At 44.6% G+C, this 71,279-nt stretch overlaps 1 protein-coding gene and 1 pseudogene across 1 annotated transcript; both read left to right on the forward strand.

Annotated features, from left to right (window-relative positions):
- Positions 1-14,499: 14,499 nt before the first annotated feature.
- Positions 14,500-54,617, forward strand: LOC138267226 (extracellular calcium-sensing receptor-like). The gene is made up of 6 exons (XM_069216083.1): positions 14,500-14,578; positions 16,107-16,279; positions 24,755-25,585; positions 32,558-32,785; positions 41,849-41,972; positions 53,653-54,617. The coding sequence occupies exons 1-6, from the start codon at positions 14,500-14,502 to the stop codon at positions 54,615-54,617; spliced, it is 2,400 nt and encodes a 799-aa protein (XP_069072184.1).
- A 7,320-nt stretch (positions 54,618-61,937) lies between these two features.
- Positions 61,938-67,343, forward strand: LOC138267227 (platelet-activating factor acetylhydrolase IB subunit alpha2 pseudogene; annotated as a pseudogene).
- The last annotated feature ends 3,936 nt before the right edge of the window (positions 67,344-71,279 follow it).

Genomic DNA, 71,279 nt, shown 5'->3' on the forward strand with positions numbered 1-71,279 from the left:
TTTCAGTGCGTGGCATTACATTGGAATGTGGCATGGTTCACACGCACACAGCATGGATGGAACACAGATCAGGACCAATATCTGATTTGTAATAAGACACATGCCAGCATGGATGGTATCTATCAGGGTGCAAGGTACTGAATGTGGATAGATGTTGGGTGCACTAGACAATTCATCCAGTTTGTGTTGACAAGCATATCAGAATATTAGCAAACAGGAAACGCACATGCATGAGGTTAAAGGACATTAGAGCAGATGTACGACCCTTTTGTTTGTGACTCGCAATTTGCGTTATTTTTGCGAATCGCAAAATGCAAGACGCAAAACAAATGCACAACAGTGTTCACACCACACTGAGATTCCCAAATGCGTTGCAAGGGACCATCCTCATTAATATTCATGAGGCAGGTCGCAATTTGCAACCCATTTGGGAATGGCCACACTCACAGGGATGGTGGCTTGAAGCACCAAGTCTGTGACTGATTTTTAATCAAAGCTGTTTTTTTGTTTTTTTTAAAAGCAGCCCATTTTCCTTAAAGGAAAACGAGATGCTTTTTCAAAAATAAAAATAAAATGTTTCAGTTAAATTTTTCAAAGTAGGCAGTGGCCCGTGGGACCACTGCCTGCTCTGAAAAAATGTTGGTGCTCTGATTCACAAATGGGAAGGGGTCCCTTGGAACGCCCCTTCCTAATAGTATGTCACAATCCCTATTTTGCGAGTCGGTAACAGGATACAGACTCGCAAAATAGGGTTAGTACAACCTACAAGGCCATTTTGCTGTCGCAAAAGGTAATTTTCACATTTTGCAATCACAAAATAGCTTTGTACATTTGGCCTATCATTTTTAAGTATACTAAATGCACGTTTGGCACCACTTTCCATGGATTTAATTCTTGTACTCCCTTTTTTTCAGTCTTTGTTCAACTCTCTTATGCTTTCTTCTCAGCCGATCATAACATTGCTTTTATTGTGAAATACTGATCACATTAGTCTCTCTCCTAGCTGCACAAACAAGAGTTTGTGCATGGAGTGCAAAACAATGAGGCACTCCTAATAGAGGTCTGCATGACGAAAAACGTCGAGGTTTTAGTACTAGGAGCTACTTACTCTTTATAAATGCAAAGTCAGTTTCCCTTTCTTCAGAATTAAGTCTGCAAAACTGAAGCCTAAGGAGAAAGTAAAAACACTGGGGATCATATCTGATAGATAGATAGATAGATAGATAGATAGATAGATAGATCGATCCATATCATGCACTAATTACTACCTAAAAGTAATGAAATCAAATAACTTACAGCAGGAACAAAGAGAGTTTCTGCAGCCATGATGGTACTTGGAAGCAAACTTGGCCATCTAAGTCCCTAATTCTTGAGACTGCTGCCTTTAACACCAGCAAGTGCAGATCTTACAAAATGCCTCAGCGAAGGCAGCAAAAGGCACCGTGATGTCAATCATCAGGGATATGCACTGGCTTCCGGCATGAAAAGAGTTAATTTTAATCCAATGTTCGGCAAAAGCATCTGTTTTGGAAATGCTAAAGAGTATCTTTAAGACTGGAATCCGCACTACAAATCAGTCGGAATTTTAAGGCCTGGCACAAACAAATCTGGGTCAGATGTCTATCGTACTCCATGTTAGAACTGTCAGAAGAACCTTTATCATTAAGGCCCTCATTATGACATTGGTGTTCTTTTGGCAAGACCGCCGCCTGCGCAGTTGCCAAAAGACCGCAGGGTTGGTGGTCCGAAGACTGCCATATAATGACTCACTAACAGATTTCCACACATTGACAGGTAGAAATCCGACAAGTCAGCCTGACAGATGACGAGTGAGAGGCGGTTTAAGCACCGCCACATCCAAGGACTCCGCCCGCAGTAATACGGCACAGCGGTGCCCATCCCCTCCCGGACGACCACCTCGCCCAGACAGGTAGGTGGACTGACCGAAAAGGGGGGCAGGTGTGGGGCGGGGGGAATGAGGTGTTTACATGTGTGTAATGTGTGCATGTATATGTGTGTGTACCTGAATGGGTGTGTGTGTGTGCGTGTGTGTGTATGTAAGCATGCTTGGAGGGTGTGTAAGTATGCGGAGGGGGTGTAAGTATGCAGAGGTGGGGGTGTGAATGGAATGTATGCGGATGGGTAGGTGTACGTGTGTGTGCATGCGCGTGGGGGTGCTTGTGTGGGTGCGTGCAGTCGGGTAGGGTTGTGTGTTAGGAATAGGAAGTGCGTGGGTGAGTGGGAGTGCGTGGTTGCAGGTGTGAGGACCTGTGGGGGTGCGTGTGCCGGTGACAGGCATAGGGATTCCTATCACCGGATGAGTTTCTGCCAGAGATTTGGTGGCAGTGTGAACTTTGTGTAAAGCCTGGCGGTTTGCAAAGTTGCAATACCACTGGTGGTCTTACAGCTGCTGCCGGGCCAGAGGCGTTCACCTCCAACCCAGTGGTCCACCGCCCTGGAGGTACTGGAGGCGTTGTGGCGGTTGCCAATGTCATAATATGGTGGTCTTTACTACCGGGTCCGCCGGGCCCGCCACGAGGAGTTTTGCGGTCTTCAGACCGCCACACTCGTAATGATGGTCTAAGTCTCTAAATTCTGGAATGAACTTCTAATGGGTATGAGACTAGAAACTGAGCTGCCTCCATACAAGACAACTTTATTTCCCTATTTTAATGTGATTAGACCTCTGTTTTCATATGTTGTAATGCCTAGATGTCTACGGCGCTAAAGAACCTTACAAATAAGTTGTGTTCATTTGTTTCAAAAAGTGTTTATTTATTTTTGTTTTACTACGATTCCAGTGTCTCACACGATGGGTACAACTTCAATCCTGAAACAACACAATAAGAGTGAATATAATATATATATAAATATAATTTCTGCCCAAAAATATGAATCTCCATATGCAACGGGTTGGTTCCTTTAATGTGATGACATAAAGCTTTCAATAGTGTTGGAGATATTCTGGATTTTTTCCTAGATTTCTGTTGCTGCCCGCGTCTTTTACACAGAGACAGAATAGCCAGGTGGTGATATACCAAAGGATTCAATTTGCGATGCGACCTTCGCTTGCCCACTTTTTAGCTGGGTAGCATATCCAAGGGGTTACATAATTCAGGGAATTGCGGCCTATTCAGGCTCCCTTGCTAGGAGGTCATTTCCAGTGTGGGGCCCAGTTTAAAGCAAGAGAACCTCCCTGTTCCCTGGGATGGTTGCCCAGTTGAGCACCAGGGAGGCTGGCTTGTGATGTCTTCACTTGATTGGAGTTACCTACTCTCAGACACTGGTCTCCAGGTGTGGTGCAACCCCCTTTGAAGCCGGTTGAAATACTACATCAGGTGTAATGTAGTCCTGATGCTTGTAGATGAATCAGGCTGGCAGCAGGCTTAGAATGTTCCGTCACTGGCTGCTTGGATCACCTATAAGTGAACCCGCTACCTGGTTTACTAAACATGTGGCTTTACTTTCGCCAACAATAATTGTGTGCTTTATCTTATTTCATTTGATCCTCATTTGCTTTAGTACTTATTTTACACACTTGTGTGACGTTGAGCTATAGGAATTGTAGTGATACTCAGTGGTATTGTAGTGATACTCAGTGGTATTGTAGTGATACTCAGTGGTATGCATGTTGCGATCTAATAAGAGACTTTAGAATGCCCTCAGCACCTTCCCATTTTTTTTCAACTTTTAGGGCTGATATGTAATTATAAGCTGTATCCTTTTTCGGAATGCGGTAGTTAATATTTGCTTTTTATTCTGTAGCAAGAAGCTGTGTAGGTCACGCAGTCATTGTTCTGCCACGCATCCACATTTAACGTTTTAGGTGCACCTTTCAGTTTGAAAGAAGTTCCTACAAATAACTCGACATGAGCTTTTATGAATGGAAGCGGTGCGCTGCTATCAGGCCAGAACTTGGCCCCTGTATTCAGCAAAAGTAAATGGGCAGCAGAAGTTGCACAAGTTAACTTCCATCAAACTTCTGGCAGTATAAGCCATGAATGCCTTTCCACAGTGACTTCCATCTTTGCTGCTGATGCTTCTATTTGAGTGATCAGAAGTCCAGTGTGATCCTTTGCTTTAAGATAACATTCTGCAGGGTTAGTATCATGGTTCAAATGTGGCACAATTTTAGGAGATTCGCTTCTCCACATGGTATTACTCTATGAACCAGACATAGCTCTGGACGGTGCAGGATCAAACTTTGTGGGAAACAAGGGATAAGCGAAAAGTACTCCCTGACCCATTATTACCTGCACCATCCACATATCCTCAATTAGAGCAATGTTCCAGCTCTTTGATCCCGCTCAGTCCTCTCAGGCACCCACATCCATCCACTCCCCTGTGGTTAAACATGCTATTTGTTTAAAAAGAAACAAAGATAACTTTAACTGGTGCCCTCAAGAGGACAATCTTCCTCGGTATTCTACAGAATTATAAATCCCAAATAAACAGCTTCAGTATTCCCAATCGCAAGGTGCTCAGGGTCATGAGTGACGCCCACGCTGGGAGTGAAGGACTTGCCATCTGTGTGAAGAGCAGCAGCATCCCGGCCCAAGGGGCCAAAGAAAGCAATGATTAACGTGCCAAACGTGCTAATTACTAAATGGACCACTGTTGTTGTAATCCTGAGGGTCCCAGCGGCGCTGGAGGGTGTGTGCTGCAACAGTCGCGCTCCATAAGAATGTGCGCTGATTGTGGCTAGCCTCGCGAGGTGCGGAGCATAGCGCCAACCCAGGACACTTCACACACAGAAGGAAACACGATTAAGTTTGTCACTGCTAGAAATAACTTTTTCCCCATCTGACCACATTCTGTCCTTCACTTCAGCCCCCTACAGTTCCTGCCTTTTTAGGCTCATCCTTAAGAAGCAAAATGTGATACACGACCCCGTCTGTGAAGGACTTCAGTAGCCAATCACAGGGAAGATCCGCGAGGACTGCAACTATGGCCACACCAGGAAAAGAAGCCTCGGTGGGTCCTTAAAAGAATTTCAGAACTGATACAAGAAGGTAAAAACAAAATAAGCTACAAAAAACCAAGCATGACAAATTTATCATGGTAAATTTTTAAATGTTACTTTGGGAGACTTCGTAATGGGATCAACAGAAAACTGCAAACGTTATCCTGTAGATAAGATAGACAAACCGATGCTAGGTCTGAGGACTGAACCTGCGCTACACGGGGAGCCTGTGAGATACAACTTCACCTCCTAAGGTTAAACCTTGTAACAAGTATTCTAGCGGAACTGGAGCTCCCTACAGAGAGATCTAGAGAATACCGAGTGATAACCCTGCTGTCTATTCTCAGTCACCAGTAAGCCCGTCAAACATATCCAGCTAACTCAAATCTTAGATCTGCTATATAATTCGAACCATAGATCTGTTATTTACCCAAAGCACAGTTACACTATATAACTCAAAGCATAGATACACTATATAACTCAAAGTATAGATCTGTTATGTAACTCGAACAACAGATCTGTCATATCACTCAAAGTATAACTGCACTATATAACTCTAAGCATATATCTGTTATATAGCTCAAACAATAGACCTGGTATATAACTTAAAGCATAGATACACTAAATAACTCAAAGCATAGATCTGTTATTTAACTCGAACCATAAATCTGCGATAAAACACTAAGTATAAATATGCTATATAACTGAAGCCAAAGCTACGCAATATAGCTCAAACCATAGAACTGTTTATAACTCAAAGCATATATCCGTTATATAAGTCAAAGCAAGGTTCTCCTATATCACTAAAAGCACAGATCTGCTATATAACCCGAACATTAGATCTGCTACATAGCTCAAAGCACAGATCTGTTATATAACTTAAGCAATAGATCTGTTATATAACTCAAAGTATAAATATGCTACTTATCTGAAGCCATAACTATGCTATATAATTCAAACAATATGACTGTCTATAACTCAAAGCACATATCTGCTATATAACTCAAAGCATGGTTCTCCTATATAACTCAAAGCACAAAATCTGCTACATACCCCGAACCATAGACATGCTATATAGCTCAAAACATAGATCTGTTATATAATTAAATCATAGATCTGCCATATAACTCAAAGCGTAGATATGCTACATAACTCAAAGCATAGATACGCTACATAACTCAAAGCACAGATCTGTCATATAACTCAAACAATAGATCTGTTATATCACTCATAGCATAAATACAGCATATAACTCAAAGCATAGATCTGTTATACAACTCAAAACATGATTCTCCTATTAAACTCAAAGCACAGATCTACTATATACTGTGAACGACAGATATGCTATATATCTCAAAGCATAGATGTTATATAATTTGAACCATAGATCTGTTATATAACTCAAAGCATATATATGCTATATAACTCAGATCTTCTACATAACTCAAAGCACAGATCTGTCATATAACTCGAACAATAGATCTGTTATTTAACTCAAAGCATAGATACAAAATTTAACTCAAAGTATATATCTGTTATGTATACAGCATCCATTTTAGGACATCCTCATTCCCAACTCCTCATCCCTACTTCTCATCCATCATCCCGGACTTCTCATCCATCATCCCTGCTTCTCTTCCATCATACCTACTTCTAATTCGTCATCCTTACTTCTCATCTATCATAAGTCATCCCTACTTCTCATCCATCATCCCTATTTCTCATCCATCATCTCTGCTTCACATCCATCATCCATCATTCCTACTTCTCATCCATCATACATCAAGTAAGGCTGATGAATGAGAAGTAGGGATGATACTTCCCATCCATCATCCCTACTTCTCATCCATCATGTAGGGATGATGCATGATGGATGAGAAGTAAGATTGACGAATGAGAAGCAGGGATGATGCAAGAGATGCAGGGTTCATGGATGAGAAGTAGGGATGATGTATGAGAAGAAGGGACGATCTATGATGGATGAGAAGTAGGGATGATGGAAGAGATGCAGGTATGATGGATGAGAAATAGGGATGATGGATGAGAGGTAGGGGTGAGGAGTGAGGAATGAGGATGTTCTAAAATGGATGCTTCATATAAAACTCAAAGAGTAAATATGCTATAAAACTCAACGCATAGATATACTATATAACTCAAAGCATAGATCTGTTATCTAACTTGAACCATAAATCTGCTAAAAAACTCAAAGTGTAAATATGCTATATAACGGAAGCATTAGCATGCTACATAACTCAAACCATAGAACTGTTTATAACTCAAAGCATATAATTGTTATTTAACTGAAAGCATGGTTCTTCTATATAAGTCAAAGCACAAATCTGCTATATACCCGTAACCTTATATGTGCTATTTAGCGCAAAGCATAGATCTGTTATATAATTCGAACTATAATTCTTTAATATAACTCAAAGCATAGATATGCTATATACCACAAAACATTGGTATACTATATAATTCACAGCAAAGATCTGTCATATAACTCAAACAATAGATCTGTTATATAACTCAAAGCATAGATATACCATATAACTTGAAACATATATCTGTTACATACCTCAAATAGTAAATATGTTATATAACTCAAAGCACAAATACTCTATATCACTCAAAGCGTTGATCTGTTATATAATTCGAACCATAAATCTGTTATATAACTCAAAGCATAGCTATACTATATAATTCAAAGCACAGATCTGTCATATAACTTGAACAATGGATCTGTTATATAACTCAAAGCATAGATACACTATACAACTCAAAGCATATATCTGTCATATAACTTAAACCATAAATCAGCTATAAAACTCAAAGTATAAATATGCTATATAACGGAAGCCATAGCTATGCTATATAACTCAAACCATAGAACTGTTTATAATGCAAAGCATATATTTGCTATATAACTCAAAGCATGGTTCTCCTATATAACACAAAGCACAGATCTGCTATATTCCTCAAACCTTAGATCTGCTATGTAACTCAATGCACTGACTCCTATCTAACTCAAAGCACAAATGTGTTATATACTCCGAACCATAGGTCTGGTATATGGCTCAAAGCATGTATCTCCCATAAAACTCAAAGAACAGTTCTTCTGTATACCTTCAACCATAGATCCTTTATATAACTGAGAGAATAGATGTTGCTATGTAACTCCAACCACAGATCTGTTATATAACTCAAAGTATGGGTCTGCTAAATAACACAAGCATAGATCTGTAATATAACGATCTGCTATATAACTCAAAGCATATATATTCTATATAACTCAAAGCATAGATGTGCAGTTTGCCTCGAATCATAGATCAGCAATATAACATAATGCCTACATTTGCTATGTGATGGTTGAACCTATAGAGCCTCTGTAGCCTGAAGGTTAGCTCTTCTACTTTTGGTCTCTGTCTGTAGGTTCTGTCACCAAAGGGACAGGGCTGTTGACTTTGAACTCAGCCTGTAAAGTCTTTGCTATTGTTAAGTAATTATGATTTGCGTAACTTGTGAGGCTTCAGAACTTAAGAGATAACCCTCCTACCCGTGACATGTACCTGTGAAATAGCTATTGGCAAACTCAGGAAACCTCAGTTAACAAAAAATGTTGAGTTGCTGATCTTACTATGTTATCTTCACATTTAGCCATAAAAGTGAGCCAAAGTCATGTTCAGTTATATATATCACACAATTGCAATTTAGAAAAGCATCACAATTTCCCTTAAAATTAATTTGTCTCTTTTATTTGACTCTGCTTCTTTGCCTTTGAGTTACAAAGATGTACATTCAGCAGTTTATTCTGGGTCTGTTGATGTCCACTCTCTCTGCATCCGGATGTATCTTCCACAGACTAAGGGTGGCTGGTTTCTCGAGAGATGGAGAGATTCTGATTGGTGCAATTGTCGCAGTCCATGGTGACAGATCGGTCACCCCTACATCCTTCACTGATTTGCCTTCACCAATAACTTGTCAGAAGTAAGACTGTTTTTTAATTGTCATAGAGATCTTTGAATGTCATCATTTCAGGAAACGTGCTGTCAGACATGATTGCTTTGGACTTCTAGCTGTTTCTCTGGTACACGCTCTTCCTCAAATCACATTATAGTTGATTTTGTGGAATATGTTAGAAATTAGATTCTTGGTTTGCTGAGGTATGCACCAAGGCCAGACGGGAATCACCACTCTAGTCAGGGTAAGCTGGTACACTCTAACAGAAAGCCTGTGCTCACTCTCTGGTATTGTGGCACAGATCAGTCAGGCTTATCTAGAGAGGCAATGTATGAAGTATATGTGTAAAACACACACACAGTTATTGAAAACACCACAAAAAGCCTCCAAACAGGTCTGTAAAAATAACTTTGTATATTATCAACCAAACAAGACCACAAATATGAAAATCTGATGAATACTTTTTAAGTTATAAGCATTTAAGGTATACAGGCAAATACAGTGCTTTGGCAATATTTGCGATTAATAGTTCAAAATATGGAAGGCTTTGAGTCCCCTCGGGCTTCTATTGTGGCCAAAACAGTATTTATCACGGGTGCCTAGACAAAGACACTCCATGGGTCCTTCAGGACCAGCATGGTTTAAGGCTCTCCACTATCTGCTCAGCTCTTAAGGATCTTGCGGGTCCAATGGCTCACACATAGAACACATAGTACCTGGAGGAAAGGCTGCAATCTCAAGGGAAGTACTCTATCAACAATCCCCTGTATCACTGAGCTCCGTTGGGGTGGTTGTCATATGGCGTCCTGAGGAGCAAGGCTCAGCTTTGTCAGGGAAACCCTTAGGGGGAGGGTGCTTTGGTGTGACATTGGTGTAACACTGCCAAAGACTCCTGGTGATGCCAAGGCAATGCACTGTTGGACCCCATAGTGAATAAGTGTAAAAGTGCAGCATCTTGTTAGGAGGCAGGGAGCTTGGGGACAAAGAGTGGAAAGCTCTTGGCCTTGATTCCGCCAGTCAGGGGGGCCCACACTGGGAGCGCTTCCTTAGGTGCAGCGGCGTCTGTGATAGAATCAAGGTGCCCAGTTGCTCTCAAGTAAAGTGCTTTGTCTCTTTACAAGGTTCACTGCTGATCAGGCACGCTCTGAACATTAGTTAAAGTTACCACGGCCAGAGTCATGAGTGCCAGAATCCAACAGCAAGCCAGTGAAACCTTTGATGTCCCTGGGATTTCATGAACAGGGGGAAAAGCCAACAAGCCCTTGAAGATCACTTTAGAGGGAAGGCAGTGTCCAGGTCTCCTTCCTGCAGGGCCAAGGAGCAGTAAGGCAACAAGCAGAAAAGCTGTCCTTCCAGAAAAGAGGTCCAATTGAGTCCTTTAAGTAGCACGCACTCCTTCTGACAGAGGTTCAATTCAAGATCCAGAAAGTGTCTGATTTTAGGGGTTCAGAGGCCCATTACCTATACTCAAAAGTGCCTTTAATGTAGGGGATGACTTCAAAGGAACTCTCTGAAGTGCACAAGTATCCCTTCCAACCCAGTCCTGTCTGGCAGTTTACCTATTGGGGGGAAATCAGCCCTTTGTGTGGGGACAGGACCCTACCTATTCAAGTGAAGTGTGAGCCCCTCCTTTCCTTCCTGCCCAGGAAGACCAATTAGTATGCAGATGAATGCAGATGTAGTTGAGTGTCCTGTGTTGTGACGGTCTGGAGGGAATACACAAATGTAGCTGTCCTGCAGCCCAGTCCAGATGTGTATTAGAGACAGACTGTCAGGCACAGATCAGCAAGTGCAGAGAAATGGCCACTTTCCAAAAGTGGCATTTCTAAAATGGTAATGTTAAATTACTACTTTGCCAGTAAAAAGGATTTATCATTACCATTCAGAAGATATGAAACATGACTAAACTACTACTTCCTGATCAGGAATTACAGCTTAAAAGTATATTAAGGAATTCCCAAAGTCGAAGTGGCTGCAAAACTGCACACAAAAGCTCTAAAATTGCAGACCTGAGGCAGGTTTGAAAGGCTATGTGTGTTGGTGGCACAGTTAGTGCTGAAGGCCAACTAGTAGTATTTATTTTACAGGCCCAGAGTATATGGTTTACCACTTTAAAAGGTACTTACAAGTGAATTAAATATGCTAATTGTGGATGCACCAATGTTACCATGTTTATGGGAAAGGCACATGCACTTTACCACTGCTCATCAGTAAAATGCTCAGAGTCCTAAGGCCAGCAAAAATATACTGTAAAAAGTAGACGGTAAAAGGCAAAAAGTTTCCCCCATTGAACACTAATAAAATTACCTTGACCATAAAAGCTAACGACCGCAGGGCTTTACATTTTGTCAGTGTACATCAGGCACACATTCTCTTTAGAACAAGCTATAGTCCTCACTTTTTGGTGTTCTAAATTTAAGCTAAAAAACAACACCTTTACTTTTTACCTGCATGATTCTCAACTCAACTTCCTACTACTACCACAAAACTTGAGCCACCCACAACTTCTTGTGCCAAGAGTTTAGCCTGCTAACATCTTTGACCTGTTGCGGATTTTGCCATTTCAAATGACAAATGATCTCCTCTTTTGCTGCCTTATCAATTCACAACTTCACCTGCCTCCAACATTTGTCACACACAAATTTGCTCAATCAATCAATCATCTATAAAGGAAAGCAAATTGCTAGTGAGGATTTTGAAGGGATGGAGATGTTTGTTGCTGCATGAGGGTCTAATCAGTAGAAAATCCAGGTCTTTGGTTCCCGTCTGAATTGCTGGAGCATCAGAGTGGCCCTGAGTTGCAGTGGGCAGTTATTCCAAGCCTTAGCTGGCAAATGCGAGTAAAAGTCACCCTCTGCTGATGGCTCAGTAGATCCTTGGGTGTCTGCGATAGAGAGGGAGACTGATCGAAGGTGTGTGGTCCGTTGGCAAAAGGTCAGGCGTTTGTTAATGTATGCTGGTCCTTTGTTGTGCAAGACCTGTAGCCGTGGGTCAGCATCTTGAACTGGCATCTCTTCTGAATTAGGAATCAGTGTAGTTTCTTGAGATGGGGTAAGGTGTGGGTCCTTCTGGGGTGGATGAGTGATGTGAGTCTTGCCACTGAGTTCTGTATTGTCTGCAGTCATTTCAGGAGGCATGCCCTGATTCCTACGTAAAGTGTGTTCCCGTAGGCCAGTCTGCTGGTGATGAGGGACTGCGTGACAGCCCTTTTAGTGTTGACTGGTAGCCACCTGAAAATCTTGCAGCGCATGAGAAGGATGTGGAAACAGGCAAATGAGACTAAGTTGACTTTTTCTTCATGGATAGCTTGCTGTCCAGGATGATGCTGAGGTTGCATGCTTGGCCTGTTAGTGCAGTGGGGGTGTGGACTTTCGTTGTGTCCGTGTTGTGGTTGAGACAATTGTCTTACATCCAGTTTGAGACATTCACCATCAATCTGTAGAAGTAAGCTTTTGTGCTGGAGGGGTTTTTGGACAGTGAGAGCTGTATGTTGTTAGCATAAGAGATGATGTTGAGTCCGTTTGATCTGACTGTTTCAGCCAGGGGGTCATGTAGATGCTGAAGAGGGTGGGTTTGAAGGACAATCCTTGGGGGACTCAAGAGATGGAATACTTGGGCTCTGAGATGAATGATGAGAAATGTATCCTCTGGGTTCTGTTGGTGAGGTACAAGGCGTTCCATTTGAGGGCACTTACTTAGATCTTGATGTGGTGGAGTCTGTTGATCAAGATGTGGTGGGAGACAGTGTCAAACACGGTGGACAGGTCCAGAAGGATGATGGCGGCTGCTTCCCCATGGCCCCGGATGGCTCTGATGTCCATGGTGACTGTGATCAGGGCTGTATCTGTACTGCCGTTGACTCAAAATCCAGATTGGGAGGGGTCCAGGAGGCTATGGTCTTCTAAATGCTGGGTGAGTTGCGGGTTGATCGTTTTCTCAAGGACTTTTGCTGGATAGGAGTGAAGAGAGAGACGGGCTGGTAGTTCTTAGGGACGGCATGGTCAATGGAGGGTTTCTTTAGGAAGGGTCTTACTTCAATGTATTTCCAGTCCTCAAAGAAAGCGCTGTGATGGAGGCATTCAGAACTTTCCTGAGTTAATCGCCGACTGTCTTGTTTCCGAGGTTGAAGACTGCTTGGGCAAGGGTACCTGGATACTCCTGAGTGAATAGAGTTCCAGTGGGTGAGATTGTGTTCAGGGTTTGTGTTTGTGGGAGTGAGTTGGTTGAAGCTGTCGGCAGTGAAGGTTTGGAAAGCGAAGTTCTCTTGGCTGGTTGAGATCTTGGTGTGGAAGAAGTCAGCAAGGTTGTCGCACAGTTCCTGGGAGGGAGTGATGTCATTCTTGGCGGCTACGGGATTGGTGAACTCCTTCACGATGGCGAAGAGTTCTTTGCTGTGGTTAGCGCTGTCTTCAATGCGGGCTGCTAGGACGTTCTTCTTAGTTTCTTTCAGGAGATGGTGGTACTGGTTGAGGGCTGTTTTGGAAGCAGTTCAATCTTTCATTTTTTTGCTGAGGCGCCACTACCTTTCCAGTTGGTGGGCATTTGTTAGAGTGTAATTCCCTGGTGAACCAACTAGCTATTTTGCTTGGTATTTTAATCTTTGTTCTTGTGGTTGGGCAGTGATGTTGGCGCATTCTGTGATCCACTGGGAGAGGATTGGCTGGGCAACCTTGAGGTTTACATTTTACTACACACAAACTCAAATTCCACTGAACAACCTTTGATGTTTACACATTTTACCACTCATAAGCTCAACTTCCACTAGGCAAACTTTTCTAATTCCATATTTTACTACTTACAAACTCTGCCTCTTTCATATTTGTCAACCTTGAATGTTCTGATACAGTAGAATAGGCATGCAGACATACTGATGGAGTCTAATACATTGAGGCCAAAAAAACTAAATAAATGGAGGGCTGTGTCGGAATCAAGAACTTGGAACAGTGAAATATTGAGACATGAAGACACAGGGAGAAGAAAAGTGGTACATTTAAATGGCTTTTAATTTAAATATAATTGAGTATTTATTTTATACTTTTGTTTTAGGTTCCATTTCCAGAATTACCAGCGCATTCAGGGCATGGTATTTGCCATCAATGAAATTAATAACAACCCCCACCTTCTAGCAAATGTCACCCTGGGCTATCGGATATATGACTCCTGCACTGTGCTTCAGAGGACACTGGAAGGGACCTTCTGGATGCTGACGGAAAGGGAGGATCCTGTGCCAAATTATCGATACCATAGGAACCCCCAACTGGCTGCTGTTATCGGAGACTCAGCATCCACACGGTCCATCATCATGGCCCACCTGTTGGGTCGGTACAAACTCCCACAGGTAGCACTTGCAAGAGGGATGCAATGGGGTGGCTTAGTCAAGGACAATTATTTAATGTTTTAGACACCCAAATATATATACAAACACAAATATCAAGTATGTAGTTTGGCTTAGGTTACAGTTTCTATGTTAGTTTTGCTAGTACCTTTGGCATAGTTGCTTGACAAATCATCATAAAAAAACAAATAATATCGTTTATCCGGTTTGCCTAAAACTACACGCACAAACACATCCAATCAAGATGGAGATGGAGAAGAAGTGTCAGAATCGTGAAGAGACAGTTAGTGATGAGTATGTAGATGCCACAAAAGCCTTAGAAGGCAACTGAGGGAAGAAAACTAGCATAGTATTAGAAAGATATACATTATTTTCTAGATCTCAAATGCCAGAAGAAAGCATTGAGCAATATATATCTGTATTGAGAACATTGGCCTCAACATGTAAGTTTAAAGAGCTCCATGAGGTGATGATGAAGGATCAGTTCATAAATTGAACTAGCAACACTACAATACCAGAGAGGCTATTAAAGTTAATAGATCCATCCTTACAAAAAATCATAAACATAGCAAGGCGTTTAAAAAACACATCTAGGTATGTAAAGGAACTTAACGGGGATCAATGTAAGGAGAAGGGAGAAAAAAATACAAGGAATGTGTTGCAGAAAGGAAAAAATAGTTTGTCAGGATCTAGCAAAATATCTATTCCAGCGGAAAAATGTACATGTTACAGATGTGGCAGTTTCAAGCACTCTGCGAATGCGCATACATGTCCTGTTATAAAGGCAAACTGTTTCATGTGTAAAATAATGGTACACATTTCATGAGTATGCAAATCAGATGGTCAAAGTGCAGACAAAAATGTAGTAAACGTAGTCAACGAAGACAGTGTTAGCTACTCAGAAGATGAGGAAAGCGATAAAGTTGAACTGCTGGTAATATATGTGAACCTTGTGGGAGAGATAAAGGAACAATACCAACCCCCAAATTTAACAAGAATGACATGACTGTGTGGACGGATTCTTGTTCCACCTACACCTTAATCAATAAGGATATATGGAAAAACCTGGGCAAATACAAGCTATTTCCACCTGATACAAAACCTGAGGGGTACTGTGGTGTAAAACTACCACTGTTAGATTATTTCAATTGAGATTTGTCATACATGAACAGATGTGTTGGGGGGAAGGTGTACGAAATGAGAGAGGGAAGAGCTTTATTAGGGTGGAGAGCAAAGAAAGTTGGGCATTGTTCTAGATCCCAACCACCCTGAATATGTTTTAGTAACAGAAGAAGCACACAAAATTAATTGGTGGGTGAAGTAACCTAACTTGTTTGCCGATAATCTAGGATGCTTAGAGAAATTTGAGCATCATAGTGTATTAAAACTAGAAAGCACAACAAAAGTGCACAAGGTAAGGTATGTTCCCTTGGCCCAGGTAGCACAAATCAAAGAGAAATTAGATTGTCTGTGTGTGGCTGGGGTAATTGAGCCGATAGAATCATCAGAATGGGTTAGTCTGACTGTGCTAGCGCAGAAGGCCAATGGTAAAATGCGACTGTGTGTAGATTTCATCTTAATCAGTGCATTTGGGTTGACCGCCATCCAGTACCACGCATAAAATTATTTCCACTATCAAGGATGCAAAGGTATTTTCCTCCATTGACGTATCCAATGCATATCACCAGATCTGTCTGCATCCTGAATCAAAACATGTCACCTCCTTTATAGCACCTGAAAGCACGTTTCAAGTTATATGCATGCCATTTGGATTGGCGTCAGCATCTGACCTACTCCAGAGACTCATGAGTAGCACACTCAAGTGAACTGCTAATGTTCTGGTTTTCCAAGATGATATCTTTGTGTGGGGTAAAGATGTGGATAGTCATGATTTCACTGTAAATGAGGTGTTAGCCAAACTGCAGAAAGCAGGGTTAAAAGTCAGCATGGAAAAATGCAAGTTTGGTGTGTTACAAGTTGGTTATCTGGCTCATATATTGTCTGAGGATGGAGTGAAACCCAAGGTAAAGTTACTTAAAGCAATTGAATGTGCACCTTCACCTACTGACAAGGAGTAACTTTGCTCCTTTCTTGGCCTAGCCGAATACTATTCGAAATTTGTGCAGCATTTTGCCGACAAGGTGCACGTATTAAAATAATTGATGAAAAAGGGAGTGAAATTTGAGTGGACCAATGAGTGTCAGCTAGCATTTGGAAAGATAAAGTGTGAAATAGTGAAAGCAGTGGCTTTAAAAAAACATTTGATGCCATGGACAAAACAACAGTGGTAGTGGATGTGAGCGCTTATGGATTGGGAGCTGTGCTGATGCAAAAATGTACAAGTTACTTACCTTTGGTAACGATATATCTGGTAGAGACATATTTTAGTTGCAGATTCCTTTCCTTTGAATTACCCCAGGTGTCAGACTGGATCTGGAGAATTTTTCTTTGAGCAGTACCCCTATATGCCGTTAGGTGGCGTCAGTTGACTTCGCGGGCATCGTTGGAGTTGTGGTCGCCGTGATGATGTTGCAGTCCTATATAGGCCACCACCACGCGCTGACGTCAGTTTCTTTTCACGACTTTCCACCCCAGTAGCGCGGAGCCACGAAGAACACTGAGAATGGTGTGCCAAAACTAGGGCCCTCAGAGGGAAGTACCTGTCCCTAGACATCAGTTCGCAGTGCTGGAAGGATGGGCGGGTCAGTAAGAAATCTGCAACTAGAATATGGGGGTCATTCTGACCCCGGCGGTAATTACCGCCATGGCGGAGGTTGGCGGTAGCACCGCCAACAGGCCGGCGGTGCTCCGCCGGGCATTCTGACCGCGGCGGTACAGCCGCGGCCAGAAGCGGAAAGCCGGCGGTGTACCGCCGACTTTCCGCTGCCCGTCAGAATCCTCCATGGCGGCGGAGCGCGCTCCGCCGCCATGGGGATTCTGACACCCCCTACCGCCATCCTGTTCCTGGCGGTTCTCCCGCCAGGAACAGGATGGCGGTAGGGGGTGCCGCGGGCCCCTGGGGCCCCTGCCGTGCCCATGCCACTGGCATGGGCACGGCAGGGGCCCCCGTAAGAGGGCCCCACAACGTATTTCAGTGTCTGCTTAGCAGACACTGAAATACGCGACGGGTGCAACTGCACCCGTCGCACCTTCCCACTCCGCCGGCTCAATTCTGAGCCGGCATCCTAGTGGGAAGGTTGATTTGCCCGGGGCTGGCGGGCGGTCTTTTGGCGGCCGCCCGCCAGCCCCGGGCAAATCTCAGAATCACCGCCGCGGTCTTTGGACCGCGGTGCGGTGTTCTGACGGCGGTACCTTGGCGGACGGCCTCCGCCGTCCGCCAAGGTCAGAATGACCGCCTATGTCTCTACCAGATATATCATTACTGAAGGTAAGTAACTTGCACATCTGAAAGAAACTTCTAGTTGCATATTCCTTACCTTTAAATAGATACATGAGCAATACCATCCCCATTGGTGGGCTGTGAACAAAGATGACACCAGAAAATCCTGCAGGACCGAACCGCCAAAATAGCCGTCCCTGTGGACCTGACTGACCAGGCAGTAGTGTTTGGTGAACATTTGTAAGGATGCCCACGGTGCGGCCTGACAGATACCCAGGACTGGAACTCTGCGTGCTAACGCTGTGGTAGCAGCAGTTGCTATGGTAGAATGAGCGCGCAAACCCTCAGGGGGTTGCTTTTCCCCAAAGCGTAGCACATCTTGATGCAGATGACTACCCATCGTGAAATGGTCCTCTTCTGCACTGCCTTCCCTTTCTTTGCACCCACATTTCCCACAAAGAGTTGATCGTCCACCCGGAAATCTTTGGTACGATCGAGATAGAACGCCAACACTCTTTTTGGATCCAGATGATGGAGTCTCTCCTCCTCATGAGAGGGATGTGGGGGTGTGTAAAAAGTAGGCAAGGTGATAGATTGGCCTACGTGAAAAGGTGTTACGACTTTGGGAAGAAAGGAAGCCCCTGTACGAAGCACCACTTTGTCAGGATGCACTACTAGGTATGGTGGCTTCGAAGAAAGAGCCTGAAGCTCACTTACTCTGCAAGCAGAGGTGATGGCAATCAAGAAAGCTGTTTTAAGGGTTAAGAGCCATAAAGGACAGTTGTGGAGTGGCTCGAAAAGGGCGCACATGAGGTATGTGAGGACCAAATTCAAATCCCAATGGGGCATGATGAACAGGACGGGAGGAAACATATGAGTGAGGTCTTTAAGAAACCTCCCAAAAATGGGAGATTTGCAAAGAGAAGATTAGTTTGGTAGCCTTAAGAAGGCAGAGATGGCAGACAAATATCCCTTGAGGGTGCCCAGAGTAGAGCCCAGCTGGGCAAGAGAGAGAATAAAGAGGAGAACTTGAGAGAGGTGCAGAGGAGGAATCAACAGATTTGTTGATACACCATGCCTCAAATTTCTTCCAACGACAGGCGTCAACTGTCGCCGCTCAATCTCCATGCAGGGAGGCAGAGACTAGACAGGTTCGGGTGGATAACCGTCCCCTGCTGCTGTGACAGAAGATCCTCCCGAAGGGGCAGTCTGATCAGAGGATTGATGGCCACGCTCAAGAGCTCGGAACTCTTCGTTTCCAGTTCGGAGCTACCAAGATTACTTGGGCCCGGTCTTGCCTGATCTTCTTCAGAACTCTGGGCAGAAGCGGTATTGGCCGGAAGGCGTACAATAGGCCTAAGTTCCACTTTTAACAAAAAGTGCCGCCAAGCGAGTGCCGCCTTGGAAATTCCAATGTGCAAAACAGCTCACATAGCGCGTTCCCTATGGAGGTAAACAGATCTACCCAAGTCTCTCCCCACTGCTGAAAGAGACCTTGCGTCACCTCCGGATGGAGACACCATTCGTGACTGACTACGCATAGACGGCTTAATTCGTCTGCTCTGGCGTTCAGAGAGCCCGCCAGATGTTGACCCACCAGGGAAATGCCCTGGCATTCCAGCCATGTCCAGAAGTGAAGAGCCTCTTGGCAAAGAGTCCAGGACCTCACTCTGGCCTGCTTATTGCAGTACAACATGGCAGTGGTGTTGTCGGTGAAGCCCTGCACCACTTTCCCTTTGACAGAGGGAAGGAATGCTTTGAATGCAAGTCGGATCGCCCGGAGCTCCAAAAAGTTGATGTGGAGCCAGGACTCCGCCGGAGACCAGAGGCCTATGATCTCCGCCTCTCCTATGTGGCTGCCCCACCCCAGAAGTGATGCATCTGTCACGACTGTGAGATCTGGTTGGGGAAGTGAGAGCGATCTGCCATTGACCTAATCTGGATTCGACAACCACCACTGCAGGTCCTTCTCATCTCCCTCTGAGATCTAAACCGTGTCGGAGAGATTCCCCTGATACTGCGTCCACTGGAACTTCATGTTCCACTGCAGAGCCTGTATATGCCATCTGGCATGTTGGACCAGCAGGATGCAGGAGGCCATGAGACCCAGCAACCTCAGAGTCATTCTCACCGAAATCCAGGATAGAGGCTGAAACATCGTTTTCATAGCCTGAATATCATGGACTTGCTTTTTGGGAGGATAAGCCCAAAACTGCACTGTTTCCATAACAGCTTCAATGAAAGGGAGTGTCTAAGAGGGAGTCAGGTGTGACTTCGGCATGTTGATAGTGAACCCCAGCGAATGCAGGAGGTTTGCCATAGTCTGGTGGTGGGAGACGACTTTCTGGGGAGTGTCCGCTTCCAACAGCCAGTCATCGAGGTAGGGCTAGACTGGGATCCCTAACCTGCGCACGTGAGCTGCAACCACTACCATCACTTTCGTGAAAACGCAAGGGGCACTGGTAAGGCCAAAGGGGAGAACAGTGTACTGAAAGTGACCTACCACAAATCGAAGGTAACGTCTGTGGGATAGCAGGAATGGAATATGTCAATAGGCGTCCTGCAAGTCCAACAGAAACATCCAGTCTCCAGGGTCCAGGGCAGAAAGGACCTGAGCCAGGGTTAACATCTTGAACTTTTCCCTTTTGAGGAAGAGATTGAGGGTCTGGAGGTCTAGGGTAAGGTGAAGACCCTTGTCCTTTTTGAGCACAAGAAAGTAGCGGGAATAGCAACCACGACCTACTTCTGTCTCTATGGCTCCCTTGACCAGGAGGGCCTAGACTTCTTTGTGGAGAAGGGCCAAATTATCCCCCGACAGGTGATGGTGGCATTGATGGAGGAGAAGTCTCAAAGGGGAGTAGCCCTTTCAGACGATCTGTATAACCTGTCCGTGGGAATGGAGTCCCAGTGGGGCAGAATTCTGCCGCCAACTGGTCCTGAATGTCCCAACGGACTAGGAAGGTTTTGAGGCAGAGGAGGGGGCAGGGTGGACTGTATGGCCCAATGACTCCCTGATCCACGAGCCGCATCCACGCAGGGGCTGTGCAGCATGCGTGGGTCGGTGGCACAGTGGAAATGGATGCGGTTGGGTGCCCCTTCCGTAGCCACGAAATGAGCGAGAGGTGGACTGAGGGGGTGCAAAGAGAGGCTGCGAGGCCAAGGGACCGAGCCGTAGCCCAGGAAACCTTAAGGCAGTCGAGCGTTGAGTCTGCCTTGTCTCCGAAGAGACGAGGGCCATCAAAGGGCATGTCCATCAAAGATTGCTGGACATCCCCCGAAAAGCCAGACGTCCTCAACCAGGCGTGGTGTCACAGTGCCACCATTGATGCAACCGATCTGCCTAGTGAGTCGGTCGTATCCAGTCCACAATGGATCATGAACTTGGCTTCATCTCTCCCATCTGTCATGGCTTGGAAGAGAATGTTCTGGGACTCTTCTGGAACTTGGGGCAGCACTCGCGTGACCGTATCCCAGAGAGTATGGGAATAGCGGCCCGAAAGGCATGCAGTGTTCACAGACCACAGCGCTTGACTGGCAGAAGAAAACAGCTTCTTCCCTAAGTTGTCCAGTCTTTTTGATTCCCTGTCTGGGGGAGCAGTAGGGAATGTGCCAGATGATGAAGAAGACTGGATGACAAGCCTGAACGGCCAAGGCTCTCAGGCGTAGGGAGTTGGGTAAGGAAATTTGGGTCATTCAGCACAGGCCGATGGCAGTGGGCAATCGTCCTATTTACTGGAGCCCCTGTGCTGGGTTTGGACCAGGTCCCCAGTAGGACATCCGTAAGTGCTTCGCTGAAGGGAAGAAGGGGTTCCAAGTTGGAGGCCCCAGGCTGAAACACTTCAGTCAGGAGATTAGGCCTGACCTCCACAGAAGGAAGCTTGAGGTTCAAAACCTCAGCCGCCATTCTCACCACCATAGAATAAGACGCTCCCTTCTCCGTAACTAAGGTACGGGGAGAGAACATGCCAGTGTCAGGGGAGAGAACATGCCAGTGTCAGGGGAGGTGTCCAACCCACTGGCATCACCCAATGCCTGTACCCAGTCCAGTTCAGATTCAAGCTTGTCTTCAAAAGGGTCCAGTGACCCCTCTACACTAGCCCTGTATCCATACCCATAGTAAAAGGGTTCAAGCGCAACCCTGGGCACAGCAGAGCCCATGCAACACGGAATCGGCGTCAAGTGAAGTTGTTCCAGCTCCGGGTCGTCGGGAATGAGTATAGGGTTAACGTTGATGCTGGGGAAGGACGCGTTGGCACAACTGGTGTCGGGACGGATCTGGAATCGGATCCTGCGGTGCCCTCTGGAGTCGGGACCGAAGTCACCGAGTTTGAACCGAAGGGGGCCCTCATCGACTCCCCTGGGCCTGAAGGCCCCAAGTATGGGTCCGGCTGACCAAATATGAGTCGCATGGCCTCATAGAACTCCTTTAGTTGGGCAGGGGTAGCCCCGGCTCCTGTAAATTTGGGGAGGCATGGAGCGGACCTAGACCAAGGCCCAGAAGACGGAGGCCTAGAACGTCGATGCTCTTCCTGTTTCATGTCGTGCGAGTGACGGAGCGAATTCGAAGTACATTTTACCTTCTTCTTATTACCCGAATGTCCAGATGACGTTGACGGAGAAGAATGGTGGTGACTCAGCAACCGGTCTCCTGACCTTCCTCTCGAACTGGGCCGGGAACAACAGGGAGTCGAGTGTCGGGCTGCCATGGATTTCAGGGACCGATCCCTCAAAGCTTTCAGGTTTATGGCCCGACACTCGGAGCACAACTTCAGGTCGCGCTCCAAACACCAGAGGCACACGAGGTGTGGATCCGTTAACGACATCATGCAGTGACAGGAGTCGCAGAGCTTTAATCTGGTCTTATGGGGCATCCCTCGACACATCAAAATTTGTCAAAAACGAATTCGAAAAAATGTTGCAGTTAGTCAAAAATGACTGGGGTAGCTCTTCTCTGGATCTGCGCGTAGTCTGGTGCGGAAAGAAAAGAACTGACGTCAGCACACCAGGGTGGTGCCTATATACGACCGCAACGTCATTACAGTGACCACGACGCCAACGACACCCGCGACACCCTAACGGCACGCAGGGGTACTGCTCGAAGAAAGATTTTCCGGATCCATTCTGACACCTGGGGGAATTCAAAGGTAAGTAATCTGCAACTAGAAGTCTCTATCACATGGAATGGCCAAGAACGTGTAGTGGCTTTTGCTTCTCGGACATAGAAGTGTGATGAAGCAACATACTCCGTGATTTAAAGGGAAGCACTGGCGTGTTGGTGGGGTGTGAACCACTTCAAAACATAAGTCTGGGGGACAGCCTTTGAATTACGCACTAAATGGATATACCGGTTGCAGGAATATGAATACTGGTTGTTTTTGTCGATTGCCATTACAATAGAAAGAGGTGGAAGGGAAAGAAGACAGTGGTGAGGAATAGTAAGTGGCCAGTGTAAATGAATCATGTGAGGGAGCAGTAAAAGAGGATGAATGGAAACAAGCATTTGAGGATGATGAGATTTTGAAGCAACTAATGGCCTGTCTGTCCAGTACCACTCGTCAATCAGAAAGTGTAGGAGAGGAATATGGTGACTACGGGATGATATGGTCGGAAATGGTGTCCTCTATGGATGGCATACTGAGAAGGAAAGTGCCTTTGGGACTGAGAACTAGAATGATAAGATTACTCCATTAAGGGCAAAGTGACTTGTCAGGTGTGAAAAGGAGGGCCTAAGTTGACTTTTGGGGGTGGGTATGGACAAAGAGATAGAGAAATTTGTGTGAAACTGTGAGGCATGCATGTGCAGTGACAAGTCCCTCGGGTCTGACAGGTCAGAGAAATTTGCTATCTCACCCCCCACATCACCAAAGAAACCAGGACAGAAACTAGCCATGGACATGTGTGGTCCATTCAAAGAGTACAGAGGGGAAATGTGCCTTAATCTTAGTGAACTATTAATCCAAATGGCCTGATGTGGCTTATGTAAGGGGTGTTCAGTGTTGTAAACTTCTGTGAAGAAATATTCAGAATTGAGAGATACTCTAAATGTATAGTCACTGACAATGAGCCACAATTTGTTGCTGACAAATTTCAGCAGTTCTTGAAATGGTACGAATATCCACCATAGAACAGCTGTATACTGCCCAAGGGAAAACGCCCTTGTTGAGAGATTCAACCGTGTGATAAAAGAGTGTGTACAATTGAGCGCTGAATGTGCAGCAGATTGCAGGAAGGCTGTTACGGAAATATTATGGAGCCATAGCAATACACCACATTTGGCCTCAGAGGAGACTCCGTTTTACTTGTTAAAGGTTAGACAAGCAGGTACCAAGGTGACTCCTGCATGGACGAATAAGTTAGTCAACAAGGAATTTAACAAAAAGGAATTGGAACAAAGAGTGGATAAGTATCAGGAACAATACGTACATAGACATAATGACAAGTTGAAAAATAAAGTTCGCAAGTTTGTGGTGGGAGATTGGGTAAGAACATCTCTTGTTGGAGGTCAAAAGTCAGGACTTTCAAAGTGGACCAAAGGAAGTAAAGAGGATGGTTGGAAATAGTGTGTGGTTGGATGACAACAAAAGATGGAATATCAGAAAGGTTTGCATGTGCAATGATCTAGAATGTAAAAAGTCGAAAGTTAAGGATAGCAAGGAAAATCTGTCCCCATGATCGAGATTGTGTCCATGCCCAATGATGCAAAAAAAATAGAGAGGTTGGACCAAAAGAAAACCTGTTTGGCATAGAGACTATGATGTCTATGAAAGTCCCATGTTCCATTTTTCTCTCTTATCATAAACTCAAATGTGCTTATGTAAAATGTATTTTGGTTTGCTGTAAAGAAGGAATATGTGTTGTATCTTAGCAAACTGGATGCTCCCTCTACTGGACTCTAGAGTGTAGATTCCTGGAGCAGAAGGTAGGGAGTTGCTAAGAAGAGAGGACATGTCAGAGGTTGTTAGTCTGGGCTAATAAAACTGTTATACTTATACATCTTGCTTCCAAACTTCCAAAAAGTTTTAACATTATACATAACATTGAACTGCCACTAGAGAGTTTATTTCTGTTTGGTGTTAACTATTCTTTTTGGCGTTAGCTGTGCCTTATATGTCACAAGCCAACTGTAAAAATGATAACATCTTAACATATTTCTTAACAGGTCAGCTACTTCTCAACAAGTCCACTTTTGAGTGACAGGACTCAGTTCCCATCCTTTTTCCGGACCATCCCAAGTGATGATTCTCAGTCTCGTGGCATGGCCAAGTTGGTGATGCACTTTGGGTGGACTTGGGTTGGTCTCCTGGCTGTAGACAGTGATTACGGGAGACAAATGATCCACATTTTACAGCAAGAGCTCATCCAGGGTGGGGTCTGCATTGCTTTCGCTGAGAGCATACTTACTAGCCGAGCCGACAGAAATGCCTTTTACATTGTTCAAGTGATCAAAAAATCGATAGCAGTAGCTATTGTCATAATTTCCTCAGATTACGACATAGCACCTGTTGTGGATGAAATGGTGAAGCAGAACATTAGTGGCAAGGTCTGGATAGGCAGTGAGAGCTGGTCCACCTCTACATTCTTTCCCATGGAGAAGTATGCAGGTGCCCTGATAGGATCTCTTGGCTTTGCAATACATAGTGGTGAGATGAAGGGCTTTCAGGACTACCTCACGCATGTCCAGCCTTCACAATATCCAGGTGACACATTGATTAGAAAGTTTTGGGAAGAAGCTTTTGGCTGCAAATGGCTCTACAAGGAAAGTTTGTTGGACTCTTGGAACAACAACAGTGTCCCATGCACAGGGGATGAGAAGTTTATTAATCTTAAAGTCAATTACAATGAAATCACTGACCTGAGAATTACGTATAATATCTACTCTGCTGTCTATGCCATTGCTTTGGCGTTGCAGGACTTGATCAACTGCCATCCAGGGGACAGTCCCTTTTTCCATGGAGCCTGTGGTGACATTTTGGATTTCCATCCTTGGCAAGTAAGACATATTGTGCATTTTAGTGGGAAGGTCTTTGAATTTATTTTATCGCATAGATTTATCACTTGTCTCTGGCTCTTCCAGTGAATGGCGATCTGAAAACACATTGGCCCTTAATACGACCCTGGCGGATGATGGTATTTTGGAGAAAAGTACTGCCAACAGGCTGGCGGTACTCTTCTCAAAAATAGGACATTAGCGGTTTGGCTCAAGCCAAACCGCCAATGTACCACTCCGTCCGCCCGGGCGGTAACAGCCGCCGGGCTGAAGACTTCAGTCTCCAGCCAGGCGACCATCACTGTCCCACCCGCGGGATTATGACCCTGCCTACCACCATGGTTTTCGTGGCTTCCTTACCGAAACCGCACGAAAACCATGGCGGTAGGCACTATCAGTGACAGGGAATTCCTTCCCTGTCACTGATAGGGGTCTCCCCTGCCCTTCTCCCCCTCCCCAGAGTCCTCCCCCACCCTCTCCCTCCCACTTCAGACCCCCCACGAGACATGCACATTCATGCACCATCATACACATGCATACACACACTCATACCCACATGCACCCACGCATGTATACATCCATTCACACACACATCCACATACACTTACATACATACAAGCACCCACGCATTTACACAACAAAACATACATGCACTCACAACCATGCATGCATGCATACACGCACTTCACATGCCACACACCCGCATGCACGCATACACAAGCATACACCAACACCCCCCCACACACCCAAACCCCCTCCCCCGTCGGAGCACCCAACTTACCTGATTGCAGGGGGTCCTCTGGCAGGAGACGGGACGTGGCCCTGCTGCCAGCAGCAGCGTCCGCCAGCAGACCACCGCCAGGCCATGATACGGTCTGCAGCGGTCTACTGGTGTGCTGCTGCTGCTGCCAGCAGTGCCACCTTACCACCGCAGCTGGAATTCTGCCATCCTTCATGCAGAATTTCGGCTACGGTCCTAATATGGCAGGCGGCAAGTAGCCGCGGCGACGGTGTTTTGGTGGCCACTTAATACCGCCATTGTCATAACGGGGGTTATTATGTTTTATAAAGTTGCAGCGAGAAGGTTTTCTTGAATTAGGCCACATCTTAGATCATCTAAATGTGTTTTTAGGGGTTACAATATAATATATACAATATTTCTGTGTATGGTTTGCAGATTAGTTATAATTTTATGGCCTATGTTTTTGTACTCTAAAAAAAAATATATATATTTTGCTATTATAAAGCCTGAATTACAGTTCTAATCACGTTAGTATCATATTTGTTGTTCTCTTTTTTGGATATCCTTTATTGCATTTTTTACATTTACAACTTAACAACATAATCTTGCAATAAATGTGTATATCATGAGTGTCATACTATTTCGAAATAAAATGTGCCTAGACAAAAATGTGATGAAAAAGTTGTTATGACTTTTTTTTAAATGGTTGTTCATTATACAATACGATTTATGGCTGAAGATGGGTTTTTTCAAATGCTATTCAAGACTGGCAAAAAGCAAAAAAGATAAATAAGCACTGTAAAATGCAATACGGGTCGAGCCCTCATTCACTGAAACATACCATCTTTCAAAACACTACCAACCACTCACCTAGTCCTTCACATGCAACCTGATCGACAGCTACTCTACAGCAGATTTCCTAATCTTTGGCAGTGGCTTTTAACATGAAGTCAAGGGAAACTCCATGATGCAAGGCATTGCAAAATACAGTGTCAATCAATTTTGTGGATACAAGTATTTCTAATACAAGCCCATTGCTGAAACAGCATTGCATCATATATCACAAAGCCCAAAATCCCTAAATTCCTTTGCACGGTGAACGTGATCGGGCGAGGACAATACAAACACCTCTAGGATCCTAAGAGATGGTAATATTGATCAATGGTCAGAATAACTAGAAGCATGCAAAGTAGCATGAACTCACTTTCCTGGAATCCTGGAACCAAAGAACACATGGACACAAATGTCAATGGGGTGTGGGGGGCTCGGGGGATGGAGGGAGAAACAACGGAAAAAAAAACACCTATCTTTAACACATGGGCACTTTCTCCTCCTCCTCCCCCCCCCACTCACCTGCCATGACCAAACCCTGCCCTCCCCGTGCTGCTGGCTGAGCCAGCAGATGAAAAATAAAACAATAGTAAGCTGTTGTTTTATTTTTCATCTCCTGGCCAGGATAGCAACGCTTCGCTGCCATTGCAGAGGAGCCACCCCTGCATGCACACACAATGTACAAATGATGGGCAAAAGTCCATTTACCCATCCTTGTGATGTAAATATACATCACGTGAGAAATTGGGTTGTTGGTTGACTGGGGTGTGAGTCCTGGTCAAGAATACATGAATATACACATCTCCGTTTTCAAAACTTACTTGCCCTCCCTACCAGCAAGGAATTACACTAGGGGGGGGGGGGGGGGTCACCTCATTCCAGGTCATTACAAACATTGATTCCAGTCCCAAACGTTTATGTGATAATCGCATGCATTCTGGATTTTGCATTCTTGCTTCGCTTCCACTGAAATATTTAGACTAACATACCTGAAAACAATGATTTGTAGGTTTAAAGGTGAAGAATGAAGGCAATGTCTATAATGAGCTCACTTTAAGTTACCCAGCTGTTAACACCAACAAATAAAAGTATCAATCACATTATCCAGTATGCCTTGGGCAACCATGCATGACCACACTCGATCACTGGCTGGGCAGAAAAGCCAGAACTTGCTCCAAGAAGAAGGTTTGCACACAGGCTGTTTCTATTTTTTAATTATGACATGATAGCCTAAAAGTCTCAAATATAATCCTCCACCCACATTTCTGACAGAACTAAAGACACACATTACTCCTCATCCAGCCCGCCTCTATGAAACACACCATGATGTCTAGGTCCTGCCTTCTGTTTATGCTGGATTCTGTTTCTGTAAATAACATGAGTCATTCCTCCTGCCACTCATATGTATGACTGGGCTTACTCCCTTGTGCTCAAATAAATATATTTATAGTTACGCTCATGTATGTATTCAAAAGTCTGCTCATGTAACAGCATATGCCCAATACATTTCTAATATTTACAGGGATTGTGTGACATATCCAGAAGGGTGAAATACCATAATATTGGTTTGTTACCACCCTTTATTATAGCTCATTCTCATGAGGATACACACATTTCTCTGAAACAGTTCTCTCTCTAAAGTTGAGGAACTTTATATGTAAAATTAGATTATAATATGAGAAGAACAGTGTGCTGAGTAGCATCATACATTATTGCATTGTAGACTTGTTGGCCTTTTGAGAAATTGACTATATGCTGAAAATTAAGGCTTAACAAAGGTTTGATTTAGTTAGCTTACCCAGGCCACAGCAGGACACACTGTGGAAGGTGCACGTTTAAATGTTGTGCACAGGCATTGGTTTGTTTAACTTTTTAGGAAATCACTGAAATTCCACTGCTGCTAGAGTCGCTCTCTGTAAGTAACTATTTACTAGCTTTCTGAGCACCAGGGTTGCACTCTTGAAACATTATAAGACCATTTGCTAAAGTTCAGTCGCTGAGTTCTTAATGCTGAACAGTCCATTGAAGCAGGCTGAATTTCTTATGCGTTTGTCCAATGCAAGTAGTTTGCTAGTAGGTGCTTTTGGAAACTAATAGTCTTAGGGCTTATTGTCCTAGTAAAATTTTTCGTATAGCCTTTATTATTAATGTCATGCTGTGAAACTGTGTGCTGTCTTTAGATCCTTAAAGAATTTGTCATTAGATTAGATCCTTGCTTTAGAGTAGATCTTCCGGTATTTTTTACTTTAGGCTTTGGACATAAAGAGGCATTTCCACATGATTATTCATTGTGACTTTGTAATTCTTCTGTTGTAATAAAGAGAGCTGAATGCTGTACAGTCCTTTTGTATTAAGAATTTGTATTATTTTGACTATTTTCTAATGCATTGTGGCTACTTATTTTCATATATGTGCATTGACATTATTGCATTTATTTTCAAACTGGCTTCTGAGTCTAACTTTTTAATTTCTTTTTGGACCTGCCATCCGTGGTGCTGTCTTCCCTCAAACACTTTGCCTTCACTGCTCCTGTTTCCGAGTTCATTTTTGATGGCACTAGGACACTATGCACTTTACCACTGCTAGCCGGTGCTGGAATGCTTGTGTTCTTGCCCTAAACATGGTACACTTGACCTGACTGGCATATTTAATTTACCTATACATGCCTAATATATGGTACTAAATGTACCCAGGGCACTAAGCATTCATTGTGTCACCAACTTAAGTAGCACTTTAAAACATGTCTCAGGCCTGACATTGTAGCCTGTAGTGCAGTTTTAAAACTGACATTTCGACCTGGCAGAATAAAACTTTTGTCAGGCCTGAAACTTCATTTTTAAAATGCATGTCTATCCTAAGGTAAGCCCTAAAGGGCAGTGTGTTTTGTATTTCAAAAGTAGGACATGTGGGACATGTGCGTTTATGTTTACGTATCCTTGTAGTGAAAACTTGTAAATTTGTTTTTCACTACTGAAAGGTCTATCTCTGCCCTTGGGTAACATGGGGTTACCTTATTACATTTAAGAAGTGCTAACTTTGACCAGTAGCACGTAGGAATGCCATTTTTAGACTCAAATGGATTATAATTTAAAATCCTTCTAATGATAAATTCAGATTTGTAAGTCGCAATACTGAAAAAGCCACTTGTGAAAAATTGGCATTTTCCTTACCTTGGCATTTCTACCTTCTGCCAATGTCCTGATAACATGACTGTGAATGGCACTGGTGTTGAGCTTTGTGTATTCCTCTGACACTGTTTGACAAAAGGGGACTAGGTGTTGGCTGGATAGGCCATGCTGCCAGAACAGCTGACAGTGGAGCTGTTACCTGCCCCACTTACATTTCAAAAGGCTTGCCTCCAACACACACACACAGAAAGGAACCCGACACTACCTATTTCAAAGGCTGACACCATGTATAAATATTAGACCAACAGAATAAGTCTTCAGTACACCCCTGGACCTTTGGAAGACTTCAGAAGGACTGCCTTGTTCCCAGGAGGACTTCCCTGCTGCTTGAGGCCTGCCTTCAACACCAGAGGCCTGCTCTGGTGCTTGAAGGCTTGTCTTGCTGCTTGAAGGAGCACTGGGCCATTTCCTTAAACTCACGGCCACCATAAGTGGCTCCAAGGCTAATTGGTTGGCATCCTGTGTGCGTTACAAGGTCATAACAAGCTCCAGAGATATTGAACACTGCACTTGGCCTCTTTTTCAGTGAGTCCTAAGCCCCCAAGTGGTGCTCTCTAGTTCCCAGAAGTGGTGTTAGAGATGATGCTTCTGCCTGACCTTAAAACAGAGAAAAATAAATCAATAAAAAGTACAAAAAGAACTAACAGAAGACTGGGACCTACTTGTTAGCTGATCTGCCCAAGGCACATCCCTGGTCAGCCTGACTTTGCAGTATCTTCTGTTATGTTCCTTTCCACAGTAACAAATACTGTTTATCGGACCTCTCAGGGATTGTACCCAGCTTTGTGGAGATCTCTCCATCTATGGCTTGCAGCTTCATCCCACTGGTGTCTTTTGACTTCCAGAATATTGTCTAATGGTGAAAGTAAAAAATCAGGATCAACAGCAACAGGCACCGAATGATGATGTTGACCTACTTGGCCAGGAAATCCAATTTTTCCGGCTTAGAACTTTTTTCTGCCATCGTCATCAGCATAGCCAGTGGCTCCTCTATGACACTTCATCGGACCCTGCCTCCTGTCTTGCCCCAGTGAATTCTATCTTCTCCTGGACTTTTCTTCTAAACATTTTCGAAAGGAAACCCCCCCCTTGTATCTGACCCATGGTCCATTGCCCTCTACCTTAATTTTTTACTTTGTCCCTATATCATGCAACCAGATACCTGTGATTGGTGCTTTGATGTTAGGTGCTAGGTTTTTACTATAACTTTAAAGATTCATAACTCTGGTTCTACTGATTGGAATTAATTCGTTTTTATACCTTTTTATTAATTAAATTGTTATCCTATAAGTTGGTTTGGGACGTTCTTGTGTTCTCACTTTGTTACTGTTGTGTGCTTCATAAATATTTTATAGAATACCTCTGAATTAAGCCTGATTGCTTTTGTGCTGAGCTATCAGAGACGTAGGCACAAGTTAATTTAGTGGCTTTTGTGGTCCTCACCTGACACAGACTGTGGTTGATGCCTGAGTGGGGCTCCACACCCCCTCCCAACCAATAACCCAGTTTCTTACAGTTCTGTAATGTTTACTTTGACCTTTAATTGAATCTACACACTGAGAACTTGAAGAAGCCCAATTGTGCATATTTATTTAGTACTGAGTAAACCTAGAGTCCATATTTTCGGTGAGTGGACCCTTCTTAATGTTAAGTGGGAGCATCAATTACTTATTCAATGATAACAGAATAGGTTAAGTAGTTGTTTCTATCACAATATATCAGAATCTTAAAATCTTTTCCTTTTGTATTGGTTTTCTTCTCAGTTATTTATTGTCATTTTTCGAATGTATGTCAGCATATTATTTGTTGTAATATGATTTGGGGGTATGGTGAAACTGCTAATTGAGGGTTTATGTCAGGGGCTTCCCTTTTATCCTCCGAGATGCAGGAAGGTGGGCTTTTTTAACTTAACGTTTCTAATTGGGTGGGGGGTGCTAATCGTGCTAAGGGTACATATGTTCCCAGACTGGTATGTTCATTATATTGAAAGTTTACAACTTTGAGAACAAATGGCATTAAGCCACATTGGGAATGGCAGTAAAGTGCTGTGTGAGGTGATCTGTTGAAAACTGCATTATGCTTTAGAAAGTATCTTGTGAAACACCTTTCCTATAATGTTAATGTTTATTTTCTAAAAACCTAAGAAAAAGATGTTTGGCGAAAGAAGATAATCACGAAAAAACATCATGTCTTTTATTTCTCTTTCACCACTAGTTACTCCATTATGTCAAGAATGTGCGTTACCAAACTGAAGTTGGCACTGAAGCATTCTTTGACACAAATGGTAACCCACCAGCAAGGTATGACATTGTGAACTGGCAGCTGAGTCCTCACGGTTCTGTTCAGCATGTGAAGGTGGGCACCTATGATCCCAGTGCCCCTCTGGGCCAACACCTCCTCGTCAATGCCAGCCTGATACAGTGGCCTGGTAAGGAGAACCAGGTAAAGTTCACCAACCTAAGCAAACAAATTATATCTTAGAAAGTAAAAGGGAAACATATAAGAAAAACTGTGACTGTTGTAAGTTGCTGAGAATAATGTGAAGTTAAAAGTAGTAAATCTGTACTTACCTATACATATGAATGTTAACTATAGAGTAGAATTCGATATCCAGGAGTTGATATTTTGGTAAAAGAATATTTAAAGCTCAGTAAAGTAGCTAAACACTCTATGAATCCACGGGTAGTAGATGGGTTGGCTACTTGTTATACCCTATTATTTCTTTTATGGGCTACGTGAGTTGTTGTGATCCCAGTTGTGAAATGTATCCTTTCTGGTGCTATGAACATGCCCTCCAATTTCACAGTGCACCCCACTAAGACAGTGAATGGTGAGGTCAAATCCAAACGCGCATGTCTGGATATCCATTTACAAGGTACATCAGAGCAATTGCCTTCGGAGACCCTCATGACAGGCTGCATCTACGGCTTTCAGCTATTGGCCACAGACGGTTTTCGGCTTTAAAAAACAATGTTGTTAAAGTACTCTTCATCCACCTTTCAAAACATTTGTTTTTGCTTTATTTATTTGTAAGTGCTGCAAGAAGGAACATGGACAGCAGGCCCGCAGCAACATTACCAGTTCCCAAAGCTACAAACCTGTCCCCCAACCCACCAGCCCACCAAAACGCCCGGTAACCAGCTTGGCCCTGATTGCAAATGTCCAATTATGGGTCTGAAAAACAAAATCCCCTTCATTAATGTGGCAGAAATCTGGCACCGCCAGCCAATTGCAAACCCAGAAATGCCCTGTATTGCACATATCTCTTGAGTGAAGCATTACCTCTCATGTGTGGCGTGCGTCGACCTAACTCTCATGATGAGAAAGGATCACAGCTGGGAAAATGTGGAAACAACATTGATCTTACATTGACTTCACATGTTCTGGTTTGTGTCTGGCATAATTGACCCCTTATTACTGGTAGTGTTTTCATCAAAATAACAGAAAAGCAGGGTTGTGTGCTGTTAGAAAGTCCCAGAGCTTTCACTTTATGATGTAGAACATTTGTCTTTTCATCAATACCATGAAATTTGCAGGACATTCTGGGTACAAAAAAGTGAGGGAATGCAAGCAAAACATTCAACCCTGGATTTCCTTTGCATATGAGTTTTCAGAAATATAAAGGGTTGGTAGATTTCCCTGTTTGCCTGCAGGCCAAAGAATGCAGTCATCCCGTTTGGAAAGTAAGCGGAAATTGTTAGTTCAGGCACAGTTGTGACATTTACATGGTATTGTTAGGAGGCAAAACCTGGAGGGATACAAGCAAGCAAAATCACCCTGGTCTAGTTTTCAGAAGCACCTATGATTCCTAGTGTCCTATGGATGCTAACGTACCACGGGACTAAATACAGGCACCACCATGGAAACTTAGAGGCCACTTTATAAAAATAGTATGACATTTGTAAGGCATTCTAATTAAGAAAATATACTGAGATCAAGGCAAGTAATTTCCCTATGTGCCGGCTGTCTATAGATCCAAATACTTCAGGTACTCACAATAAAAGAATCTATGTAATTTCAAAACACATTTTTTATATTTCTATTGTTCGGTTTGGGCTTTTCCTGTCTCGTGGTAGGTCCAGCCACACACTTGGGATACATTTCTTATCAAGTGATGCATGGAAACACTAAATGGTAGGATTTGTGGTGCTTCCTCCCAGTTCTGTAACATCCCTCACAGGAATGTGTGGAAAGTCTGTGAGTTTTTAGGGTATTCTCTATAAGAACGTAGTGGAACTAATGCAAGCCAGAAGCCCTGGATGCCTGCATGTGTCTGGTTTCCAGGAATGTCTTGGGTTTGTCTGGGTGGAGGCTGACCACAAACCCAAATAATGCAGCTACAAAGATTCCCACGCGTAATTAATTCAAAGCAAAAATCATAAAGTTTCCACATTCCACTTTAAGGCATTTATTGTCTGTGGTGCTAGGTCCACCAGTATAGGTAGAGTACTGGTTTTATTGGGAGGAGCCTTAAAGAGTTGGCTTGTAGGACCTTTACTGTTTCTCTCCGATCCTATATCTGCCACAGAAATATGCTAAAATTCAGCAATTTTTATCCCAGGTTTTCAGGCTATTCAGGATAAGAAAATATAGTGGAATCATAAAAATGCATAGTTTTCTTCATAACTATTTCTATTCATTTAGATTTTTCCTTATAAATTGACGAATGCTCAAAACACAGTGAAAGATCAGTGAAAAACTGCAGCTCAGATGATGGCTTTGAGCATTGCATGTTATTAGAGAACCTACAACCATTATATAGCTCTGCGACTGGATGAGATAGGCAGATGTAATGATAATTGTTTGTTAGATCAGCCTTCAGCGAAAAAAACGTACAGATGAAAACTACTCTTAATTTCTACTTGGGGCCTGATTTAGAGCGTGATAAATGGGATTACTTCATCACAGACATGATGGATATCCTGTCTGCAGTATTACGATTTAATTATATCCTATGGAAATCACAATACAGCGGATGGGATACCCATCACGTTTGTGATGGAGTAAAGCATCTGCCAAACTCGAAATCAGGCCCTTAGTACCACTGTGTTGCTATTTCAGCAATTTGTTTCTTTGGAAATACCACATGCGAGATATACAAATGAACCGTTGATGAATACAGAAGTGTCAAATATTTGGACATGTATAGCTTTCCGTGCTCACCTATGTGTTTTACACTTTCTTCATCACAATTTGCTGGTTGATAGAGCAATTTTATTAACCCCTATAGAAAACTGCAAAAAGGTAGACTGAAATTCTAAACCTGTACGAAAAAGGCAGAAATTTGGCCTGACTGTATTTTGCTGAAAAAAGGTAAGAGTGCTTAATCGTGAACTTTTCCAAAGGACCTAAAATGACTTCCGCAAGAGGGAGAAAAAACTCTGAGTCAATAAGTTAAAGCTTAATAACTACCTTTAGTTCCACACTATTAACAAGGACTTAATTTTTAAACTAAATTCGTTTCTTCAAATGTTATGTGTTAACCTCATTAGATTATAGATTTTACAACTTGGCCTATGACTTACTTTAATTCCTCAAATGGGATTTTGTGTAATCCAGGATTCTTTATTTCATGAAACAGCAGAATGTTAAAAGTGTTGTAGGAAGCTGGCTCTGTATATAGTATATCAAAATGAGATATAGGCCCTCATTACAACCCTGGCGGTCAAAGACTGCCTGCGTTGAAGCGGCGATCGTACAGCCAACAGGCTGGCGGTACAATTTGCCATATTTTGACCACGGCGGTAGTGCCGCGGTCACACCGCCAGGACCTGCTGTTTTCCGCCATGGTTGTCCCGGCGTTCTGAATCCACCATTGCAGCGCTGCTTGTAGCGCTGCCCTGGGGATTTTGACTCCCCTTCCTGCCATGGAAAGGCTGGCTGGAAGGGGAGTAGCGGGGCCCCTGGGCCCCCTGTACTGCCCATGCAGTTAGAATGGGCGGTGCAGGGGCCCTCCAGGCACAGCCCCGTCGCGATTTTCACTGTCTGCCTGGCAGACAGTTAAAAGTACGACGTGTGCTGCTGCACCCGCCAAACTGCCACATTGCCACCGGCTCCATTAAGAGCCGGCTGCAATGTTACGGCCGACATCCCCGCTGGGCCGGCGGGCGGAAACTCTGTTTCCGCCCGCCAGCCCAGCGGCGGATGTCCAAATGTGGCAGGAGGGTTTCCGGCTGCATGGGCGGCCGTCTGGCGGTACAACCTTGGCGGTCGGCCTCGTCCGATCGTCAATGTTGTAATGTGGACCATAGTGTGCACAGAGTCCAGGGGTTCCCCAGAAGCTTAACAGAGGCTAAAATAGTTAACACTAATGCTCTATATTTGTGGTAGTGTGGATGAGCAGTTAGGCTTATCAAAGGGTGGTGCAAAGCATTTGTTGTACACACACAGACAATAGAAGAAGCACTCACCAAATGACTTAATTCCACACCAATTGTTTTTATATACCAAACATATCTGTTGTTAATTTATTTCTAGAACCACAAGATTCAAGTTGCAGGTATGTACAGAAATAAATATCTCACATATGTATCAATACCGCTGTGATTTGAACTGGTAAGTTGTACAGTTTTTGAATAAATGGCAATAATCTGTTTTAAGTTGACAGTGCAATTTTCAGAACAATTCCTGGGGGAACAAAAGTTAGTACGTTTTGCAGATAAGTACAACACTTAGAGTTCCAGTATCCGGGGGATAGGAAGTCCACTCACTGGGGTTCTTGTTAAACCCAAACACCTACCACCAGCAACAAGGGGCTGGCCGGGTGCAGAGGTCAAAGATGAGGCAAGTTTAACATGGGTTTCTATGTAGACTGGGGGCACTCAGTTTCAGATCTGCTGACAGGTAAGTGCCTGCATCTTCAGAGGGCAGACCTGGGGGGTTTAGAGGAGCACCGGGAGGCCACAAGTAGGCACAGAACTCACACCCTCAGCGGCGCAGAGGTGGCCGGGTGCAGGGTGTAAACAGAGCAGCGGGCTCCAAATGCCATCCTATGAGGGGAGCCAGGGGGTCACTTAGATGCTGCAGACTGGATCCAGGGGGTCGGTTCCAGAAAACCACAAGCTGGGCAAGTAGGAGACACACCTGCTGAACACTGTTGCACCAGAAGTCGGGTTCTCCAAGGCCTGGGGGCTGCAGGTGCAGTGTACCTGTCGGCATCAGATATCTTTGTCCGGAGCTTTTGTGGTCGGGAGGGGGTCCTCTGGAGTCACACTGCAGACGTTGTCGTGGAGGACAGGAAGGGTCAACCCAGAGCTGGCACTTGCTCAGAATCTCATGGGGATCCTCTCTAGTCGGTTAGGACACCTGAACATGGGCTGTGGCGGTGGGTGCAGAGTAGTCAGGAGTCACTGATCTGGGGAGGCTCTGGAGACCTTAGATGTAGTTTCTTCTAGGACAGGACCACTGTCCACAGGAGTTCTTTGGTCCTTTGTGATGCAGGCAGTCCTCTGGAGGCTTGGCAGAGGTCAGTGGACCTGCAAGATGCGTTGCTTTCTTGTGCAGATTCTCTGAAGCAGGAGACAGGCCGGTAGGGCTGGGGCCAAGCCAGTTTTTTGACTTTTTTCTTCTCTGCTGGGGTTTCAGCTCAGCAGTCCTTCTTTCGTCTTGTGAGGTCACCAGGAATCTGACGACTTAGGCTCAGGGGAGCCCTTAAATCCATGACTTAGGGGCGTTACAGGGGTCAGAGGGCAGTAGCCAATGGCTACTGACCCTGAGGGTAGCTACACCCTTCTTGTGTCCACTCCCTTTGGGGAGGGGGACATAAACCTAACCCTAATGGTCCCTGTCCTCCAAACTAAGATGGAGGATTCTGCTGGGAGAGGGTCACCTCAGCTCTGGACACCTTAGGGGTGGTCCTAGCTGGGATGATCACTCCTTAGTGCTTACCCTAATTTTCACCCCAGACTTGCTTCCAAAAGTGGGGCTTTGCCCGGGGGCGGGCAACTCCACTAGCTGGGGTGCCCTGGGGCACTGTAACAAGAGGCCTGACTTTTTGAGGCTCACTGCTAGGTGGTACAGTTTCTGCAGGGGGAGGTGTGAAGCACCTCCACCCAGTGCAGGCTTTGTTTCTAGCCATCGAAAGCACAAAGGCTCTTACACCTTGTGGCAAGAAACTCATCTCTTAGTGGCAGGCTGGCACAGACCAGTTAGTTCTGCACAAAAGGATTGGGTAAAATACAGGGGGCATCTCTAAGATGCCCTTTGGTTACATTGTTCAATAAATCCAAAACCGGCATCAGTGTGGGTTTATTGTGCTAGGAAGTTTGATACCAAACTTCCCAGTATTCAGTGAAGCCCTTATGGAACTGTGGAGTTCGTAATGACAAACTCCCAGACCATATATTCAATATGGCTACACTGCACTTATAATGTCTAAGAATGGACTTAGACACTGTAGGGGCATATTGTGCATGCAGCTATGCCCCCACCTGTGGTATTGTGCACCCCACCATAGGGCTGTAAGGCCTGCTACAGGGGTAAATTGCCCATGCCACAGGCAGTGGTTTGTGGGCATGGCACTCTGAGAGGGGTGCCATGTCGACTTTGCCTTTTTCTCCCCATCAGCACATACAAGCAGCAAAGGCAGTGAGCATGTGCTTGGTAAGGGGTTCCCCAGGGTGGCATAATACATGCTGCAGGCCTTGGGGACCTTCACTGGCTACAGAGCCCTTGGTACCATGGGTACCTTTTACCTGGGACTTATCTGGGTGCCAGGGGTGTGCCAATTGTGTAAGCAAAGGTACAGATTTTGGGAAAGAACACTGGTGCTGGGGCCTGGTTAGCAGGATCCCAGCACACTCTCAATCAAGCATGGCATCAGTATCAGGCAAAACGTGGGAAGGAACCATGCCAACAACGTTACTTTCCTACACCTGTTAACTCAAATACCTAAATGGATAATTTATTCTGGGAATGGCGAATTTGACTTATCAGTTGCAGTGTGCTTCCTTTGTTCTCCAAAAAATATGTCTGGTTGGAAAAACAGAAATGTTTTTGAAATCTTTAGGCTGCAAATGTGTTGTTCTAAGGAGCCAAAAATGTACCGAGCACAACACTTATCCTGCGAAAAGCTCTGCTAAAACTGATTTTATGAATAAGTGTTCCACAACATCGTTTTTTCAGACATGCTTTCACAAAAAGTCAGTTTTCTAGACGTATCCCCCACACATTTCATAGTGAGGATTCCCCAAATAGGTCAACTTCTGGGCACATTTTGTGAGAAATGTTTGGAACTGCAATTGCAAGTGTCTCTATTTGTTAATTTTTTTAAAGGAGCTCGATCTAAGCGACGCATGTCTTTTGGAAGGAGGAGCCGATTTCACCCAGCAATCATTCGTAACCGGCTAAGCATTAGGAGGTTCCTCTTTTGTCCCCTGTGACCACATTTGCCCACTCTCGTGACCCACGCAGAGGGAAAGATGAGGTCATATCATAGTGGGAAACATTTTTATACACAGAGGCAGATTTGAGTGAATTACATATACCCCAATCTGCTATAAGTGCAATGAGGAGCGGATCGAGCGTGAACCAGCCTTATACCTGTACTAGGAGCGAAATAACCTCTCCTAAAGGCTGAAGGGAAGTTTAACAAGACTCACAAAGATGGCAGGTGCAAGAATCAGCTACAACTCCTCGAGATACAGGCTGTTTGCAGTCATTGATCATTCTAGGTACCCTGGTAATTGTAACTCCGCTGATCCTAACGAGGCCACGGGAGAGAATTGTGAAGGTGTTTCTGTACTTATAATAATAAGAGGAGGTGTCCAACCAGCACATGAAACATGCAACTGTGCTGCATTTTTTCAGTTTTTCTCCCACAGTTAGAGAGCATTTGGCCCGGGGGTTTGCGATATGCCCATTGTTCCTTCAACTAATTGTCACCCGTTCTTTTATTTTATTCTTATCTGTAGGATCACAAACATTTTCAGGAATTTGCAGCACTGGTTCTTTCACACTAGGCCAAACCAAATTTAACAATAAGTACATAACTTAAAAATAACACAACTATTTAACTAAAATATTGTAAAAAGTGACATTAAATAGACGATATTTTACAATGATATTACGAAAAACACAAAAAAATGATATACTTACCTTTAATAATGTTGTCAAATACATTTTTGACATAACAATATTCCAGCAATGAAATTTTTTGTATCAAATATCTTTTTGCAATATTCTGTCCAAACACCTTTGAAATTGCCATTGCCATCTATGACTTCTGTGGTCTCTTTTCCAGGAGAAGGAAATGTGAATGTTGTCCTGTCCCATGTCAGATTGCAATGATGGCATAAACAAAGGAAAGAGTGTCAGGAACAGTGCAAATAGCATTGGTTTTGTGTCATACTTCTCTGGGCAACTTAGGTATCTAAGAAAGCCAGGATAAAGACTGCACATTGTTGTAGATACACCTCATTAACTGAAGAACACTGATCAAGAATATGATGATGGATTAATTCTGACTACATGCAGTAGCATAAAAAAGTCCCCCACAGCACCCACGATGTGGGGCGCCTGAGACCACAAGAGGGCCCCCTCAGCACAGTATCCTAGCCGGAGAGCTCCTGAGTGAGTTTGGAGGGGGCCCCCACCATGTACTTCGCAGAGGCCCCCCCTCAATGTTTGGTACACGACTGACTACATGACTCACAACAGAGAGGTCAGGTGTTACCAGAATATAATGACTGGGGGACTTTTTTATTTGGCATGATTTCTTTAAAATATGGTTGGGCATAGTTATGCATAAGAGCTTCTTCCATTTCTTAGCTGCTGTTTGCCATCCTTTAAAATATAGAAATATATCAAATTAAAGGGAGTGAACTGTATTTACTTTCCTGTGCCCATGGAGAAGTCAGACATTGTTTCTAGTTTGCAAGGACAAGAAGTTATACTCAGGCCAAAAACATTAATGAATTTCTGATATTTGATGTCCTGTGGCAAAGATATCCTGTAGAAGGAATGTGTGAGCTTGCAACACTCCTGCTCTGAAATACAAGGAGCTGGGGAGGGGAGCACGGGATGGTACAGGTTGATGTAAAAGGAGTGAGAGAGAGTTTTATTCTGCCAAGGGTACATGTGGTAGGGTACAGCATGGTAAGAAATGGTGCGTTGGTGGAGTCTGAGGTATCAGAACGGATTTGGCTCTTCAGCAGTGGTGGGGGATCAGAACCTTCGATTGGCTGCTGAGCGGCAAGTATCGACCATCAGTTCTTTGCTGCAGCTGGAAGGCTTTCCTACTGCCACAAAGTGCTATAAAATGTAAGTGGCTTTTGTTAACTTGAAGTGCTTCAACTTCATGAAGTTCTTGAAGTGGTGAAAAATTGTGAAGCTGCTACTATTGAGACTTTATATCTTTATGCACGGACACTGATGAAATATGTAGAATGACAGAAAAATATATCCTATACAGTATACTGTACATAAGGTCATATAATGCAAGTTTCAAAGAACCACCAGGGTGGTAACGCTTCCTGTAATTGAAAGACTTTTGTTGCCAACCACCAGGTCCCTTCCTCTCTGTGCAGTCCCAGCTGCCCACCTGGCTTCAGAAAAACTGCGAAAACAGGAGAGCCCATTTGCTGTTTCCGATGCACTCCTTGTCCTCTCGGAGAGATATCAAATCACACTGGTAGGTGGAGGTGATCAGCATTATGAGTCAAAAGTAAACATTTCTCTCAACTAATAGTGTGCACAAGCTGAACAAAATTTAGTTAGTTTGCCCAACAATGGTGGATAACCAATTTAATGTCCTCAACATTTTTTTGTTTTTTGACCTCATATTTACCCACTTTGTATTTACCCGCTTGAACATCTGTGCATTCCACTAAAAAAGGGATCTTATTCTGTCAAAATTCAATTTTACCAGGTATGAATCCCAATGTTATTTGTTGGAACCTTGCTGTACACAATTCATTATAGCCCTACTCCTTCAGGATCCAAACATTCCGGGAAAGAGCCTCATATCTTGGCTCTCCAAATGTATCCTACAGCTTGTTCATTAGAATGCAGTGACTAACGCTGTGGATCTATTTAAAAGATGAACGGGTGCTACCCCAGTCCACTCAATACTGTTTTGCACTTAGCAGCACATAATAGAACACCAACATAAATGCAAATGGCCGATGCTTCCCAGTTGTTATTTGTAGCAACACAAGATTAATAAACACCACAAGCCTTTCCCTATTACCCAACTAATAATATGGTCACAGAACTCCAAGATATGTTTCACAATGGTGACTTACAATTTTGAATCATTTACAATTTTGAGTATCTTTAGAGCTTGTTGGCTAAACACAAAATCCGAATGCAAATTTACTCCAAAAGTTTAACTTATACTAATATTTTGTGAATAGTCAAAACTAGTAAATTACTCAAATGGGTATGTTACCTTTATTAATCAGGTCCCACAACTGTATTAATGAGGGTAAGCTGAAAAATATATCCATGTTATCAACACTGGGGCCCTGATTATGAGTTTCGCGGGTGGAAAAGTCCACCCACCAAACTCCAGCGGTCAGGTTACCCGCCTATGGGTCAGCCCTTCCCCGGCCCCTATTACACGTTTCCCGCTGGGCCAAAGGGTGGAAACAGAGTTTCCACCCGCTGGACCAGCAGGAAACAGCCCACAACATTGACGCTGGCTTGTAATCAAGCCGGCGGCAATGTTGCGGTGCGTCGGGAGCAACAGCACCCGCCGTGCTTTTCACTGTCTGCTAAGCAGACAGTGAAAAGCATGACGGGGCTGTCCATGGGGGCCCCTGCATTTCCCATGCAGTCCCTGGCACGCCGGCTCTGCCAGCTTTTACAAGCCAGTGCAACTGCCATGAGGGGATCTGTAATCACCAGGGCATCGCTGCCTTAGCGGGTTAAGTCTGCCAGCACCACCAGACGGCAAAAAAGGGTTGGTGTCAGCGGTCCGACTGTGGCGCGTTCTCCAAGGTCATGATGTGGAGGCCGGACTGACGCATTGGCGGTCCTATGACCGTCAGACTCCTAATGAGGGCCTAGGTTCCTTACATCTAGAACATAGACTGGAGGACGTACGATTCAGAATTGTTCTTAGGACCAGTGACCTTTCAAACCTGTCCATGGTGAATAAATGGTTTCATTTTCACAGCAAGCTGTACAATAGAGAGTACAAAAATCAGAGATTTTTTCAGACATCTACCAACTATTCAATTCGTACCCTATGCAGCCAGGGCTTTCCCATTAGGTCAATGCTGAGATGTTCTAAGTCTATCAGTCTTTCACTAATTCATGTACCTGCAAACTTAGTGTGAACAAAAATGCATTTCTCTTGACTGTTTCTATAGTATGTTACATCCCACAGTGCCATTTACCAAGCCTCCATGGCTGCACTGAGGTTCAAAAACCTTAGTGGCGCAACATCCAGTTGAATGCAACCCCAAGTCTCGGCACCATCTAAGATGGCACAAGTACATTGGAGGCGTTGGATAAGATAGCATTCATTACAATAGTGCCTTTTTAAATAACCATTCAGAGACAACAAGTATAATAGCAAAACATCTTTACACTGCATAAAACTAAGATATTTTGTAAGTGATTAACTTTATTAAACTTGCCAAGGAGACAGATATGAGCATCTCTTCCAGCAAGCAGACATGGGCCATTAGAGCTCTGGAACTCATACAGGACGCCTCAGCTGCTTCTTTCAGATAGGTTTTGGTAACTCAAGGGACAGCAGCCTGCAGGTGAGCAGCTGTATAGGGATGAACTTCTTTTCCTATAAAAGACAGCACCTTATTTGCAGCACTAAAGTCAGTGCTGCCATGAGGAAATATTGTTCAGGTGGCTGGTAAACTGACTGTAAATTAAGGAGAATCTCGCAATGACAAAGGTTGCTCGGAGAGCTCCTACTGAACCTTGTGTTTGCACATATAACTACACAGGAGAAAAGAGTGAAAGTACAGGGAAAATGCATAGGGGTATATTCAGGTACCAGGTTGGATATATTTTATCTCCTGTGTGTGTTGTTTAGTACTTTTGTGTGTGTAGTGTTGTCCTGTGTGATGCGTTGATCTGGCACTATTCCAGTAATTTCACATTATTTTCAGGTGCACACTTGTTAGAGTAGATTGTGGACCAAAACCATGTTGATTGTAAGTCTTCTACCATATCTCCAAGAGATCCACCATATAATTAGGACAAGGAAGCAGGCCGGTGGAATTAGAATAGATGACTGTCCTACAGACGTTCTGAGCTATAAGATTCAAAAAGGGTTCTGTAATTGAAGGAGGCAGCAACTTGGTGATATGACACTATAAGTAGACTGAACTGCTCCTCCTCTGATAGAACCCCCTTGTGAGGAGTAGTGATCTAACATATAAGGACAGATCTTTTTATTATATCATGATGAAAAATATGAATGTTAGGACAGTGAAGTACAGACATGCCTGGATCCAAATATAGGCCCTCATTACAACCCTGGTGGTCGGTGTTAAAGCAGCAGTAATACCGCCAACAGGGCGGCAGTAAAAAAAAATGGGATCACGACCATGGCGGAAACCGCCAACATAGACAGCCACTTTAACACTCCGACCGCCACGGCGGTAGAAACAAACACTGTGGCGGTAACCGCCAACAGACAAGCGGAAGACAATGTACCGCCCATTGTATTACAAGGCACCAATCCGCCAGCTTTTCCGGGGCGGTACCAATGCCATCAAAAGCATGGTGGAAACAGTACACAGAAGGGAAACCACTCACCTCTCGACACCCAACGAGGAACCAGAACGCCATGGAGCCAGAACTACAGGTGTTACCAATGTTGGTTTACCTCTTCTTCTACCAGGAACATCAAAGACGGTGGCGACGACCACGGTGAGTACTGCACCTAGCACACAGGGGAGGAAAAAGAGAGTGACACACACGCAAAACCCCCACCCTCACCCACACACACACAAATACATGCAGCAACATTACAGTTACACCCCGTAACCCCCTGGAAGAACGCAAGGACCAGATGAAATGATTTTAACAAGTGTAATCATTGAAAATCCAGATAGGGAAACAGGTCTGTAAAAGCGCAATATATACAAAATGTACAGCAACTACACCAGTCTGGATAGTGTTCCATTCATTGTCCGTGGACCAGTGGTCCTAAAATGCATGATACCCTCCTCAAAACGGAGAGAACACTGCAGGGGCATCAGGTTGAAAATAAACAGGCACCTCAGGGGGAAGGGGAGGGGGGCACCTCAGCCGGATTGATGGGACGACGCCACTGTGCCACGAGGGGGCTCCAAGCCCACTGCCTGGTCCTGGGGAGTGCAAAGCCACAGTCTCTCAAGTGGGTGGGTTGCCCACTGATTGGTCCTGGGGAGTGCAACGCCACAGTCTCGCAAGTCTCTCAAGTGGGTGGGTTGCCCACTGTTTGGTCCTGGGGAGTGCAAAGCCACAGTCTCACAAGTCTCTCAAGTGGGTGGGCTGCCCACTGTTTGGTCCTGGGGAGTGCAAAGCCACAGTCTCACAAGTCTCTCAAGTGGGTGGGTTGCCCACTGTTTGGTCCTGGGGAGTGCAAAGCCACAGTCTCACAAGTCTCTCAAGTAGGTGGTTTGCCCACTGATTGGTCCTGGGGAGTGCAAAGCCACAGTCTCTCTAGTGGATCCTTTTCTCCACTGGTTCTGGAGGGGGCTTGGTGCCCAGAGTGCTTCATCCTGCCAAGGACTGGGGTTAGTGGATGCTTATCTCCACTGGTTCTGGAGGGGGCTTTGTGCCCTGAGTGCTTCATCCTGCCAAGGACTGAGGTAGTGGATGCTTTTCTCCACTGGTTCTGGATGGGGCATGGTGCCCAGAGTGCTTCATCCTGCCAAGGACTGGGGTAGTGGATGCTTTTCTCCACTGGGTCTGGAGGGGGCTTGGTGCCCAGAGTGCTTCATCCTGCCAAGGACTGGGGTAGTGGGTGCTTTTCTCCACTGGTTCTGAAAGAGACTTGGTGCCCAGAGTGCTGCACATGGTGTGTGGCAGTTCCCATTCCCTCACCTGGGTGTGTGAGCCTTGAGATCTTCTGGGAACAGGTAGCATGATACTCCATGGAGGCAGAGACACACTCCACCCTGAGGCGACTTTGCCTGCCAACTGCTTGTACTGCCAGTGCTGGTTGTGGTGCCTCATGTAGTGTGTGCAGGGTCCAGGATGTCTCCTGCAGCCTCGGACGGCTGCCCACTAGGAATGATGTTCATGTCGGCTGTGGTGGTACTGTCTGAGCACGTCGCAGTGGTTGTGGCGGTGTCGGTGGCGGAGATGCTGGCAGTGGTGCATGTGGCAGCACCTGTGGAGGGAGACAGCAGGACGTCTTCTGCAGCCTCGGACAGCTGCCCACTGGGGATGATGCTGGGGACTGTTGCAGAGGCAGCAGACGTGCAGGTGGCGGTGCAGGTGGTGGTGTTTGCAGCATTGGCCACCGCCGTACAGGTCCCTGTTCTGTCTTGTAGAAGGGGTGACACCAGTCCCTCACCCGGAGGCTCCGTACCCTGAGCTGACTTCCCTTTAGCCTTGTGTCCCTTGCCCACGTTGGAAGCCGCTGCTGGGACCTCGGCACTGTCCTCTTTTGTCTTGGATGATGGCTTGCTGGGTGGTTGGTGCAGCTTTTCCCTACGGCATGTGGGCACCTTCTTCACCTTGGCAGGTGGCGGAATAGGGTGATCCTTGGCCTCACTAGGTGGCAAACTGGCAGCCCTGATGGGTGCCGCCTTCGATGTTACTGGACTTGCAGGGACCACAGTGCTCGAGGATTTCGTGGCTGAGGTGCTGGGCTGGGATCTGGACATCCTGGCCCTAGTGGAAGGACGGGGGGATTGTAGGGAAGAGGTCAATGTTAGCCAGGAAAAGTGTTTTAGACACACTGGACAGGGAAGATGGAGGGGGTTTGGGAGTGGAGGAAGAGGTAGTGGTTGTAGGAGGTGTACGTCTGGTGAGTTTGGGTGAGGGTGCATAGGCTGGAGGCTGTTGTGAGGTGGATTGCTGTTGAGTGTATGTGTGCCGGCATTTGTGTACTTTGGGAGGAGGGCTCACAGACACACTGGGAGAGGACACGGGGACGTGTGCATGGTAGTGGGGGTGCTGATTGCACGTGAACGGTGTGTGGTGATGGGCGTGCTGGTGATGGGCATAGTGGCTGAGGATGTAGTGCATGCAGGTGTGAGTGGAGACGAGACAGGGAAGGAGGAGGAGGACGACACAGTGGAGGCAGTGGATGTTGGTGTGTCTGCATGGGGATGGTGCTTGTGTGAGTGCCTGTGGGATGAAGTGTGGTGCTTGTGTTTGCCATGTCCATTCTTGTGTGTTGATGAGTGTGCATGCTGGTCTGATGGTGTGCTTGGGATAGGGGATTGGGTCTGGGTAGTGGAAGTTGGAGGGGGGAGGCTGGACACAGGGACAATGGCTGCCATCAGTGCTGAGGCCAGAGCCTGAAATGCTATCTGTTGGGCTGCCACGCCAGAATGAATGCCCTCCAGGTATGCATTTGTTTGTTGCAAATGCCTCTCGACACCCTGGATGGCATTCAGAATAGTTGACTGCCCAACAGTGAGGGATCTCAGGAGGTCAATAGCCTCCTCACTGAGGGCAGCAAGGCTGACTGGGGCAGGGCCTGAGGTGCCTGGGGCGAAGGAGATGCCCACCCTCCTGGGTGAGCGGGCACGGGAAACACGCTGAGAGGCTGCTGGGAGGGCAGTGCTGGTAGGGGGGGCGGCTGTACTTGTTGATGCAGTGGGCACAGATGTGCCCGCCACCGCAAGGGAGCTCCCATCAGAGGAGGAGTCGCTGTCACTGGTGTCTCCTCCTGTCCCCGTCGTGGAGCTCCCCTCGCCCTCCTTCCCACTGGTGCCTTCAGACTCCGTACATTCACCCTCCTGGGCCATGTAGGTTGTAGCTCCCTTTCGCTCCGGTGCCAATGCTCCTCCGCCAGATGATGCTAATGCACACAAGGACAGGGTGACAAAACAAAAGGGGAGGAAAGACAGAAGAGACACATGGTCAATGCCTGCAACAACACCACCATTGTCGGACACAGCACACAGGGAGCAGCCCTATGCACTAGGCCAAGAACTAACAGTTCAGGGGAAAATCACATGCCCATGGGGCACGGTGCCTAGACCTGGAACCCACAGGAGCCTGACTAGGTGTAGAGGGCCACTACCACTTTTGGGGTTGGAGTGCCACTGAGCCTGCCTAACAATGGATCTACCCTGGCACGTCTGCCCTGGCCTAGGGGAACCCACAGCCCACTTCCCCCACCAGGAAACCTCATAAAGGGCACAGAGTCAGCTGAATGAGACTGTACTCACCCTCTTGTGGCTGCTGTGATGCCCTTAACCGCCCATCCAACTCAGGATATGTCACCGCCAGGATATGGTACACCAGATTGGGAGGCCATCCCCAGCTGAGCCTCTGCCATCTTCTTGCTCCAGCGGCGCATGTCCTCCCATCTTTTGCGTCAGTGGGTGCTCCGTCTATGATAGACATCCAGGGTCTGCATTTCCTTGGCGATGGAACGCCAAATACCCTTCTTCTGGTGGGCGCTGACCTAGAGGAAATGTTAAGTAAGAATGGATTTTACTCCCCCGTCCGGTTCTTCTTATTCATTGGCCCCAAACCTCCCACCCTGACCTAGAAACGCATACACTGACCATCCTCACATGCTGGCCTCTGCCCCCCCCCATATCTTCCATCCACTTCACTCCATACATTCATGTCCTATCCATCATGCTCACAGTGTACTCACCTGTTTGTCTGGAGGACCATAGAGTAGCGTGTACTGGGGGAGGACCCCAGCCACCAGCTTGTCCAACTCCTCCACGGTGAAGGCACGGGCCCTTTCCCCAGACACTGTAGCCATTGTCGCTTCCAGACTCAGGTCACAGCAGCACTTGCAGTGTAGGTCCTCTCCTGTTGAAGTGAAGGTCAGGTATCAAGTGAGTGAACAGATAGAAAATGGCGGTCACGTCCACAGCGGTGCGTACCGTCACCACCGGTGTACATCGTCATTGGCTCCTGGAACCCATAGGGCCCAATGATAACCAATGCTGATTTGCGCCGCGGTCTTCGTCCGCCTACTGCGACGCTGCACAACGCCAGTGCAGTTACCTCATTTCCCCTTGTCCCTCCTTACAGGTCAGGCAGCCGCCATTTCAGGGGGGCACATGGCAGCACAATTAACTGTGTCACAGCACTTTTCGGCAGGAATACGGACTGACAGCGCAACACAACTATTACATCACGATTGTACTAAACACCCTTGTGGAAGCTATGTGGTGTATGACCCTCTGCTCACCCTTCTCCTCCATAAGGCACGTCCGCTGGGGCAGATGATGAGATGGCGTCATCCTCCGGTATACAAACCCCTGGTGGACCTGTCAACAATGGAAGACAGACACATCATTATCACCTACAGACTTGATAGGGCCACAATCCAAGACCTGTGTGCCCAGTTGGTGCCAGACCTGATGTCAGCTATCCGCCATCCCACAGGAATCCTCCCTCTAGTGCAGGTCCTGTCAGTACTCCATTTCCTGGCCAGTGGGCCCTTTCAGACAACAGTGGCCATGGCATCAGGGATGTCACAGCCAATGTTCTCTAACGTGTTGTCCAGAGTGTTGTCTGCCCTGCTGAAACACATGCGCAGCTACATTGTTTTCCCTCAGGTGGAGGATTTGCCCACAGTGAAAGGTGACTTCTATGCCCTGGGACATATCCCCAACATCATTGGTGCCATTGATGGTACACGTGTGGCATTTGTCCCCCCCTGCAGGAATGAACAGGTGTACAGAAACCGCAAAAGCTACCATTCCATGAATCTGCAGATGGTGTGTTTGGCAGACCAGTACATCTCCCAAGTGAATGCCAAGTATCCTGGCTCAGGGCATGATGTGTACCTTTTGAGAAATAGCAGCATCACTAATGTGATGGGCCACTTCCAGAGGCAGTGTGTGTGTAGCTAATAGGTGAGCCCAAGGTCCCAACACAGTTGACATAGGTGTCTGGGTATGGGGTTGTCTCTAAGGGTTAGTGTCTGTCTAACAATTGTCCCTCGATATTTGCAGGTGACTCTGGTTACCCCAACCTGTCCTGGCTACTGAACCCAGTGAGGAATCCCAGGACAAGGGCAGAGGAACGCTACAATGAGGCACATGGGCAAACTAGGAGGATAATTGAGCCCACTTTTGGCCTCATGAAGGCCAGGTTCCGGTGCCTCCATCTGACAGGTGGCTCCCTATACTACTCACCGAAGACGGTGTGCCAGATCATCGTGGCATGCTGTATTTTGCACAACCTGGCTTTGCTACGCCATGTGCCTTTTCTGCAGGAGGATGGGCCTGATGTTTGTCTTGTGGCAGCTGTGGACAGTGAAGAAGAGGAAGCAGAAGAAGAAGATATAGACAACCGAAACAACATCATCATGCAATACTTCCAGTGAGACACAGGTAAGAGACAGGCACTGCTCCTCTCATATCATTCTACTGTAGGACATTGCATGATTCTGCCTTTTTACCTCTGTGTATGGACCCTGATATTTCACTTTGGCTTTCCATTTCACAGATCTGGGTACCACTTTCTGCCTTCTGCTTTGTTTACTGATGCCCAACAAATGTCGAACATTGGTATGTGAAAATGAACATTGACATTGCTATTTTTCTGAGAGGTTGCAATTACACATTTGTGAAAGTACAGACTGACTCCAGATTGATTTGTGATTCAAGGGTGTTTATTTCTGTGCTAATAAGTGGAGTGGGCTGTGCAATGGGCTGGGGTGATGGTGGAGGAATAACATGGTGGAGCCCAGTCTATTGTTATCACAGGTGCATTGTCCAAGGGGGCATAGGAAGTGGAGTAATGGCAGATCAAGGTTGTCAGGGTGACATAGTGGCACAGAATGGTGACAATCAGGAGAGTCTTATTTCCTGGCAGGGGTCTTGGCAATGTTCTCTGTCTTGTTCCTGGATCTCAGCGACCGTTTTTGGGCTGGTTCTCCTTCTGCCGGGGGTGGGAAGCTGGTGGCCTGTTGTTCCTGTGGCGGGGCCTCCTGTCCAAGAGCGCCGGTGGAGGTGGAGGGCTGTTCATCGTTCAGGCTAGTGTCAGGGGCCCGTTGGTGTGCCACTGTGTCCTTCATGGTGTTGGCCATGTCTACCAGCACCCCTGCAATGGTGACCAGGGTGGTGTTAATGGACTTCAAGTCCTCCCTGATCCCCAGGTACTGTTCCTCCTGCAGCCGCTGGGTCTCCTGAAACTTGGCCAGTACCGTGCCCATGGTCTCTTGGGAATGATGGTATACTCCCATGATGTTGGAGAGTGCCTCGTGGAGAGTGGGTTCCCCGGGTCTGTCCTCCCCCTGTCGCACAGCAGTCCTCCCAGTTTCCCTGTTATCCTGTGCCTCTGTCCCCTGAACCGTGTGGCCACTGCCACTGACCCCAGGTCCCTGATTGTCTTGGGTCGATGGGTTTGCCTGCGGCCCCTGTAGTGGTGGACACTCTGCTGATTGAGGTGTCCTGGGGACAGAGGGATGGGCCCGCTGGGTGGGTGCTGTGGTGTTGTTTCCTGAGGGGGAGGTTCAGTGGTGGTTTGTGACTGTGGCAGGGGAACCGACTGTCCAGAGGTCCCTGATGGGCCAGGCTTGTCCTCTTGATCCAGGCGTGCAGAGCTGCTGTCGTCACTGTGGGCCTCTTCTGTGGGGGGACTGGATGTGTCTGGCACCACCTGTCCGGTGACGTTGGGTATGGGTCCTGTTGAGGTGTAAATGCATAGTTATTGTATCTGTGAGTGCCATCTTGTGCAATGTGTCAGTTACCCTCTAGTCATGTGCTTGGCTTATTGTCTTTGCCCTTTTGTGAATGGTGATTTTGGGGTCTGGTTGAGTATCTGTACTGGACATGCTTTGGTGATGGGTGTCCTTGCATTGGTGTGACATGCAGGGCTTGGTTTTGGGATGTGTGAATTGTGATAGTAGGGTATCTGTGGGGTGTTGGGGTGATGGGTGTGAGGGTTGGGTTAGGAGTTTGTGAAAGCATGCAGGTAGGGTGGGGGGAATATAGTAGTAAAGATCTGACTTACCAGAGTCCAGTCCTCCTGCTACTCCTGCGAGGCCCTCAGGATGCATTATTGCCAAGACTTGCTCCTCCCATGTTGTTAGTTGTGGGGGAGGAGGTGGAGGTCCACTGACAGTCCTCTGTACTGCTACCTGGTGTCTTGATACCACGGAACGCACTTTCCCCCGTAGGTCGTTCCACCTCTTCCTGATGTCATCCCGTGTTCTGAGTTGCTGTCCCACTGCGTTGCCCCTGTCGACAATTCTCTGCCATAGCTCCATCTTCCTTGCAATGGATGTCTGCTGCACCTGTGATCCGAAAAGCTGTGGCTCTACCCGAATGATTTCCTCCACCATGACCCTGAGCTCCTCCTCAGAAAACATGGGATGTCTCTGAGGTGCCATAATGTGGTGTGGGTGATGTGTGAGGTGCTGTTTGTTGTGATGTGTGATGTGATGTGCTGTGTTGGTGTGTGTTGTTTGAGGTGTGTGGATGTTGTATGAGTGATGGTGTTGTGTGCCTGTGGATGCTGGTGTTGTGTTTGCTATTCTCTCTCTGTGTGCTTCTTCCAAAAAAGTTGTTGTAAGGGTTTGTGGGTAATGTGGGTGTGTTATATAGTGTTGTGGGTGTGGTGTGTGTATGTGTATCAGGGGTGTGTATTTTGAATTGTCCAATGTGGTTGTGTTTTGTAAATGTGTGTGTGTTTTGAGCGCGGCGGTGTGTACCACCAATGGATTACCACGGTTGAATGACCGCCGCGTTGATTCGTGGGTTGTGATTGTGTGGGCACGATTGTGTGTTGCCGTGATGGTGTAGGTTTTGCTATCACCAGTTTATCACTGACCTTTGGTGTGGCGGACTTGGTGTGGGTGTCTGTATTGTGGCGGATTATGAGATGTGGGTCGTAATACCTGTAGCGGATTTCCGCCGCGGTCACGGTATCTTGGCGGCCGTCAGCACGGCGGTAAGCGGGATTTACCGCCAGGGTTGTAATGAGGGCCATAATGAGGAAAGAAGCAGTCAAACGTATTCCTGTCTGTAATCAGTTGGGGAGAGCTTTGTAAAGGATATCAGCATCAGAGTCTTTCTAATAAGGGCATTTTTAAACTTTGGCAATGCCCAAGTAACAGAGAATTCTACAATATGCGATATATTCATAGTAATGGAATTAATAATATATAAGCTAAAATGTGAATAATGGCCACTATGACAACACAGGACACATCTGCTCTGTTTTACTGTGTTCGTTCTTGTATTGTACCTCAGATTCTGCAAGCTGCTTCCACTGCCAATGGGACCAGTGGCCTAACAGCAGACAAGACCAATGCATCCCAAAAATCAAGGAATTCCTTTCCTTCCAGGATCCTCTGGGAGTCACCCTGGCATCAATCAGCATCTTCTTATCAACAGTCCCTATTGCAATCTTGGGGCTCTTTCACCATCACAGGAATACACCTATAGTAAAAGCCAACAACCGCTCCATCAGCTACCTGCTACTCCTGTGCCTCTCGCTTTGTTTTCTGTGTTCCTTAAGTTTCATAGGTTATCCCACCCATGTGAAGTGTCTCCTCCGTCAAGCAGTCTTTGGAATAATTTTTTCTCTTTGTATCTCCTGTGTATTAGCTAAGACCATCATGGTAGTTATTGCCTTCAAAGCAACCAAACCAAACAGTGATATCAAGCAATGGGGTGGGCAGCAAGTACTGTACAAGGTCATCAGTGTCTGTTTACTCCTACAGGTTTGTCTGTGCATTTCATGGTTATTTGTCGCCCCTCCTTTCTCAGAGTTTAACACCCATTCTGAACCTGGAAAGATAATAATTGAATGTAACGAGGGTTCTTCCATTGCTTTTTGGAGCATGCTGGGATATCTGGGGCTTCTGGCCTCCATCTGCTTCATAGTAGCATTCCTCGCACGACAATTACCCAATAGCTTTAATGAGGCTAAATTTATTACATTCAGCATGCTCGCCTTCCTCAGCGTGTGGTTGTCATTCATCCCAACCTACTTAAGCACCAAGGGCAAGTACATGGTGGCCATGGAGATTTTTGCCATCTTGTCTTCTAGCTCTGCGCTGTTGTTTTGTATTTTTTTGCCTAAGTGTTACATCCTCCTTTTGAGGCCAGAGATGAACTCCAAGCAGTACTTAATGGGCAGACAATCAGGTGGCAAGAATAAAGCCAATAGCTTAATGTTCCTGCCTGCTATTAGATGTGCTGTCATCATTTGAGAGTCAGTTTTGAGAAAACCTTAAGTTTAGTTAAGCACACTTAGGCCGTCATTTTGAATGGTCAATAATTCTCAATGGAACTGCTATTGGCCCTATCGGAAATCATGAAGCTGCAAACTTATCATGGACTTGCTATGTACACCTCATGCTACTGCCTGCGGGAAACAGACACATCTGGGGGGATAACTTCCAGGGAATGGGGATTTACCAGGGAAATCTGAGCCGTTATTACTCACAGGATTCTCAGAGGTCAACTTGAAATCCCAGATAATTTTACACCCCTGGAGATGATAGGAACCCCAGCATCCCTAACCCCCAGAGCGTGCAGGATATTTATAATGAGACCTCTACTGTTTCTAGTTATTAAAATGTAAGACGGTCATATTGGAAACAGGGCAAGGTAAGATTTACAAAATGTTTGAACAGAAATGGGAGACATACACAGATCTATAGGTTGTGCTCACATTCAAACATAATCACTGATTCAAGACTTCCACTGTGAGTAAGGGTAGTAGTGTTTCTGACTGGGAATATAAAATATTGCTGTTAGAGTAATAGAGGGTTATATCTGCATAACGACACAATGCATTTTGCTGTATGAAAATTGGATGTGAAAACAGTTTTAATTCATTATTTTAGCACTAAAATGGTCAGCTCTATCAACTATTAACAGTGAGCACAATGGTTCAGGAAGGGGAAGTAATTAAGTGTGAAGAAAACACAGTTATGGTGACTTCATCTTATAAATGTAAAGACGATATGTCAACTTGAACAAAAATGTATTTCCTGTAACAAAAAAAAACGTTGATGTGTGTAAAATGAATGCTCAGTCTTGGATTGCAATTCAATAAAATACAGTAACTGTTATCTTATGAGAGGAGAAAGTCAGTATTTTAGGAACAATGAAAAGATATTGGGCGCAGCAAAAAAAATGCAAATGTAAGATCTGGTGTTTACATTTCCCCCTGATTAAGCTTTCAATTTTTTTTAATTCATAAACAGTCCAAGAAGTACTAATAGACCTGGAAGGCTGTGCCATTTCACAGGCTTCCAGGTCTATTATTTTGAATGTCATTTGGTGTTTTTGTGGGTTCCTTTGATTTTTCCTCGCTGGCCGAAACATTTTCCCTGTGCAATGCCCTTCTTTACTCCCAGGTACAAGAAAATGCCTCATTTGCACAATCACCCCCATTTTCTTAAAATGATGCTGTTGGTTGTTTGGACTCTGTACACTGGGACCCTGCAAACCAGACTCTATTGCATGTGCTCTGAACCATAACAACGTGCTGAACTGGTCAGAAATACTCACTGGCACACTTAACTTACCTATACATCCCTAGTATATTCTGCTCAATATAAGTGCAATACCTTCAGTTTAGGTGTAGCTAGAACATGGTCAAAGGATTCAAATAAATAGTACTAAATTTAATGGTCAAGTCAGATTGTTAATTACTATTCTGAAAAACTCTTTTAGAAGATTGACATTTGTTTTGCCTAGAACCTGTAGTATCCTTTTCAGAGTTAATCCTCAACTGTCACCAGGCAGCCAGCTGTGAGGTGTAAATGGTTGCCAGGAAAGTGATAAACAGGCCTTGTCTGGGAGCACATGTGACTTTCTCCTGACAGGATAGCCAAGGGGATTTGCTTCCCAACAGCAAAAGCTTCAAAAGGCATTCCCTGTCACCAGACCTGCCCCTGCCATTATCCAAGTAGCCAGAGTAACACCAATCCATGTGTGTGAAAAAGCTGTTTCAGAACTAGTTTGGGGGGCGGGGATGGGGGGGTCCTCATTTCTCTGGACAAACCTTAGGTGTGTAGCCGGGGCACTGTGGGATTGTTTTGGGTGAAACACCCAGGAAATCATGTCAAATTGGGTACAGATGACCCTGGGAACATTTTTCTGTTTGACCAGGGTATCCCCCTCCCACAAGCTAGTTCTCGGCATAAAAATAGCCCTCCTGGGTCCCTTCTTCAGAACACCTCTTGACCTGTGGAATACACAAAAAGAACTGTTTCTGTTGTTGCACCTGTGGAGAGAAACTCCAAGTGCTAAACCTGTTCTGCACTTGTACCCGGGACAGAAAAGTGGACTCCAAAGGTTATTTGGGTAGCCTTTTGTTAGCCTTCAGGGACACAAACATTTGAAAAAGCACAACAGCAGCACTGTCTTGGCCTCATCTTTGGATTTTGCCAGCTTGTTTTTTTTTTGCATTTCTTGTTGAGAGCCTTGAACTTCCTACCAGCACAGAAGCTCCCACTGAGGTCTTGAGCAGCAGCTCGCCACCAAGCATGAGTCCCTCTTTGGATCCAGCTGTCACCCCAATCTGCTGATGACCTCAACAATGAGGACTTTTCTTCAAGGAAAAGAAGGTAGACTTTAAACTGGACTGAGCCTGGTCCATGTGTCTAACCCACCATCCATTGCGGTTAGCCTTAACTTTTGACTTTGATCTGGTCTAGCGCAACCAGATGCCCACAGTTGACACTTTGTGTTTCTTGGAGCTAGAAAAATGATATCTCCAGTTCGCTTTACCCACTTGGAATGTAACACAATTGACAATGACCACCCTGTGTTGCCTGTCTGGGGACTAGAACTTTGTCAGCCTGCCATCAATTAACCATTCTTCGGATCCAACCTGCAGCCTGACCCCTCAATGACCCTGTCCACAGGAATTGTTCTCCATGAAAAAGACTGAGGGCCTGATTTAGAATTTGGCAGTAATGGCTCTGCCGCCACTTTTGTGACAGAAACCCAGACTGCCGACTTGTTGGTCCACCGAATGATTCAGATGTTGATGATCCCAAAGACTTTAACCTGCCTGAGTCCTGCCGACCCGGTGCAAGATAGTGCCATAGGAAAGAAATACAGGCTGATGGTGGGTCACCAGCCACACTCACCGCCGTGCAGATTTGGATGAACCTTAACACCAGTCAAAATGTAGCGGTATAACCTCCACTTCTAAGTTAGCGGATTGGGGGAAAAGGGGCGTAAACTCACCTTTTCTTCTGATTCCACTCCTATTTTCAAATGCACAGGACTGGATAACACCCTCTGTTGCTGGTGCCACTAAACCATGGAGAAAACACAACCCTCCCCTTCGCTGGACATGAAGGGAGGGAATGCCCATTGTCTGTTTACGTTTGGGAGACAATGCACAACAGCTCGGCACCACTGCATATATTTACATCTCAAAGTAATGTTTTTCAATTACAGTGACATGCATATGTAGGGGACACAAGTGGGTCAGACACTGATTTGGATACACTGGTACACAACACATACACAACTGTCATTTCGGTGTTAGTATTCCTTGCCAAAGGAATGCTGGGACCACAATGACTGTGCAATCACACTTGTCAACTGTGTCCTTGTGTAGAAATTGCAAGGGGACCTGTACCTGCCATTTTGTGCTTTGAGTTCTGCATGTGAATCTGTACATGTGATGTGATTGGCTGGGTGAGGTAGAGGGAGCAGGAGTGGGTGATGTGGTTGTGTCTGTATGTGTGCCACTTGCATATGGCTTTAATGTAGTTGTGTATGTTGTGTGTTGTTGTGTAGTGTTTATTGTTGGGATGTGTGTAGTTGTGCTTATGTGTGCATATGTTTGCGTAGAAAAGTGTGTAGTTGGGTTGTTGTTCTATCTCATGTTGGTACAGCATCAATAGTATATGTATGTTGTGTCATGGATGTACGTCAATGTGTGTTTGCAGTAAATACATGTTGTGTTCTGGTGGAATGGCTATGGATAGTGGTGTATATGTAGTGTGCTGTGTTGTGTGTGATAGAGCGGGACACATATGGGTATGGTACTGTATGTGTGTGTGTGCTTTTATTCCACAGCCACTGAACAATGTCCATTGGGTCCAGCAATGTCCTCCGGTCATCAGCAAACCACCGCCGGCAGGACTGTAACATCTAAATTTGACAGGTGGAACTCTGTCGACTTGACGGTCCTCTCAAGCCCACCGCTGCAGCGGTTCGGAGAAAACACCAGCAAGATCTAAATTAGGCCCTCAGTCAGAAGGTAAAAGTTCCACTGAACTACACCTGCACCCAAGAAGTGACCTGTGCTCCATGACAATCATTTTTAACTTTTGACTTTCACCAGGTCTGGCATCACCAGATACCTTCAATTGGTGTTTTGTGCTTTTTAGTGCTGTAAGTATACAAAACTTTGAAAAACGATCTATCTGGTTCTCTACATTTGATTCCTGTCCTTTTACTGTCTATTTGCTCATTAGAATTGTCTCTAGTTCTATAAATTGGAGTGGGACTTTTATTGTGTTGTGTTTTCTACTTATGAAATGTTTTGGAACAGATAAATCCTTTAAACATTTCACCTAAGTTAGGGCCTACCATCCACTTCTACTAATAATCCACTTTCTCGCAGTAGGTATCTGTTTCCTGAGTCAAGGCTTACATTTGTATGATATATATACACAATGGCAAAGTTAAAACATTGGGAATTTAGAACACAACTCTACAAGCTTTTGACGGGCCTAGTTACAGTACAAAGCATAGGGGGCTATCTGGTTGTTCTACATAGTGCTTCTTTCAATTCCAGATAGGTTTTCACTGGCTGACAGACATAGGATTTTCACTTATTTCTTAGCCACAGGCACTTGGAGAGGGAATTTGTCGAATATCTCAAGCTTCCTACCTGAAGCTATGCTATTCTGGTTTGTGAATTACCAAATCCCCTGAGAGAATTCTACTAACTGGACTTAGGCTGGGTTTCTTGGTGGGCTGAATAACCTTTCATGAAATATGGGCTCTGAAGGCAGGTGTGCCTTTTTTGTCCTTATGATCAATGTAGTGAGTTCTAGAAGTTAAGATAAACAATCTACAAAACAAAATACTCAAAATGTGACTTCCGGGAATATTGCCACCAGCGGTTAGATACTGAGACAATGAGAGTTGTTTCAATAAACTTCTCTGGCAAACAGCAGTTGGAACCAGTTTTGTGTCCACTTATTCTAACAACGGAGGGAAAATGCACTCAGTAATCCCTCACCTCTGCAGCCAGTCACACCTGCAACTAGAGTTCCTCCATCCTTGACCTGTCCTCTTTGTAAATTATAACTGCAGCTTATGGCATTAGAGTCCTTAGCTATGGACTGCTGATGCTGAAGCTGTTTCAAAGCAATATCACTAGATAAAAGCAGAAACCACGAGGATGCTCTCACAGACAAACTCGACTTCTTGCTATACTTGTCTGATAGCCCTTTAAGACACATGGTGGGGACATGTGCATGTAATAGAGGAAAAACTCCTGCCTTACCCTACAGTATCATCCATTATTCACTTTAATGCTCAGGAACGGGGAACTATAAGTGTGGTCAGTGCCTCGCATGTAATATAGGAATAGAAAGGTAAAGATATGTTCACAACGGCTGCGCCGTTATTTTGAAAACTTTTATGAAGTGTGGGGCACAGAATGTAGTTTATCTCCTTGAATGGCCATGTGAAAAAGGATATGTGAGGGAGCAGGATGAACCTTACAAACCTGCCTCACCGAACGTAGATCAGCTGTTAAAATCCAACGAGTAGCTGCCCCTATGGTCAAACATTTTGTTGAGAATAATCATAAGGCGGATGATATTTAATAGCAAAATTTAGAGAAAATTGTCTCCCAATGGGTGTGTATGGGATAAAACAGTGCAAGTCAAGAGAAGTGTACTGGATTTTTACTTTAAAGGCTCATATGCCAGACAGTGGTGACTGGTAAAGTTTGAGAGTGGTGGGGCTGGGCGGCGTCCGGGTTGCACTGGGATTCATTTTAAGGGGACCCAGCATCTCAGTGCCATTGCCTTTGAAATACATCATTGTTACGTGATACTTTTGCGGATTTACATACCCTAAATCCAACCCAAAAGTCACTTTGCATGTGCACCAGATACATTACTCAAGGAATAGTCATCTTTTAGGGATTAGCCCACAATTAAAGGATGTTAATACAAGACTCGAAGCTGGTTCCCCAATTTTAAAGTCTGCAGCTCTGACCCAAAGGTCATATCCTTTCTACTTAATAAGTGGGCTTGAAAACTTACTCTTCAGCTGAGAGCCCAGGATCTTTGCAGTACAGCCATCGGTGATTGACTCTCGAGCTGTTGAACTGTGATTACAAAGGTGCGTACGAGTACAATGGCCCACAATGCAATGCAATGCTTGTCCCATTGAGCTAACAAGCAGCCATTTTTGGAACCATGGGTGATGAACGGCTGCACACCCTCAGTGGGATTCAAGCTTATGGCCCTAATTACACCTTTCTGAAAGGAAGAAATGTAGGCGCCTGGCACTGAGCAGAGAAGCATGGGCTCTGGTCTGCTGCCCGAGTTATCACTGTGCTAACTAACCTCTTCTTTTCAATTTATTGACTCCACACAACAGTGCATGTCACCTGAACCAGCATTTTGCATGGCCAATCAATATCAACGTGCAGCTGAAAATCAAATTTGACCAGAGGAATGACTTCTTAAACGATTAAGTCAGCGCGAGAGTGATATTGTCCAGCCTCTCAGATAGCAACAAAAACGGCACAAAGCCGCAAAAGATAAACCTCTGCCCGTATGACTGTTATTTTAAAGAAGTAAAAGACAGATGCTGCTCAAATGATTTGCCCAGGATCACACATTGTTGGGACTCTAACAAAAGCAAATGGCCATCTGCACCGCAGGTGAAGGTTGGCCGTAGTAATTCATTCATTAAATTAATTCATTAAAGAAATTGAAAACATAGAAGCATAATTCATTTGCCCCAAATCATAGGAGGGTGGAGACTAGTCCTTGTTTTTGCCAAGTGGATTAATTCACAGGCCTCAGGGCAGTGAGCTCCTCAGCCCAGTAAATACTGTAGACTCAGCAGGACCGCCCACAGGCAGCATTAGGCAATGCAGTTGTTATAAATGGGGTCTTTGGTTGACAGTCAGGTTACCCCCTGTTCAAGCAAGGACCCTCACTCTAGTCAGGGTAAAAGAGAATCACCCTCAGCTAACCCCTGCTTACCCCCTTGGTAGCTTGGCAGAGCAGTATGCTTAACTTCAGAGTGCTAGGTGTAAAGTATTTGTACCAGCACACACAGTAACCTAATGAAAACACTACAAAATGACAACACAAAACAAGACCAAAACCACAAAAATCCGACATGCACAAGTCAAGTTATGAATTTCTAAAGATTAACTTAAAAAATAGAGCTTAGAAACAAAATGCTTCAATGAGGTGTTAACACAGAATCGTGTCGGAGTTGTTCCCAATACTCCTACACTAGCGGCACCAGCCACGGAGTCACGGAGACCCCCAGGTACAGTACCTTGGTTAAGAATGGAAACAAGCCGATGCGCGAAGTCGGTGATCGTGGCGTCCATGCGAAACATTGAATCCGCGCACTTTGAGCGGTGTCAGTCACGGCGTGGTGCGGCAACTTCTATGGAGTCGTGGACTTCGCCGGGGCTGCAGCGGTGTCAGGCCCTCGAAGGTCGTCGCATTCCAGTGAAGATCACAGAGTCGGTTGCAGGCGGAGTCACCGGATTCAGCAGCGGCATCGGTCCAGAGTCGTCTGAAGTCGATTTCCTTGAGCTTTTCCTTTCAAGGGCCCAGGGACTGTCAGGGCAGGAGTCTCAGCAGAGAGCCAAGGTGCTGGTAAGGTAAGTCTTTGATGGCCCTGAGACTTCATAACAGGGAGCAAGCAAGCTCAGTCCTCCTTGGAGAGTCCTTCTCAAGCAGGAATTTACCACAAAGTCCAGTCTTTGTCCCCTTGCACATGCAGAAGTATCAACTGCAGGATAGCTCCATAAAACACAGTCACAGGCAGGGCAGCCCTCCTCCTCAGCTCTTCTCCAGGCAGATGCTCCTCTTGATGTCCAGAAGTGATCTAAAGTCTGTGGTTTTGGATGTCCTTCTTATACCCATTTTCTCCTTTGAAGTAGGCCTTCCTCAAAGTAAAGTCTCCTTTGAATGTGAAATCCTGCCTTGCCCAGGCCAGACCACAGACACTCACCAGGGGGTTGGAGACTGCATTGTGTGAGGACAGGCACAGCCCTTTCAGGTGTAAGTGACCACTCCTCCCCTCCCTCCTAGCGCAGATGGCTCATCAGGATATCCAGGCTACACCCCAGCTCCCTTTGTGTCACTGTCTAGTGTGAGGTGCAACCAGCCCAACTGTCAAACTGACCCAGACAGGGAATCCACAAACAGGCAGAGTCACAGAAATTGTATAAGCAAGAAAATGCTCACTTTCTAAAAGTGGCATTTTCAAACACACAATCTTAAAATCAACTTTCCTAAAAGATGTACTTTTAAATTGTGAGCTCAGAGACCACAAACTCCACATGTCCCTCTGCTCCCAAAGGGAATCTACACTTTAATCATCTTCAAAGGTAGTCCCCATGTTAATCTATGAGAGGGACAGGCCTTACAACAGTGAAAAATGAACTTAACAATATTTCACTGTAAGGACATATAAAACGCATTACTATATGTCCTACCTTAACCATACAGTGTACCCTTCCCTTGGGGCTACCTAGGGCCTACCTTAAGGGTGTCTTGACATATGGGAAAAGGGAAGGTTTAGGCTTGCCAAGTCGAATTTACGGTTAAATTGGACACACAGACACTGCAGTGGCAGGTCTGAGACATGATTACAGAGCTACTTATGTGGGTGGCACAACCAGTGCTGCAGGCCCACTAGTAGCATTGAATTTACAGGCCCTGGCACCTCTAGTGCACTCTACTAGGGACTTACTAGTAAATCAAATATGCCAATCATGGATAAACCAATCAACCATACAATTTACAAAGAGAGCATATGCACTTTAGCACTGGTTAGCAGTGGTAAAGTGCTCAAAGTTCAAAAGGCAACAGCAACAGGTCAGAAAAAATAGGAGGCAGGAGGCAAAAAGATTGGGGATGACCCTGCATAAGCAAAAATAAAAAGTCCAACAGCAATGGATCTGTGTCACTTGCATCAACAGTCATCACGGGGCACGACCACAACAGCAAGAGGTGTGTGAACATTTTATATAAAAAAATAGATAATGACAGTATTTTTTTTTTTTACACTTTTGCGATGGCCGACCCTGGAGGTGAAAGTAAAGGGGCAGAGCCACACAAGTTACGTTTTCAAAATGGACTATACATTGAAATTACTGTATTTCAGGGAAGGAAAATTCTGTGTAAAGAGAATATATATTAATCATGTTTATGAACTACAATTGTCTGACATGTTATATGGGCTCTTTTTTGAAGAAATGAAAGAACAATTGTTTGTTTTAATGATATGGAAAGTGCCTGTTGTGGAGTGATTGAGTGTGTAGGTAAGGTATGTCTTTTATATATGTTTGTGGTGAAACCTACAGAGTACTATTCTATATGCTATGAAATGTTGTAGAATTGCGGAAAGTGAAGAGACATAAAAAGAAGAAAAAAACTATTTGCAAACTTTGGGATTTAATGTAATATATATTGAAACAAAGTATTCAATAAAATGTTATTCAAAGAATTACTTTCCTGAGCATTAAAATGATTATTGGATGATATTGTATAGTAAGATGGGGTATTTTCTTTATTATTTGGTTTTACATACCCCATTTCTATTATTTCTGCAGGGGGTCCCTTTTTTGATTGAACATACCTGAACTGTAACCTTTCTCAGTGAACTCAACAATTAGGTGAGCCCACCTTGATTGTACATGTGAAGGTCAAAGCCAGGAACCAGTTTCTCTTGTAGATTTCAATGCTGATTATCACTGCCAAACTGTACATGTAACCAAGAAACTCCTACCACAATCATCTTCTCATCATGTGATGAGCAATGTGTTTTATTTTATCAAAATATATTTACCACATGCAGATGGCATCTGCTGCAAAAAAAATCAACTACCATGCCATGGGTCTTGGTGTCAGTGTTTGAGGTAAAAATGTGTTTTATAAATTGACTTGGTATTCAAAATTGCATGCCTCCTTCAAAGACGAAGAACCATGCTTTGATACCAAAAACTACAAAGAAATTCAATTTCCATCTCCGTGTCAACTAGTCTCATACCTATGATAAGATTCCTAATTTCACATAAAGGAAACATTGTGCAACATCATATACTGTTAAGGCACCTTTATTTAAAGCAATGTCTTACTGCAGCCAGACACAATTTGAGTGCTTATGTTTATTTGTAAGATCATTAGATGTCAGCTGATGTGTTAGGAGGCATGAAGGCATTCAGAGACTGACTTAGATCTTGGTGGAATCGGTTCCTCTTTTGGTTTTCTGTCAGATAATCTGCCCGCTCTATTTAGAAGTTGGCGGGACCATAGACGAAAGACCACCTGAGTCCCGCAGACTGTGCCAGAGCTTTACATCTGGGTCAACCGCGCTATTGGAAATAATGGCTGGTGGATGGACTCCAGCCACTTCTCTCCGAGACAATTATGATGTGCCTTCCCACCAAGGCAACTGTGGGGGAGATACCTCCACACCTGAGTTGGCGGACTGGGAGGGAAATTAGATAAAAACCTACCTTTTTTTCTATTTTCCACTTCCGTTTCTGCCTGGACCCAAATGGACAAGTCCTGCCATTGCTGCTGCCACTTGACCACAAAGGAAACCTGACCACTGCCTGCTTTATTTAGAGTTGGCGGACAAATTACAATTTTTCCATGACCATCATCACTAGGTAAAAACTCGGGGTAAGGGACAGAGAAACATGTAAAATGACTCCCATGGTGAGAGGGTATTTTCTTTTTATTTTCAAAAAGAATATCCCACATTGTGACTTTCTTTTTTAATATAAAAATAATGAATGTTTGCCGCAGGGCTCCTTCAAATTGACAGAGCCAGCCTACAAACATTCAGGGCATTTACAGGGCGCCCTGTGATGGCCGTTCCTGTAAATGCAAAAGGTGTCTACTGAGCTGGCAAACATCTCAAAATGTGTTGGGCTGGGTACTCCCTCGGGATGACTGAGTACTTTTCTCAATTTCCTTGATGGGGTAAATGCCTGTCTGTCACACTCTAAATCAGGCCCTTAGATTTCCTTGGATCTGACTAACAATTACACTAAAGGCCCTTACTGAAGAAAAAGTGCATTAGATCATAGCATTAGCTCAAAAGATGCCTCATGCACTCTATTAAAATTGAAACGGCGATCACCCACTGTTTCTGGAGGCACTTGGGTACAGTCGATAAATAGAAAAGAGTGGTTTCCAATGATTCATTAGCAGGAAACTGTTTTGTAATACAATGTAATTTTGTCCGATGTTTCTGGTTTGGTTAATGATGTACAAAGACATGACCCTTGAAGAAGTAACAAAAAGTAATTAGGTTCAGGTGTATGACTAACAGTCATCTTTACAAACATTTGTTTGGGTCTATGTAGTGCTTATGAAAAGTGCACACTAAAAAATTAGCAGGTGAGAAAATGCAAGAGAGAAAAGCATGTGGTCCAGGCTGAATCTGAGAGACAATGAATGGGCAGTACTAACGGCTTCCTATGTGTTTGAAACTGAGGATACATTTCTGCATTAATGTCAATGTTTCAAGTCTTTAAGGCAAGGTGTCCTTGTATATCTATAGGACAAAGCACAGTAGAGTACAAACTAAAAATAAAAACGGTTTTTAAAGTGAGATCCTTACATGAACAAATCTAAAAGTTGCCAAAACTGTGGTGAACGAATTCACTCACATCATTAATGCTTCCATCAGTCATCATCACAACAAAGACGAAGAGACCTTTTTGGATATAGTAATTCAACACAAAGAAAGCAACTACATCTACAACCACTACTATCTTCCTTTTATAGACATCAGGAGTGGGAACATATTACTTCTACACTACTACTAGTACACAACAGCCATCGCCCCGATCACTCAGAGGGATACACGTGGGATGCCTCCAGAGCTGGTTTGTACTACACTAACAAAGATCTACACCAGATATTAGGCTGAACTGGTGAGTAGTCTGTCAGGGATAAAATGAACTAGAGGGACACAAACGGCACTGCAATAATATAACCTTTTGACATGATTTCAGGGGATGGGTGATGGCGGTCTAAGAACCTGTGCATTGTCCTGCACTGCAAAGACAAGGAGCCCGCAGTGTTATTTGTGGGTGATTTTTTTTGGTACAAGAGCTTCAGCAGCATGAGCTCAGGAAGGAGCTTTGCGCTTCCCTCAATGCTGTGTATTCCGGTGTCATGGAGGAAAGAGAAGGCACTTGTTTTGGAGGCTGAAAATGTGGATCTTGAGAACATCAAACCTAAAGTCACTGTTGTCAGGGCTGGAACAAACAAGATCACCATCACGGTAAAGGGGTTTCATATTGATGTTGATGTGATTGTGAAGCTCATTCACTGGTTACAGCTTCAAGCTAAGCTCATTGAAATGTGTCTGCTTCTTCAAGGTGCAAGCCCATCCTACTGAAGTTAAAGCTTGTCAAGGGGAACCAGCTACTTAAAGCGTCTCTCCCCAGGCTCCCTAACATGCCGCCTTTGAATCTGGATGTGGGCTTTGTGCACTGAAACAGGACGGTCCCCTGCCATGACTTACTGGACTTCCTGCACCTGATGCCCAAGAGCTACACCAAAGCAAGCAACCCAATTCCAGAGATATCCATGCACCTGCTGGAGAAAACAGTACTCATCCTTGACCCACTAGTGTTCCACCTCCCTTCTCTCTATGTCTGTGGGCTTACACCCTGTATTTCTGGGTTGTTCTCATTCGCTGTAAATATGCCATAAAACTCCTTCAAGTCTTCTTCTGAGGACTGTCTTACGTTTGGATATTTAGCAGATTTATTGGTTCTGTTACATGGTTATACGTTGTACATCAGTTTGCTCTCAATACCTTGCAAGTATGCCTTGTGTCATCCTTCGGTCTCCTCTCACGCTGCCATTGTCTCTCTTTTCTTCCTCTTATGCTCTTATACAGTTCCTTTCCAACATCCGGTTTCCTTTTTTGCCTTCCTCGTACGGGAAAGTTTAAACTAAATGAAAAGTAATTAAAATAACATATACAATCCATGTGTAGGTCATTAACAAAAAACTGTGTTTTAGACTCAAATGTGAGCAGTGAGCTTCCATATCCACATGAATTTTGCTAAATTCACTGACAAAGGCATTTTTCTTTCTTTCCTTTACCCTGCCCTAGGTCGGAAATGAGAGATATAAACGTTCAATTATGCAAATGAGATGAGACAATTAATTGAATAAAAGATGTTAAACTTCAACTCTGTCGTAAGCATAGTTATCCCAAAATATAATAATGTAGTGAAATGTTTAGTTTAATTTCCGTAGAATGTTGCTTTATCAAAAGGTTTTGTCAATAGAAGCGAATAAGGAACGGAATGACTTCATACACCAAAAATATTTTCGTCTGTAAGGAGTTTGGTATTTAACTCTGTCTTTCCAGAATGAATCAAACTCATTGAAGAGCTAGTGAGGAACCAAAGTGATCCACCACAAATAGACACAAAGCACCACCGGTCTTGCTCAACGCTGATGATGCACTATTTATTTCACAGACTGCAAATAGATTGGAGCATCTGGCATCAGCCATGTGACAGTAATGGATAATTCAGAATTAAATAAACGGACCTCAGCAAATCAAAGGTAATGAGGGCTGAGGCCCCAGCTCAATCAAAGGAAATATCAACATTCGGCTATCAAGAGCCCTGCAGAAAGTTTGTTCATGTTCTCATTTGGAGGAGCAGCTTGATTCAGGTTTAAATTGTTCTTCCTGAACGGTGGTAACTTTAATATTGCTCGTATTGATGGGTATGAGAACATGGGCTCTATTATTAATATATGTAAAGCAACCAGTATACCCGTCAGCATTTATGGCTCTGATATTTGGGGTTTGTGACACTCTCCACCCTCCAAGTGGAGCAGAATATGTTTGGCCATCAACTACTTGGTTAGACCAGGAGATTTTCCTTAAACCTCAGGAAGGCAGAATTAAATTAGTCCCATTTTATTCTCCAGCAATTTATTTGGTCAAATCACCAGACAATGGCCTCTGTACCGATGTGAGCCCACTCTTTGGCCGCAATCTTGATATCTATATTTCCATCAAGGAAGCTATACAGCCCGGCAATCCATAAATAATTGCATTCGCTGATGGGACGACAGTGACTGACAGAAGGACATAGGTCAAATTTTTACAGGAACCTAGAAAACGAAACTAATGAGATATTGACTCTATGATTAAGGAGCTGTTTTTCACTTAATATAGCTAATGCCATACTGGTTTAAGTAAATAATACTTAAGATTGGAAACTCCTGACAAGATCTGACTAGGATTTTTAGTGGGGTAGCCCCATATGTGAATATACTTCCATGTGCATGTGATTACTTCTGTATGGACCTGTATATTTTCTTTGAATTATAAATGTTATGGATTCCCTAGAGGGAATTATCTTCCCCCAATTTTATTTTCCCATGGATAAAGGCCTTTCTAGTCAGAGAGTAATCAAATCTCCCATTTTAAGTCTGACCTAGAGACAACATTTACCATCTTGGCAAATTCATATAATGAAAAAAATCATAATTTGAAATAAAAACGACATATATACACATTAATAGGTCCTCTTCGGCTATTGGTTTGTTCAGCTGTCACTCAGATGTTGCTTCCATCTATCACAACTTACAACACACGGCATGTGGCAATGGGTCATCCCGATTCATATTTAGCTCTTTTGCACTGTGTGTGGCAGCATTTTAACTGATTACATGTCGGACAATATTTTCCTTTGCCAATGTTTTTTTTCTTCCACTCTATATGTTTTTTTTTTTTTTTTTCAGTGATCCATGTAAGTTTAAACTATGCTTTCAGGTTACAGTAATTCCAAGCCACTAATACCTTTTCAATTTGCAAATAAAAATTGTACTTTGCTTTGTTGTTTCTATTCCTGTCCTAATTACCCCTGACTCCCATGCTGTTCTGTTAGCATTACATGCAATGGGTACTTGTTTTTCGGTTTGAAAGTATTTTAAGTAAGTATATGGCCGTCAGGGTAAGCAACAGCACGATTTCTATTTCTTTCTTCTTTTTATTTTTCCGGCAAATGCTTTCAATAAAAGAATGCTTCATCTTATCAAGACCAGCTGGCTTTGCTAGTACTTGCTACTTGTGCAGTCACAGTCAGTAGTTTCCTGACATCCTCCTTGAGATCAAAGAAGACGCTGAGAGTGCAACCTGGCTAATATTGTTTAAATCTGTAGTATTATTTACGCCAGTTGTTTCTGGTATGTATACATTTGGTGTTACTGGGTTTTATGTGGTTCAACTATTAATCAAAAGATAGGATTTATTGATTTGAATTGATAAAACATGTAAAAAGGCTGTTTTCACAAATATGTGGACTTTAATTCCTTGTCTCAATAAAATATATATGAATTATCCAGAATACTGTATTCTGGATAATTCATATATATTTTATTGAGACAAGGAATTAAAGTACAAATATTTGGGAAAACGACCTGTTTTGCAAGCCTGACTTTTCTTTTCACTTTGGACTGTACTATTCGGACTGCTTTCAGGAGTGCCCTGGTATTTTGTTCTGAAAATTACCTTTCTAGCGCAGTTCAAAGGAAGTTCTTTTGTTCTTTCTCTGATCTAGTGCATCTAATACCCTTGGTGGTTGGGTATTATTACCAGGTTCAGCACCAATCTAGGACTCTTTGGATCTATTAATTAGATATTACTTTCTGTATAGATGTCTGAATGTTAGGCATTAACCACTGCTGTTTCTTTATATGTAAAAAGGATGTTGGTTCTACTCCACCTCGATCCATGACTCTAAATATTCATGCTAATGAGACGAATATCCAATAGCGTCTCTCTACATAGCGATGTTTCACTCATTCAGCTTGGACATGACTCCCTTGCTTCCATCTGTGTTTTGGTCCCTAGGAGCCTTATTCAAATGTTGGTGGACCGTCCTGGTACCACAGCTATGGCAGACTACTTTATTCCTGCCATGATGAGGGAAATCCGTCCACCGACCCAGCGGTTCCTGTAAATACTCAGTTGCTACAATGTACTATTTCCGTCAACATCTAAATCAGGCTCCAGTCTTAGTAGTCTGCCACAGTCACATGACCAAATGCAACGTGGCTATTGTAGTCTCTTGGAACTCATTCAGCGCCCTGCAAAGGATGCTGATGCTCAGTTTAGAAGACAAAGGGTTGTCTGTGGGGCAGAAAGGGGCAATTGTTAGTATGAAATTTTCCATGAGAAGCAAAGGTGAGAAAACCACAGCTAGTTTATCAAATGCAGCGCAGCAGAATGTGGAGTATATTTATGAAGTAAATTGTTTGTCCATATGGAAACAGTAATTTTCTCTCTAAGGAGGCACCCCACCTTGAAGTAACCTCTGAGATTCAAGTAAACCCTGCCTTAATGAAAGAAAATGGTGTCAACTATAATGATCTCCCTCGCTGATTCTGGTTAAAGCGCTATAAAACACATGCACCCGGCTTCTCTTCATAGGTGCCTCCTCAGAAGCTAGAAGCAGCTTGCATGAGAGGTTAAATGGATGAAAGAGTGCACTCCAGAACTTTATCAGAGTAGGCATAGTTCAGCATTGCATGTGGGCATGTAGGTGATCCCAGCCTGCGTCATTCATTCCACTGGAACAGACTGAGCGTGGTGGGACTAGCGTCCTTTGCAGAGTG

This window comes from Pleurodeles waltl, chromosome 12 (assembly GCF_031143425.1).
Source record: "Pleurodeles waltl isolate 20211129_DDA chromosome 12, aPleWal1.hap1.20221129, whole genome shotgun sequence".
Classification (NCBI taxonomy): domain Eukaryota; kingdom Metazoa; phylum Chordata; class Amphibia; order Caudata; family Salamandridae; genus Pleurodeles; species Pleurodeles waltl.

Coding starts and splice junctions, on each gene's coding strand:
- LOC138267226 (XM_069216083.1), top strand. CDS start 14,500: ATGGAGATGGAGAAGAAGTGTCAGAATCGTGAAGAGACAGTTAGTGAT. Junction 14,579..16,106: donor TGCCACAAAAGCCTTAGAAG/GCAACTGAGGGA, acceptor TGGTTTTCCAAG/ATGATATCTTTGTGTGGGGT. Junction 32,786..41,848: donor GGCCTGGTAAGGAGAACCAG/GTAAAGTTCACC, acceptor GCCAACCACCAG/GTCCCTTCCTCTCTGTGCAG.